This window comes from Armigeres subalbatus, chromosome 2, assembly GCF_024139115.2.
Source record: "Armigeres subalbatus isolate Guangzhou_Male chromosome 2, GZ_Asu_2, whole genome shotgun sequence".
Lineage (NCBI taxonomy): Eukaryota > Metazoa > Arthropoda > Insecta > Diptera > Culicidae > Armigeres > Armigeres subalbatus.
This window is the reverse complement of record NC_085140.1, coordinates 172,230,544-172,302,632: the sequence shown is the minus strand read 5'-3', so window position 1 is coordinate 172,302,632 and position 72,089 is coordinate 172,230,544. Positions and strand designations below refer to the sequence as shown.

At 41.0% G+C, this 72,089-nt stretch overlaps 2 protein-coding genes across 2 annotated transcripts in view; one reads left to right on the top strand and one right to left on the bottom strand.

Moving 5' to 3' along the window:
- LOC134209377 (uncharacterized) overlaps positions 1–14,312 on the bottom strand; it is a 26,379-nt gene extending 12,067 nt beyond the window's left edge. Inside the window, exon 1 of the mRNA XM_062685361.1 lies at positions 13,723–14,312. The gene's annotated coding sequence lies outside the window, so the exon portion shown is untranslated. The remainder of the gene's footprint in view (positions 1–13,722) is intronic.
- Positions 14,313–63,338: 49,026 nt separating this feature from the next.
- LOC134209376 (uncharacterized) lies at positions 63,339–65,721 on the top strand. Its single transcript, XM_062685360.1, has 2 exons — positions 63,339–63,615; positions 63,686–65,721. The coding sequence occupies exons 1-2, from the start codon at positions 63,339–63,341 to the stop codon at positions 65,719–65,721; spliced, it is 2,313 nt and encodes a 770-aa protein (XP_062541344.1).
- Positions 65,722–72,089: the final 6,368 nt, after the last annotated feature.

Sequence of the window (72,089 nt, the reverse complement as noted above, 5' to 3'; positions counted from 1 at the left end):
AACCCACCTCTTGCGAAGGGGTTGTCGCCTACACTACTACCACTAATTGAAGAATTGACTTGGTTTTCCATTTTGGTCCCACGAGTTGCTCAGGAAAAGAGGTCCACCACGCCAGAGCCCAGCATAACGCGGTAAGGGACAATTACTGTGGAGGGTGCCCAGGTACCCCACAGGCTCCGTTAAAGGCCTAGCTTATTATTTCACCCCCCTGGCCATGCATCCCCTCGGCACGGGTCGCTTGACGCCTTGGGATTAGGGGTTAGGGACGATGGTCCCGGTCTAACTCGCAGTGGCCATGGGGAGGGGTCGTCAAGCCCTTGGACAAAGTCCCTGCTGCCCCCAAGTATGTATGTATGTGTGTATGTATGTATGTGTGTGTGTATGTGTGTGTATGTGTGTATGTGTACAAAATTTTGTAGACGCACTTTTTGGAACTTAGCATTGGCCGAATTACTCGCAACAAGTTCCGTTCGACCGAGAATCCTGCCCCATTGTTTGCTATTGAAAATTGGCCAAATTGAACTATGGGATCAAAAGTTATGGCCAAAGTACTATTTGTATGCGCAAAACACGCTAAAAAACACTCACCCATATTTTTGACGTAAACTACGTCTAAGGGGAAGACTCGGATACAGGGTGACAAATGAAATTTCCAAATCCGAGACCGTCACGAAATCATGTAAGATTTGGAACGTTAATAGCGCATTCATCTTTCGATGGATTTTTGAGATTTATATATCAATCGACTCGGAAACTCTCCACCAATTTTCCAGTTATATTGAAACATTTGATTATCAACGTTAAAATAGGGTATTGGACCATTTTGGCAGCACCTCTTTTTCCCCTTCGCAACGTGAGTCTCATTCGGCCGTCGTTCAGTGTAGTTGGTTTTTAGGCTCTTCTTTTTGTGCGGTGCTTCGCACCAGTTTGCCACAAAAAGTAGCGCCAGAGCAGTGTCCACAGTCGGCGATATACATACAAGCGCATGTTTGTGCAAGGATAGGATGATCGATTGTTAGCAACGGCAATGCAATGTCATAATGCGATAATCGCAATGCAAATGAACAAACATGTTCGATTCAAAGATAACTTAGGAAAATGGTAAGCCATTTTATGATAAACTGTAAATTGTTAATTATATTTTTATGATTAAATATGCGCCACAATCAAAAGATTTCAATTTTAATTCAGGAAGTTTGAATGCACTTCAGATACTCTGTGGGTACAATCATGCGGGGCTTATTGTATACGGCTATAGCTTCGGAACGCATACTTTATTGAAACGGGCTATAGGTTACAATAGAACTATTACATTCTAGTTCCCGGATCTAAGATTCTTGCAATTACACTGGATTCTGTTTTTACACGATTTATATTTTCTCAATTTTCCATTCATCCTAAATGTTTAACGCATATCAATTGTCATGTGATTTTTCCTTGATTTATCTTGGATTTTTTGAAACATGTTGCGAAGAGTTTGGTGGTAAATTGAAGTCACACGATAAAAAACACGAGCGAAAAAAAATCGTGTAAAAATAAAATCCTTTGTATATTAATAATGTGGTTGCACGAATATGTTATCCATAATGCCACTGCCAGATAGTGGGAGTTAGATTGTGATAAAATAGCACAAATACCCTATTCCCGTCCGCAGCGCCTATACCCTATTCCCTACTCTGGCGCATCTCAACCGAATGGCTTGGTTTTTTGTACCGTTCTGACTCAAATCCCGAATATGACTCATATTCCGAACACTGGCGTTTTAGCGCCCTAAAACTAAAACTGTCATTGGTTTTCCGCACTGAGGATCAAGATAACAAACGAATTCAAACTCCTGTGGAGAAAATTACACGAATAAAGTTAAAATGGGCATTTAAAAGCTAAAGTTCGGAATATGAGTCATGTTCGTAATTTGAGTCAAAACGGTACATGGCTAGTATTTGTTGATTTCTAGTTGGCGCAACCGGGTTTTATCGACTCGCGCTTCTTTGTCGGACTCAACAATGCGACCATCCTTTCTCTGCCAACTATTCCTCGTCACTCCAAATAAGAGATAGCGGAGATTCTGCCAAAGGTCCAAGGCTCGTATTCTTCCACCAGTGATGATTCGATGCTCTGACTACCATTGGACAGAGGCACCTGTTTGTCCGTAGCCAGAGAATCTTTGCAAGATCCAGGGCCGATGCGTATAGTCTCGCATCTGTCGTAAAATCGCTAAATCGTGGTACACGCACTCACCAGTATACACCCCCAGCAACAAACATATTGCACATCGATCACAGTAACTTATATATGCCCGAATTCTCTCACAATATGGTTACTAGAGTGATTCAAATTTTGACTTTTTTGCCCCCCGATGCTTAAACGATTGCATTTGCCATTTTAATAATCCTCCTAAATTTTTATCAAATTTGGATGTAATTTGACTGCACACGCCATTTAAAGTTTGCATGGAAATTACTATGAAAACTGACCATAATGTGAAAGACCGTTCCGTGAGGTGGCCCATGAACTATTTAAATATAATCAACACATTGAGTACACAGAATACTTCTCAAACTGAAAGGCAGTTGTTGTTGCGAAGCGATTTCTCGTTTAGAAGCAAAGTTATGAAGAAAACAAAAATGCTCATTATTGATATTGATGCTATTCTTTTACGGGTTAAATCAATTTCCCGATTCAGTATTTCCTTAATACATTTTCTTGCGAGCATCAAATCGTTTGGCAACAAAGACGGTCTGTTTCCTTGTAAAATTTCCTGTATTGCCGATGTACTCATATGTTTTTAGAACTTAAAGGGAAGCGTTGGGGAACGGTTTTCCATGAAAGTTACTGTTTTCATAGTAATTTTCATACAAACTTCTCACCGCGCGTGCTCACTCAAATTAGATCCAAATCAACTAAAAATTTAGGAGGATTATTAAAAAGGCAAATGCAATCGTTTAAGCATCGAGTGGCAAAAAAGTCAAAATTTGAATCACTCTAATGGTTACTGCAACAAGATTCGCTCAACGTGTGCTGCTTGGGATATCATAACCATGTGACGCTGAGTTATTTTTATTTCAGAATAGTATTATTTAATAATCATACTCCACTATTTCCACCTATATATTGCTACAAATAAACTAGAATAGTGGTCGAAAATTTGGAATGAAACTGAATCCCTACTAATTTTACTCTAAGTCGAATGCAACAGTTAGAATTTCGAAGAGCATTATTACCACTTGGGATTTTAAAGTTAAAATTTTAAGTTATCGTACCGTCGTTGGGGAGACAACGGGTCAAATGGGGGTGAGAATGGGTCACTGTTTCAACTACATAGAATGCTTGTAGAATAGATTTAATGTATCTGAGAACAATAAAACTGAATGACCTTTTTGAACGATTGTGTTATCCGACCCCCAGACTGTCGGTGAGGGCTCGGACGTCATAACTGAATACAATATCCAACAATTTTTTATATTTTAAGTTACGGTAATTTTGTTCTAAACCAGTGACATAAGTAATCGAATGAATTATCTTAAAATATGACTACATTCCTCAATGCACCAAAGTGTTCTACGTAGTTTACGTTGGGCGGTCGTGTCTTGTACATAACCCTTCAGATTTTTTTTTTTGCTCGAGAAAGGCATAAACACCGCTAGGTGGATTGATCAGGGTTTTTTTGCTATACTTTTATACCAAAACGGATTTGGATAACTAAACTACTTAACACGTGATTGATCTCCATATTATGCCGTAATGCGTCATTGTGTACAACAAATACGTTTTTTTTATTTACGTACAGTATAAGTAGACGTCAAGGAGGGGGAGGAGTTAAGGAGTTATTAACGAAGGTCTACTAGGGACGAGGGGGCTTAGAAAACGTGATTTGGTCTACGTGGTTTGTGCACAGCTCCTAACTAACATTGAATTGCAAATGAGTGTACTTATAAGTTTGGGCATTTTGCCCCGTGAGTGCATTTTGCGCTGTTCTCCCCTACGGATATTCTGCTTTATGAGTAGGGTAAAATGCCCTAGTATCGGAATTTTGCTCTTCCTGTCATAAGGAGTAGAAATTTTCAACAAACATATTAATTCTGCTTGATATTTAATAACAAGTTCTGCATCTCCTCTTTACGATACATAATCAATTAATTATTTAATTTTACTTTTCATAGCATTTCTAATTTATGTAATTAAATCATAGAACTGTAAGCTGGGTTCTCCATATGGAATTTCATAGCAAAATGTTTACATTATGCTGTAATAATGCAAAAATGGCTGGAGGGTCCACTATTGGGCACTTTACCCTACTTAGACGCGCTCCACATCGCTCGACACAGAATTTGCTAGAGCTTGAGCTTGAGCTTGATTGACTGCTCGTAGTTGCTACTGCATTATGACCAGATCAGCTGTTCTTGCACAGGGAACCAACAGATGTTTGCTTGGGATTAGCACACATCTTCAATGTACAAGTACTGGTGATCTCATTTGTTAGGTCACACTGGCGCCTGCCACGTCAGAATGCAAGTCAATATAGGGAAGGGGGAGGAAATGATGATGCAATCACTCGCCCACTGCAAGCCGAATATACCTCTGCACTTGCCACGAGTTCATGCGGAATTTGTTGGAATTTCTGGGTTAGGTTGGAGAGGCAGAGGTCCGTCTTGGTTAACGAGTTGCCAATGTGATAGATAGGAGAAGGTAATTGATGGAATTTCTTATTGGATGTAGGAAACGAGCTCTATAGTTCATTTCCAATTCTATCAGATTACTGATAGAATACTCAAGTTGAAGGTATAGGAATAGTAATGGAAACGGTATGGAAGTCCATTTCCAGTTCTAGCGATTGCTAGAACATGAGAAATAAAGAGAAAGATACAGAGTAGGAGAATGGAACGGACCTGGGATTGAACCCACGACCTCCTGCGTATGAGGCAGAAGCAGTAGCCATATGACTACCAAGCCCGCTTCGCTCGACACAGAATTTGCTAGAATTGAAAAACTTTCATATTAATAGTAAAATCCAGGTAAAAATAAGAAGGTCGATGATGTTTACTTTGACAGGTCTCATGGTTCAGCAAAGAGAGATCATTTCAATATATTATGCAAGACAAAATGTGATTAAAATGTGATTGATAAACGATACTGAAAAGTACATAATAGATACATTTCAGGAAAATATGCAAAAAAAATTAAATTATCTTCCAAATAAGTACGAATTATTTGATGCTACATAAAAAACGTGCCGGGGAGCATCAACTGCGCAAGTTGTATGACATTTTTGCTAGCGAGCATCGGCGCACCATTGTTCAAAATTTGTCTCACCGCTAATCTATAATTTTTCAAGCCGGTATAAATTTACACAAATTTTGAAAAACTCACAGAAACTGTTGAAACAGGAACTGTCAAAAAAATGCAACTCAATCGTATGTAAAATAAAACGGAGAATTTTCAATTCTTGTCTTCTAACGGGTAAAAGATTCAAGGCGTTTACATCACTAGACTAATAGGAGAGCTCCATTCTATTGAAATCATTCATATTTTGATGAATATAATTTACGGTCTAAATCATGGAAATAGTTTAGCGGGACACTTATGCTTATAAATATAGCAGTAGAAGCATAAGAACTAGAACGCTAGTGGCGCTGTAGTCATTTAAATTATTTTGCCAAATTGAGCTTCAACAAGCTTCAACTGGCCATAATTCATACATCATGTTGTAGTGCATATTTGGTTTCATCACCAACATCAGTTTGACACTTGTAGTACCGGTACTTTAGCTGCCAGGTCGAAGGCACCTAGATGTTAGCTAGGATGATGTTAGTCACGCGAACAGTGACGACATTAGCAATCTTATATTCCGTGTATAGCAGAAAATCGAAAATTTGTTTTCAATAAAATGAAATATCTGCAGTTATCAGACGTCGCAACTCATTTCTGATTAGTGCGCATGATAGTACATCCATGCGTGCATGATGCGCACTACTAATGAAATATTTCAAATTGTCGCGACTCGCGTCGCAGCGCGAGTGCTCAATCGCGCGGTCCGGTTTGGTGCCGGCCCGACAATACTTTTGAATCAACTAATATAGCCCTTGTTTGTAGATTTCTACGCATATTAGTCCCGCTGAGTGGTCGTTTTCTTTAATGACTACTATGATCGACATACCTTGCCTCTTGCTTTATTTTCAAAATTCTACTCTCCACATGGTTGAATGTGTTAGATTACAGTTCTATCACTTAGAATGAAGATCCTTAAAACCGGTCATTTTCACCACTGACAGCGGACAGGTTTGAAAGAAATGATCAGTGAATACCGTTTCTATGAGCATCGCTCGTTTATATAACAGATTCTTCCATAATAATGAATTTATTCTCTGCGAGACAGATATGCGTAGAAATTCAACAATGGGACAAACAAACTTTATGTTGTTTTCACAAATTTTTCGACTAAAGTTCGGTATTTTTTTATATTTTCGAAAAATATGCATGTGAACAGACCGCCCCGTGATAAAAACTTAAAATCTTCAAAAACGAACATGGGACAATTATGCGTAGAAGGGCAGTAAAGCGCTTACAATACAATAAGAAGTGATATTGCATCCCCCACCTTCAACTTTCAAGTCTTCAACATGCGTTTACCAAGAAGACCATTTTAGATTTATTTTACTAACAGCGCAGTTCATCTTATGTTGCTTTGAACAACGAGTTTATATTATAATACACAAATTTGCAAGCATTGACAGATTTGTGAAAAGTACCAAATTTTTTTTTAGGAATTTCAAAAGAGTTTTAAATAGAAATTCCTGTGAAAATCTATGTGAATTTTTTATTGCATTTCAATAAAACTTCCCATGGAATTTCGAATAACTTTGTTAAGAAAATTGAAATAATTTCAATTGACAGTTCAAACGAGTTTTAGTGGATATTCAAAGCAATTCCCTGGAAAACTCTAAAGAATTTAGTTTAATATTCGATATTTGAATGAACCCAAATATCAACCGTGTTGCCCCAATATAAGAGTGTTCTATAGAAGACTTAAAGAAAATATAATTAATTAAAGACGCAAGAGCTACGCCAGTTAACCGTCTACCTCTCTACTCGATACCGAACGACCGACATGTCTGGTTCGCTCGATTTGCCACCGGCAAACGGATCGCCGTCAAAACAAACACCCAGGCGCATGTGCGAGACCCAAAAATTTAAACGAGTTAGACGGTATTCATCTTTTTTTTTACTTTGCCAACTATAATTCCCACTCGGCAGTACGATTCCTCAAGTAGTTTCCGTTTTCTTTGCCATTCATCTGGTTATTCTGCCATGCATCTGAAGATGGAGCATCCCTACTTCATACGTTTCTCTGAATTATATTTCACCCGTGAAAGGGTACACGTTTGTTTTTGGTGCCTACCGATGACGACGATGACGATGGCACAATAGTGCCAAGTTTACGACTTTTTTCTCGTTTACTTTTTTAAACATGTCTCGATCTTAAAATAGGACAGTTTTTCTACGGTATTTTCGAATCAAGCTATGATTATCGGAGAAACGACAACAACCCATGAAACTGACAAGTTGATGACTATATTCTCAATGAAATTTATAGTATATCTTCTTAGCTAGTCTAATGTTCTTGCTTGATGATCAGCTTGGTATATATCTAATTTATCTATGCTATTTTTGACTATGTACACTCCATGTCAATCACATTATGACTACACACAAAAAGAAGTATTTGAAAAGAATCCATAAAAGTATGAGATAATTTTTTAATCCATTTCGAATTGCCATTTGGCTTACCACTCAAGCACTTCAAATTAATCAAATGTCGCATTCTTTAGCCACCCATTTCGATGTTGATTCAACCCTGGTCGTATGCACCAGCAGCATGACTGCGATAATCTCATGGAAAGTTGGGTTCCTCACGTACTCAAACGCACCGCGCGGGGCCCCGTGGGGTTTCTTCGGCATAGGTAATGCGTGAAGATGCTCTCGCATGTGCATTTAATTTGCATACGCGAATGAATATGTTGTTTGCTGTTTGTCACCGCTATATTTTCGCCAATTTTCACGCGACGAGACACTAATAATAACTCGCGACTCGGCGACTTCGGAATTACACATCGTATGAGAAATACGATGGGATACGGCCGTACGGTGGGTTTGTAGAATAAAGTTAAAAGGGTTTGATGAAGATTCCTTAATTGTAATTTGCTGCACAGTGAAGTCATGTTGAACCTGGCTGGTTTCAGCTCCCGGTTTGGTCAGGGAAATTCTTCGGAGGAAGTATCTCTCTCATGGCATAAAAGTATCATCGTGTTAGGAAAAATTCCCATGAAAAATTGGAAAAAACTTCAGAAGGAAATTCAAAAGAATCTCCTGTGAAAACTAAAAAAAATCCCCATCAAAATTCGAAAGAACTTTAAGAGGATCACTAATTAAAGATTTGAGTGTAATACTTCTAAGTGAAGTTAAAAGATTTACAATGATATGGAAATGCTAATATCATCTTCCAAACTTAGACGTACATGTTCATGATAGAACAGCGGTTCTCAACCTGGGGTACATGTACCCCTGGGGGTACCTTCGCTGGCCCTAGGGGGTACCTCGGACAAAAATGCGTAATGGCGGACATATTAAAATTTCAATCAAAATTCATTGATAAAGTTTTGATAATTGTGTATTTTCTATTTCAAAAATTTATTTTGTACATAATATGTAATGCGATCAATAAATCCCAATTGACACAACCAGCACAATGTATGAAGGGCTGCGGAATAAAACATCAAACGAACAAAACGTCGAATGAGAAAAATGATTTTTTTTTTCACTAAAACTTGGTTACTTCGTTGCAAGAGGATTAGAAGCATCTATTTACGCCTCTCGGAAGCATTTTTCCAAGCAGCACGAAGGCTTCCTTTCAAGAAGCTCGGATGCCTCCTTTCAAGTGGTTAGGCTGCCTTTTTTCAAGAGGCTCGGAAGCCTCCTTTCAAGAGGTTTGGAAGCCTCCTTTCAAGAGGTTCGGAAGCCTCCTTTCAAGAGGTTCGGAAGGCTCCTTTCAAGAGGTTCGGAAGGCTCCTTTCAAGAGGTTCGGAAGCCTCCTGTCAAGAGGTTCGGAAACCTCCTTTCAAGAGGTTCGGAAGCCTCCTTTCAAGAGGTTCGGAAGCCTCCTCTCAAAAGGCTCGGAAGCCTCCTCTCAAGAGGCTCGGAAGCCTCCTCTCAAGAGGCTCGGAAGCCTCCTCTCAAGAGGTGCGGAAGCCTCCTCTCAAGAGGCTCGGAAGCCTCCTCTCAAGAGGCTCGGAAGCCTCCTCTAAAGAGGTTCGGAAGCCTCCTCTCAAGAGGCTCGGAAACCTCCTCTCAAGAGGCTCGGAAGCCTCCTCTCAAGAGGCCTGGAAGCCTCCTCTCAAGAGCCACGGAAGCCTCCTCTAAAGAGGTTCAGGAAGCCTCCTCTCAAGAGGCTCAGGAAACCTCCTCTCAAGAGGCTCGAAACCTCCTCTCAAGAGGTCTGGAAGCCTCCTCTCAAGAGGCTCAGGAAGCCTCCTCTCAAGAGGCTCGGAAGCCTCCTTTCAAGAGGCTCGGAAGCCTCCTCTCAAGAGGCTCGGAAGCCTCCTCTCAAGAGGCTCGGAAGCCTCCTCTCAAGAGGCTCGGAAGCCTCCTCTCAAGAGGCTCGGAAGCCTCCTCTCAAGAGGCTCGGAAGCCTCCTCTCAAGAGGCTCGGAAGCCTCCTCGCAAGGGGCTCGGAAGCCTCCTTTCAAGAGCCTTTCTAGAGGCTCGAAAGCAGAATTCTTCTTTCAATAGGCTTAGAAGCATACTATCAAGTGGCTCAGAAGCGTTTATTCAAGATGCAACGGAAGCTTCCTTTTAAGTGGCTCGAAAACCGCCTTCAAGAGGCTCGGAAGCCTCTAATAAAGAGGCGCGGAAGCCTACTCTATAGGGACTAAAAAGCTTAAAGGAGCTTCCCTTCAAAAGGGCTCGGAATTATCTTTTCAAAAGGATTGGAAGCAGGGATTGAACTTATCATTTCATTATTATTTAGTATTCAGCCAATAGCTCATTCCAGAGGCGGAATCCCGAAAAGTGTTGTATGGCAGACTTCTAGCGCTGATTCCCCTCTACAACTTTGTCTAAGGGTACATTGCTCTATATCTAATATTAACAGCGTGAAACGCTAGGATCACTCAATATACTAAATGATAATAAGTGTTATTATCATTTAGTATATAAGATGATACTAGCGTTTCCCGCGCTGAATATTAGACATAGAGCAATGTACACTTAGACAAAGTTGTAGAGGGGAATCAGCGCTAGAAGTCCACCATACAACACTTTTCGGAATTCCGCCTCTGGAATGAGCTATTGGCTGAATACTAAATGATAATGAAATGCTAAGTTCAATCCCTGATTGGAAGCCTACTTTCGAGAGGGGGTACCTCAAATCATGCAAAAGTTCGAAGGGGTACCTCTCAAGAAAAAGGTTGAGAACCGCTGTGATAGAATTAGAAGCGAAAGTATAGAATTGATAGTTCCGTTAGGATACGGCAGGCATGAAGAATGTTTTTATAGATGTCGATTTGAAATCGAGCGGAGGGCAATATTTTTGATGGCACATATCGCATGAACTTCCTTCTGCCAAACTCCCGTATGAAGGGGGAGGAAAGAATATCAGTGTGGAAGCTGATATATCTTCACTGGCAAAAGGAAGGTTGTTTGATTTGCTCATATGCCATCGCATGCGGAAGCGTTTTCTATCGATGAGTACTGTCTCTAAATTTCTAATATGCCATCACAAATATTGCTCTCCGCTCGCTTTCAAATCGACTTCTATAAAAACATTCTTCATTCCTGCCGTATCCTAACGCAACTATCAATTCTATACTTTCGCCTCTAATTTTATCATGAACATGTACGTCTAAGTTTGGAAGATGATATTATCATTTCCATATCATTTTCATGAGGATATTTGGAGAAATTTCCTGTACAAAATGAAAAACATTTTCAGTAAAATTTTGGATGAGCTTTACGCAGAAAATCGAAACGCTTTCTTGTTAATATTCAGAAGAAGGAAATTCACAAATAAATTCTAAAGAAACTCGGAAGAATTTATCGTGGAAGGTCGAAATATTGAATTTCCAGAGGAAGCATGGAAGAGGAAGACATTTGAAATCATTTTCGTAAAAAAACCTTAATGTTAAAATGCAAAAAACCATTTGTTTGTTGGAGATTTGAATAGATTTCTAGTGTAAAAATCATCCGAATTTGCACAAGAAAAACATTCGAAATTTATTCAAACATTCTTGGAAAATCAACCGAATTTCCAAAGAAAACCAAATTCATCCGTATTTCCACGGGAAGTTCATCCAAGTTTTCACGAGAAATTCATTCGAATTTTCAGTAGAAATTCATTCGAATTCTCAGGGGAAATTCATTCGAATTTTCACGGGAAATTCATTCGAATTTCCACGGGAAATTCATTCGAATTTCCACGGGAAAATCATTCGAATTTCCACGAGAAATTCATTCGAATTTCCACAGGAAATTCATTCGAATTTCCACGGGAAATTCATTCGAATTTCCACGGGAAATTCATTAGAATTTCCACGGAAATTCATTCGAATTTCCACGGAAATTCATTCGAATTTCCACGGGAAATTCATTCGAATTTCCACGGGAAGTTCATTCGAATTTCCACGGGAAATTCATTCGAATTTCCACGGGAAATTCATTCGAATTTCCACGGGAAATTCATTCGAATTTCCACGGGAAATTCATTCGAATTTCCACGGGAAATTCATTCGAATTTCCACGGAAATTCATTCGAATTTCCACGGAAATTCATTCGAATTTCCACGGAAATTCATTCGAATTTCCACTGGAAATTCATTCGAATTTCCACGGGAAATTCATTCGAATTTGCACGGGAAATTCATTCGAATATTCAGGGGAGATTCATTCGAATTTCCACGGGACATTCATTCGAATTCCACGGGAAGTTCATCCGAATTTCCACTGGAGATTCATTCGAATTTCCACAGGAAATTCATTCGAATTTGAGCGGAAAATTCATTCCAATTTCCACGGGAAATTCATTCGAATTTCCAGGGGAAATTCATTCGAATTTCCACGGGAAATTCATTCGAATTTCCACGGGAAATTCATTCAAATTTCCACAGGAAATTCATTCGAATTTCCACGGGAAATTCATTCGAATTTCCACGGGAAATTCATTCGAATTTCCACGGGAAATTCATTCGAATTTCCACGGGAAATTCATTCGAATTTCCACGGGAAATTCATTCGAATTTCCACAGGAAATTCATTCGAATTTCCACAGGAAATTCATTCGAATTTCCACAGGAAATTCATTCAGATTTCCACAGGAAATTCATTCGAATTTCCACAGGAAATTCATTCAGATTTCCACAGGAAATTTATTCGAATTTCCACAGGAAATTCGTTCGAATTTCCACAGGAAATTCGTTCGAATTTACACAGGAAATTCGTTTGAATTTCCACAGGAAATTCATTCGAATTTCCACAGGAAATTCATTCGAATTTCCACAGGAAATTCATTCGAATTTCCACAGGAAATTCATTCGAATTTCCACAGGAAATTCATTCGAATTTCCACATGAAATTCATTCGAATTTCCACAGGAAATTCATTCGAATTTCCACAGGAAATTCATTCGAATTTCCACAGGAAATTCATTCGAATTTCCACAGGAAATTCATTCGAATTTCCACAGGAAATTCATTCGAATTTCCACAGGAAATTCATTCGAATTTCCACAGGAAATTCATTCGAATTTCCACAGGAAATTCATTCGAATTTCCACAGGAAATTCATTCGAATTTCCACAGGAAATTTATTCGAATTTCCACGGAAAATTCATTCAAATTCCCACGAGAATTCATTCGAATTTCCACGGGAAACTCCTTCGGAAATTCCACGACAAATTCATTCGAATTCGCACGGAAAACTCATTAAAATTTCCTGTGGAAATTTCGTGGAAGATCGATAAATGTTTTGATGGTAATTCGAATGAATAGCTCGTGGAAATTTTAATTAATTAATAGTAAAAATTCTAATCCGAATTTCCATGGAAATTTGGAAGAATTTCTCGTAAAGATTAGGATGAACTTCCCGCGGAAGATTCATTTGATTTCCATAAAAAATCTATTTAAAAATTCACGGAAAAATTAGCCAAATCTTTACGACAATTTAAACCGAAAAAAAATGCCACGGGATTTCAGTTACATTTCAACGGAAAGTTTAGCCAAATACGGTGCGGGAATTTTTTTCGATTTACCAAATATTTCAAATCAGATTAAAGGCAATCACGACAGAGTCCAAATCTTATCATAGGTGGTCAACTAATTCAAAAACCATTTTTCATGCATGGTTCAACCAAGAAAAAATGAAAAATTGTTTTTCTCTGACTCTGACTCTGACTGACTGACTGACTGACTCTCTGACTGTTGAGTATCTGTCAAGTGGTGGAATTGAATAGGATGCTACGAACTCGTTTTATGGCAAGTGAAGACATTCCACTAAAGAGCTTTAAATAATTTTCTTATCAGAAGGAACGAAAATAATTTTAATTTTTGATCATTTGTCTTTAACATTTGTCTACATATATTTTTTATAAGTGATTTAAATGAAAATAATGGATATTAAATATATTCAAACAGTATTCAAACGACATCGCCACCACATGAGAATCTAAAATAACACATACCATGCACTTTCTTCATTCGCACTATCCCGCTGCTGATTCGGCCAAAAGTGAATGCGGCCGACGAGCGATCCTGCCCCCGATCTCTTCTGTTTACCGCCAAGCACTAGGTCGTGCGAACTACACACCTCGCACATTTAGAAATGCTCCCGCGAGACTCCTGCTCCGGGCGTAGTTGGAGTTTTATTATGCTGTTTTGATGTTTATTTTTATTTTGCTTCATTAATATTTGGCCGTCTGACTGAGCTGAGCGGGCGATCCAACCAGCCAACCAACCGACTTCTGGCTATGTGTGCTCGCTCAGTACTATACGATGGATACGCGAGCTGCTCGCGCGAGTGCTGAAATATTTAGGACCTTTTTATTTTCTTCTATTTCTGCACATATAAATAAATTGTCTCACTCGTTTTCGCCTTCTAGGTCTAACCTCAACTCGAGGTAGAATTTAGGGAGAAATCATTTCAAATCAATTTTCATTCAATTGCGCTTTGACGGTACTTCACTGGCTCGGATTTATTTCTCACAATCGTAAACAACTTGAGCCATAAGAGAATCTTCCATTGACTGACCGAGGGAAGTCGTTACTTGTTTTTTTTTCTTTTAATGAAACGAAAGCATTCACTAGTCTGGGTCATGGTTTTTGAATAATTTGAAATTATAGAATAGAGCAAAAATTGAAGACATTATAGGACAGGAATACAGTTAATTGTTGTAAGAAATAAAAAAAACTATGTTCGAATTTAGAGTTTACTTTAACCAAAAACGATTGAAATTATTTAAAATATTTTTATCATTTAAAGAAATGTGTATGCTAGAGAAGATTTGAACCAATGGTTTTACAAAGCAAATTTCAAGTAAATTAGAATCACATAATCCAAACACTAGTCAAATACAATCTTTTCCAATTAAGTGCACACATTTTCGCTCACATTGCGGAAATCAAAACTAAATCACGTCGGCCCACCCTATTATTCGCACAGCAAGTGAGGTTAGAATATTTATCGATCCACCCACCGCGGCGATAATGATGCACGGTGATACGGGCGCCGAACAAGTTTAATAACATTTTCGAACTTTTTTCCTTTCACTCTTCCGCCGTCCTCCGAGGAGAAGTGCACAGCGTACGCGAATTCCACCACGCGAGCGCCAATTATCGCCCATATTCTCGATCGCGTTGCGTTTTCCCAATTCGAGCTACCTTCGACACCACCCACCGCGTTGGCGCCTTCACCGTCGACGGTACCAACGTTGCCTCCGATATTACCCCACTCGTTGTCGTTGTCTTCTTCTCACCACAGCACTTCTAATACACTTTTCCCGATCAGCTGGGAGGCATAATCGACAGAAAACCGATCCCACCCCGTCGCACACGTTATCAGAATTCGATTTCCTCGCTGGTTTTCCACGGATCGACTAACCCGACCGACCGAAACACACGCGCTTCGCAGGAAAATGCGATTTTTTCCCGAAAAAGGTGTATTTTCCGATTCAACTCAACTCAGCAAAGGGAACGCACTCGAAACCGTGAATGTGAAGCAACGTGTATGTGTATTGGATCAAGTTTACTCTCGACCCAAGAACCGTAGGAACTAATGTCGTGTCGTCTACTTTCTCGCGCGCAGCATTTGTGCGCAAATTTTGAGTTCAATAGCGCGCCGCGCCGTGGCTACTCTCGCAGAGTTCGGAGATGACAGCCAAAGTCGACGACGTCGCCGTGCTACTCGCGTTGAGTGTGAATAAATGGAAGTGATGGCTTCTAGGGATGATCATTAATTGGTGATCGAGTATCAGATTAGGGTCTTTCTAATAGTTTTCTAAATAATGTTAGCTTTGATGAGAGGTCTAAGAGCCCGCTAGTCATTTCTTACCTTCATGAACTTTTCATTTCAAGGAACATGTACCTTTTACGTAATGGCTTGATTGAATATTTTCTACCATCTGAACAATAATGAATACAATAGTATGTACGAATGATTGAAGTCAAGTAAATTGGCCTATTTTACAAATAAGGGATCTGCTGATCTGCTGATGATACCGTGCGCTTTGAAATCCGCTGACTCAATAAGACCAACATTGGTTTTGTTGTTATTCACTATCGCAGAAGCTTGAAGCTTAGCCCCAATTCTCAAAAAATCACAATATTTTTGCTATGCCTCGAACTGATGCCGATATTTTCTTCAATAACTATATGTTCCCTAAAGGGAAAAATTGCGATAAATCGACTGCGCGGGGTCTTGTACTGGTAAAACCACTTTGAAGTGCCCGTTTTGCCGCAATGCCCCTAGAAATAGCAATATTTCTGTTAATATGCTTAGAGCTGATGCTAATATTCCTTCAATCATTATATGTGCCCAGAAGGGAAAATGTGCGAATAATCGATTGCGCCGGGTTACGTGCTGGTCAAACCACTTTGAATCGTGCATTTTGCCCTAATTCCTCTATAATCAAAATATTTCTGCTATGCTTAGAACTGACGCTGATATTTCTTCAATAGTGGGCGATAGTACTATTTAAGGGTCGAATGTTTATTGTTACATATTTCAACTTAAACTGACTAAGCAGTCTTTGAAGATTGAAACAAGATTTTTATTTGTCAAAAGAAGGTGTCTTGTATGGCTGCCAACTAGTTTGAACAAATAAAAATCTTGTTTCAATCTTTAAAGACTGCGTAGCCAGTTTAAGTTGAAATTAGCGAAAGTGACAGCACGTTTTAAAGATGTCAAATTAAAGATGTTCATTTGGTGGCCTGAAAAGGCCCACATGTTTTCTTGGTGATAGGTCGTTTGGCATAATGGTTAGTTGGCATAGCGTCGTTTGGATCAACGGTTGTTTGGCGTAATGGACTTTTGGCATAATGGTCACTTGGCATAGTAGTTGTGTATTCAACAATTTCGGAATCAATGCAATAATTATAGTCGCTGATTTATATGTCTGGTTTTTCCACTTACCATCTTTTTGACTCTGGGTCAGAAACAAGGTCGCCTTTGACATGTTAGAAAAGGCGGAAATAATTTTTACGCGAAAAAGACAATAAAAATCATTGAAGGAAATTTTTCAGGAGTTGGAAGCGTGTTTGTCAAACACACTTTGTCCTGTCCAATTCCTTCTTCAAATTGTGCATCACTTTGGTTCCTTCTTTCAATTGATGCATTTTCTTGATTTATGGCAAGGAAAGATATAATTCCTTCTTTCAAGAAATGCATTTGTCTGGCAGAAGACAAGAAATGATATGATTCCTTCTTTCAATACGTGTAGTTGCTCAGTTCAAGGCGAGAGAAGTCGTGCGGGGCTTCTTTTGACAAATCGGGGGCTACTTTGGACATTTTGAAACAAGAACTATAACGTAAATTACTATCAATTTTTCATTATCACCATTCAGGTATATTGTTGATAGTTGGATGGCAACTTTATGTTTCAAATTTTGTATTTATTTCGTTTATTTTTTTCAGAAAATTAAAAATCCAAAGTAGCCCAAAGTGAAAACAAACTACGATATGGTTCCTTCAATCATTTCTGGCATTTGTTCGGTTCAAGGCAAGGGGATAAAATGTCTTGTTTCGATGAATGAATTATTCCTGCAGAAGGGACAAGAGCGGATATGACTTCTTCTTTCAATTTAGACATTTACTTGTGTTGCCGCTGGCTGCACTGCCTCCGGCGCTACCTTAACTGATCGTTAACTCAAAGAAGGATGAAAAGAGGATTTATTGTAAAAATGGTGAGTGGACAACTTGTGTCACTAATTGCCATGCAGTGAATACAGTTAAAACTAAAATACTCATTAGAATGGTATTAAAATCAATATTTGTTTTTATCCAAGAGTGTATCACGAGTTATCACAGTAAGTTAACATACATCTAAATAAGTAAAAACTTATCTTGAATATTACCTAAATAGTGAAATGATACCACAACAAAGAAAACTAGGCAGAGGACATACAATACATTAAAAATGCTCTAAACTGAATAATGTAAGTAGGTTAAATACGACATGTAAAACAATGAATTAACTTAAATAAAATATGTAGCTTTTAGCTGCTTCGCACTCTACACCGGAGTTTGCGACCTGCAAATAATTCGGCTATCTTGTTAGTCCCCTTGTTCCCGCAACAACTTGGTTAAAGGCGGGGGGAGACTTGATCCATACTTTGAGGAATGCATTTACCTGTCGAAAAGCAAGAGAGGATATGCTTTCCTTTTTCAATTCAGGCATTTTCTCGGTTGAAGGCAAGGGGAGATATGATCTCTTCTTCCGAAGAATGCATTTGGCCGACTGATGGTAAGGGTTTGTACACATATTACGTAAGCATGTGTGAAGATTTCGGGCGAACACTCCAGTTCGTTCGAATCACGCCGAGGACTAAGACAAGGTGATGGACTTTCGTGCCTGTTGTTCAACATTACGCTAGAAGGTGTCAACCCCTCCCCATTCCTGTCAGCATACGACCACAGCTCCCACCGGGGTTGATTACCCGATCTTCCCTAAGGTTGCTCGTGTCCATCCCGGCCAGCGCCACGAGGAGGTAGGGATAGGAGTTGCTGGCTAAGGACTGCGAGATGGGGTCTTTTTTATTCCTTCAGGTACGCGAAGTACCAATGGCGCGCTTTATATAGAAATTGCATTACCCAAAAACTCATGAACGCTTGTTTAGAATCGTCCATGAGTTTTGAGATTTTGAGTTTTTCCCAACATTGCCAAAAAGTGAGCTAGACTTTTTAGCCGAATTTCGGTAAAAAGGTACGCGAAATGTATTTCGGAAGATAAGCGTAACGTGGCATTTCGTTCGACAGTGAAAGCGTAAAGCGTAAGCGTAGGCGGAATAAGTGATTAGGCAGTCGCTTACCTGGTGAGATATCGGAAAGTGTTGCGTTGCAGCTTGGCTGCCTGTCGGTGTCCTCAGGCGTTGTTAGACGCACCTTGTACTCCTTGTAATTGTATCCACGCATAATCCAGTTTGTTAATTTATTTGGGATTTGTTTCCCTCCCATACTTTCAACGATATTGCTGGAAGTTTGGTATTAGCTTGTGGTTGATATTGTGCCAGGTTTGTAGAGGTTTGATGGAAGGGATCAATGGTGCGAACGTTTAGAGGTAATCATACCATCTACCAGAGCTGCGGCAACACACACGAGCTGGGAACAGCTTTCATAGTGATGGGCGGCATGCAAAGGTGCGTGATCGGGTGGTGGCCGATCAACGAGAGAATGTGCAGGTTGAGGATCAAAGGCCGGTTCTTCAACTTCAGCATAATCAACGTCCATAGCCCACACTCCGGGAGCACTGATGATGATAAAGACGCATTCTACGCGCAGCTGGAACGTGAGTACGACAGCTGTCCAAGCCACGACGTCAAAATCATCATAGGAGATTTGAACGCTCAGGTTGGCCAAGAGGAGCAGTTTAGACCGACTATTGGGAAGTTCAGCGCACACCGGCTGACGAACGAAAACGGCCTACGACTAATTGATGTCGCTGCCTCCAAGAATATGGCCATTCGCAGCACCTACTTCTAACACAGCCTCCCGTATCGGTACACCTGGAGATCACCACTGCAGACAGAATCACAAATCGACCACTTCTCCGACATTATCGACGTCAGGACATATCGTGGCGCTAACATCGACTCTGACCACTATCTGGTGATGGTTAAACTGCGCCCAAAACTATCCGTCATCAACAATGTTCGGTACCGACGACCGCCGCGGTACGACCTAGAGCGACTGAAGCAACCTGATGTCGCCACTGCATACGCGCAGCATCTAGAGGCAGCGTTGCCGGAATAGGGTGATCTCGATAGGGCCCCTCTTGAGGACTGCTGGAATACAGTTAAAGCAGCCATTAACGACGCAGCGGAGAACAACGTCGGGTATATGGTACGAAGTCGAAGGAACGATTGGTTCGACGAAGAGTGCAGACAGATTCTGGAGGAGAAGGACGCAGCGTGGGCGGTCGCGCTGCAGCAAGGTACCCGGCAGAACGTGGAACGTTATAGACGGAAGCGGAGATAGCATAGCCGCCTTGTTCAGGAGAAGAAACGCCGCCTGGAAGAAGCGGAGTGCGAGGAGATGGAACAGCTGTGCCGTTCTCAAGAAACACGCAAGTTCTACCAGAAGCTCAACGCATCCCGCAAAGGCTTCGTGCCGCGACCCGAAATTTGCCGGGATAAGGACGGGAGCATCTTGACAGACGAACGTGTGGTGATCGAAAGGTGGAAGCAGCACTACGAGGAACATTTGAATGGCATTGAGAGTACAGGCAGTGAAAGTCAAGGCAGCGGAGGAGATGACTATGTCAGTTCAGCGGACGATGGAAGCCAACCAGCCCCCACCTTGAGGGAAGTTAAGGATACCATCCAACAGCTAAAGACCAATAAAGCAGCTAGTAAGGATGGTATCGAAGCTGAGCTCATCAAGTGAACCCGGAAAAGTTAGCCACTTGCCTGCACAAATTGATAGTCAGATTCTGGGAAACCGAACAGCTACCGGAGGAGTGGAAGGAAGGGGTTATATGCCCCATCTACAAGAAAGGCGACAAGCTGGAGTGTGAGAACTTTCGAGCGATCACCATCCTTAATGCCGCCTACAAAGTGACATCCCAGATCATCTTCCGTCGTCTGTCACCATTAGTGAATGAGTTCGTGGGAAGTTATCAAGCCGGTTTCGTTGACGGCCGCTCGACAACGGACCAGATCTTTACTGTACGGCAAATCCTTCAAAAATGCCGTGAATACCAGGTCCCAAAGCATCATCTGTTCGTTGATTTCAAGGCGGCATATGACAGTATAGACCGCGTAGAGCTATGGAAAATTATGGACGGGAACAGCTTCCCTGGGAAGCTTACCCGACTGATCCAAGCAACGATGGATGGTGTGCAAAACTGTGTGAATATTTCGGGCGAACACTCCAGTTCGTTTGAATCCCGCCGGGGACTAATACAAGGTGATGGACTTTTATGTCTGTTGTTCAACATTGCGCTAGAAGGTGTCATGCGGAGAGCCGGGTGTAACAGCCGGGGTACGATTTTCAACAGATCCAGTCACTTGTCACTTAAGTGGTGGAATTCAATGGGATTGTATAAACTCGTCTTATGGCAAATGAAGACATTCCACTAAAAAGCTCAAAATAATTTTCTCATTAGATCCAGTCAATTTATTTGTTTCGCGGATGACATGGACATTGTCGGCCGAACATTTGCAAAGGTGGCAGAATTGTACACCCGCCTGAAACGTGAAGCAACAAAAGTTTGACTGGTGGTGAATGCGTCAATGCTTGCAATGCAATACATGCTTGTGGGCGGAACAGAGCGCGACAGGGCCCGCCTGGGAAGCAGTGTTACGATAGACGGGGATACCTTCGAGGTGGTCGAGGAATTCGTCTACCTCGGATCCTTGCTAACAGCTGACAACAATGTTAGTCGTGAAATACGAAGGCGCATCATCTGTGGAAGTCGGGGTTACTACGGGCTCCAGAAGAAACTGCGGTCGAAAAAGATTCGCCACCGCACCAAATATGTCATGCACAGAAAAAAATAATGAAAAGTAAGAAGCGCGTAAAACTAGAGATGCGGAAATTTACACTATTCTACGGTGAATCGGCTCTCTTCCTAACAAGTTTGCGTACAACTTGCAAGCAATGTTTACGATTCACGACAAATATTGTATACATTTAGGCTGTATCGCGTTTGGAATTACGCTGATAATGGCGTTCCAAGCTGGCAGCAAAATAATGCTAGAATTCGTTGAGTCGGCTTGACGATTCAAAGTCCAAAGCGAGACCAAAATGCAACCAGTCTTTGCCTGACTGTCTTGGGATAATGAAATGTTTCGTGCGGTTTGCGTCTCGGCTGAGCAAAGTGGTATACTGCTTCAGTGAGTGCAGCAATGGCTTCTGAAAGCATAGAGCTCTTTCCAACCATTTGCTTAAATCTAGGAAGGCGCCAAACTGCTATCGCCATTCGAAAATCGCTAAAGAATAAGCAATTGTCGTTTCGCTCGCACTAGAGGAGTAGAAGTATCGCGGTTTTTCAGTTCCGAGTTTGTGAATAATACTTTCAAAGTGAAACGTGTGCACCTTCAAAGTCTGTCGAAGATCCAGCTTATTTCCGTCAGTGCGCCTGACGATTACGCGATTTTACTCCATTTGCCGGAGGAATTATTTGGAAAAAAAAGCATAGGCGCTTTTTTTTGTACGGGCTGGAAAGTTGAAAGCGACCAGCGGAGTCATTTTGGGGTTCCCGTCCGATTTTCGTTGTGGGTCGCAGAGCGACCATTCGAGCTCGTGTGTCCGCTAAGGCCCGCCTTTCGAGGTAGCTAAACGGAGAGGAGTGAAGTTCGCCAGTCAGTCGAGCGAAACTGACCCGACAGTCGCCAAAAACTGCTGTAGAACCACCGGTGGTCAGGTTCTGAGGGTACGGTCCGTACGTCGCTAATTATCGTACGCTGGACCGAACCTGAACCAAGAGTTAGTGGCTTCCTTTTAGTCCTCGCCCGGTGAATCGGAAAGGTACGTGAAGCCGGGTCGTAAGGGAAAGTGGGCTACTAGCTCGAGGGAACGGTATTCCGGACGCTCTCGAGGTTGGTAAATCGGAAGTCTTCCGTCCAGCCGCCACTCCCTCCGCACCTTTAATTCGGCCATTTGCGCACGAGCTCACACCGCCATCTTGTGGAGCAACGATCGCCCACTGGCAAGCCGCCGGTAACTCGACGCTCCGGAGACACCGACGTCACCAGCACGGTCGAACGAGTCGTCATCGTCCTCGTCGGACAGTCCAGCGTTTCGGCACCCCGCCGGAGAAACCTACGTCTTCGGCGTCCCGCCGGAAAGCCATCCGTCTTCGGCACCCCGCCGGAAAGCCATCCGTCTTCGGCACCCCGCCGGAAAGCCCTCCGTCTTCGGCACCCGCCGGAATCCCGCCATCGCTACGAAAATCCTGCGCAGGTACGTGGAAACATTGTAATCATGGCCATGAAGTTTCCCTTATAAATAGTAAGCCCATTTAGCATGTCGTCCAACCCGAATGAATTCCCTTGAGAATAAAATATGTTGAATTAGAAGATCTGGATGCCAATTGATTTTATTTGCAGCATTTCCGTTTAGAACACACTGTTCTCGTACGTTTTAGTCTTTTCGTTGGTAGATTGGTTATTTCAGACTTCTATTCCTCTTCGGTCAGTGAGTATTGGGTTGAGCGAGCTTAAGGGAGTACGAGGGGCAATAAGGGATAAGCGCAGCGAGTTTGGGTTTCCGTTGGTTTGGCAAGTTGTTTGGAAGATTCAGTCAGCAACCGTTCGAGGATTTCCCCTGAGGTATTGTCTCAAGAAAGTCGGGCAAAACAACAGACTGGTGGTCTCTCACACGTGAGAGTGGCGCTACAAGCCACCAAGGTTTATCAAGTACCTCATACGATTTTGCGAACTGTTACAATGTGCATGATTTTTAGCGTAAATTTCAGTGGATTTTTCTATCTGTGTGTACAAGACGATTGTAAGACCGGTTGTCCTCCACGGACATGAAACATGGACAATGCTCGAGGAGGACTTGCAAGCACTCGGAGTATTCGAGAGACGGGTGCTTAGGACCATCTTTGGCGGTGTGCAAGAAGACGGTGTGTGGCGGCGAAGAATGAACCATGAGCTCGCCCAGCTTCACGGCGAACCCAGTATCCAGAAGGTAGCTAAAGCCGGAAGGGTACGATGGGCAGGGCATGTTGCAAGAATGCCGGACAGCAACCCTGCAAATATGGTGTTCGCTTCCGATCCGGCAGGTACGAGACGGCGTGGAGCGCAGCGAGCGAGATGGGCAGACCAGGTGCAGAACGACTTGTCGAGCGTGGGGCGTATTCGAGGATGGAGAGATGCAGCCTCGAACTGTGTATTGTGGCGTCAAATTGTTGATTCAGTGTTATCTGTTTAGATGTAGACTAAATAAATGAAATGAATGATATTGTACCACAAAGCAAAGGTCAAGCTTCTCATCTTTAGAATAGTGTGTCACCGTAATTCCACTTAGGAACTTGAAAAATTCGTTGTTCTTGTTTTCCAAGTGTTCTATAGACCTTTGTGAAGAAGTCCAAGCGACTTCAACAAAAAATAAACCAATGATAAATAAAACATCCCTACCGCACTAGAACTTGTCATTAGGCGGCTCTCACTAAATGTGCACAGAGCATCTCACGATCTGCGGTGTGACAGTTACAACAAATTCGCCATGTGCCTAGACAAAAATCTGGCTAACGAAAAGTGAACGACAAGAACAAAATTTGCACATGGTTCGAGTGATGAAGTAGGAGCATAGCGCGAAGATCTGGTTTTAACTCGATTTTTACAGTTGCTAACACCATGACGGCATTATTTCAGGCACCACATGTAACGAATCGAATGAGGATCACCTGTGTTTAAAATGGTTTTGATAAGATTTTCTTGCCTCTAATATGAAATCTGAAGATAATTTTAGACAATGGCACCTTCTTTGGTGAAAATAAGCGATTTATTCACACACTACGTGGCTGGTGACGTGCAACCATAAACCGAGTGGAATGGAAAAACCTTTTGCGTACCGCACAGGCCACTCCGGTTTCTAGTTTTAAAACCCTGATTAATCCACCAAGCGGTGATAGTGTCTTTCTCGAGCATGTAAAAAATGGAATTTTCGCCATAACTTTAAAGCGATCTGGTCAATTTTCAATAGGAAACAATGGGACAGGATTCTGCGTCGAATGCAATTTTTTGCGAGTAAATCGGTGGCGGATTAAGTGCTTAAAAGATGAGTGTGTTTTCACACTAGTACATAATTATGTAATTATGTAATTTTGTACTAGAAGAAAAAAGTTTAAGTTATCTGAAGTTTGAGATTTACGAGTTTGGTGACTTTTACGTGTATTCTTATTTGAGTGCGCGAAATCGATTGTGTAGTTTGTATACGGGGATGTATTTGGTGAAAATATGTACAGTGGGTCCAAAAAGTATTCCTCTAGCTGCATATTCTTTAGTAAAATGTAAAACTTAGGAGTGATAGAAGTGAAATAAAAAAACTTTCTTCTAAATTGGGTAGAAAACTTATCAACACATGATTATTATTCAAAAACAAATAGAAATTTCAATTACTTTTTCTGGTATGTAGAGAATATCTAAATTTCGCCAATTTCGCTAGCTCAAAAAGTATTCGTCTATTCAGAATATAATCGAGTGAAACACCAATATAATAGTTTTATTCGCATGTAGTTACACTAGCACACTCTTGTGATGTCCAGCAACATTTTTGTCAATATTCAATGACAGATCAAATAATGTTTTTGTTTTCTTTGAACTTGGCGCGGGAAATAGAAGCACCATGGGTGGGAAAAGTAAAAAGATGAGTCCAAATGAAAAAAAAAAAAACTTATTCTACGCCTGCATAATAAGTGCAAGTTGACTTATGACTTTGCAAGAAATGTGGGTAGACCAAGGGTAGCAAGAATTCAACCATTTAGTTGGTGATTGATCTCATCAGCGCCACAAAAATCTATCAAAACAAATAACAGAGTGGTCGTCAGCGATGGTAAGCTGATAACGATGAGCGATTTATTGTGCGGAAAATAAAAAAAATCTTTTAAAACAAGTTTACCCATATAGGCAAGTGAGTTGGAGAGAAGAAGTGCTCAGATATGAACCAATACGAACAGAAATACCTGTTTAAAGTACGGGTATAATGGGCGAGTATCACGGAAGAAAATTCAAGTGAGCCATCAAATTATCAAAAACACTCTCGATTTCCGCTAAAAATATCGCTGGAAGAAGGATGACTTTCGGAATCAAGTCATGTTAACTGACGAAAGCAAGTACAGCATATTTGGATCAAATGGTCGATGTATGGTATGGCGGAAAAGGAATATTGAGATACAGCCGCAGAATCTCTTTTGAGCAGTAAAGCATGGTGGGGGCTCCGTCATGGTCTCTGAGGTGCTTGAGCGCAACCGGTGTGGGAAAATTTCCTATTATTGAAGGAATTATGTATCACAAAATGTTCATCCGCATTTTGAAAGAAAATTTGAACGCCAGTGCTGAGAAATTGGGCTTACAGGGAACATACATCTTACGGGGTGATAATTACCTCAAGCATACAGCCCAAAGTACTAAGCTGTAGCTTGTCCCGTTACGCTAGGATATGGATACTCTGAAGTAGTGCGTAACGGTGTAAATCCGGTCATATCGCCAGGCTCGGTACAACACTGAAGCTGACAATATGACGTCCCTAACCCCGAATTCCAAGGTTTTAGGCGACCCGTGCTGAGGGGATGAATGTCCTGGGGGGTGAAACAATTAGCCAGACAGTTAACGGAGCCGGTAATGCTGGGTAGACACTCTTTGTGTTGCATTACAGAGTAAGATCTACCACACTGTGCTCTAGTTCTCACTATTCTTGTTAATACTTATGTATGAGTAACGGTCGGAAGAGTATGGAACGACTATAATTTGCTTTTAGATGACCCATTTTTAGCTCCTTTTGGATGGACTCAATGGAATAAATTGTAAAAACGTAACTCAACCTTAGGCTGGTTTTCAAAGCCGACGACATGAATCTCCAAGCTCCAGAGCGCTGAATAATTAGGAAAGAAGCGGATACGAATTTGGTGGATCTGCTGAACCCTCTGACTGATTAGAGCTCTGTGTATAGGTGAGATTCGGAAATGCCAAACGCAATGAAATCAGATGTCTATACAAAAACGAATTCCGAACTCATAAGAAGAAGCAAAAATATGTTTGAACTTCAGTACCGATGCATGGTCAAAATCAGTATTATCCCACTTATTGTTGAGCCGAAACTGATTGAGGGGCGCGCCTTTGAGAGTTGGTATAAGCCATTTTTTCGAAGGGTATAAATAGCGGTACCTTAATCTAAAGAGGCCTTACATTAAGCTTGAGAAATATATGAATGAAAAATGACAATTTAATTTTTCTCAATAGAAATGGAGCAGAAAGACATGCACTAAACAAATGACACGGGTATACTACAAAAGTTCAATGAAATGGACGCAGTGGTTCATCCCAAACAAAAAAAAAGCTGTAGCTACTCTATAATACCCCAATCAACTCAAAACGCCTCCTCAGATCCCAGATATAAATCCAATTTAACTCCATTGGAAGGTTCTGGACGACAAACTTTTCGTGAAATTCGTGAAAGTCATATTTCGAACAACAACGAATTGAAATTAGTGTTGAAAGAAAAATGGAAGAATATTCCGTCCCCCATTACGGCTAATTTGGTCAGTTCCATGCCATAAGAACTACAGCCCGTCATAGATACACAGGGGAATCCAACGAAATATTGAATTCCATTCTACAACTCCAGTTCTCGTTTCAAAAGCGCGTCAAACCTGACTAGACGAATACTTTTAGAGCCCGTATTTGATGAATTGTTATGTTTTGTTACCTTTGTTTATGTTATTGTTTTATTTTTCTAGTGAAAATTCGCACCTTCTTCTTTATTCCTCTCATCAAAAGTTGAACACCTCGGGAGTCAACTTCCTTGGCAGGCACATTTGTTCCACATTTTGGTCATCTGAGGCGCGCCCCGAGATGTTTTTGCAGTTTTCTTAAGTTTTCGCTTCATTACTGCCCAAAATGTCTCGATAGGCCGGAGCTGTGGGCAATTGCGTGGATTTATGTTTTTTATCGATGAAATCTTCGTTATTATCGCGGTACCACTGTACGACTTCCCGGCTGTAGTGGCAACTCGCCAAATCTGGCCAAAACTTCACGGGACCTTTATGGGCTTTATGAAAGGTAGACCACGGTTTTTGAGACATTCCTCCTTGTACAGCTTCGAGTCCATCGTCTTATTCGTCACAAACACTTAGGTCTTTGCTCCACAGCTGCATATTCCTTGCCACAATCATCTGTTTTTTTGCAAGTTTGTCCAAAAAGCAAACTTAAACTTCGCAGGAACTACTCCTCGTGTCGTCGCCATGTAGAATTTTTGGCTAGGAAGCTGTCCGAAATCCATTTTGACGTAGGTTCCATCGTCGATGAGCAGGATTATCAACGTGGGTGTGCAGATTTTTTTCTCTCCTTTCGGCTTCCATCTGGAATAATTTTTGACTCGCTGCACGAAACATCGTGAAATTTATACCACAGCAAGTGGGCGCCTAGGTAGACAAACCGCTGTAAAAGAATTCTTGCAGCGGTCACTTTCCGGTCCGGTACTTGCAATACAATAAATGATTCCGTGTTCTAAATGGACATATCTAGGAACTTTTTTCAAATAGGCGTAATTGATTCTGACCTTGATTTTTGGAACGGCGATTGTGCTCTTAATTCAAACTATTTCAGTGAACTTTTGTGTCCAACAGATAGAACAGATTCCGATCTATCTAGTAGTAACGTTAGTTGTTCGAAATATGCTGAATTGGAAGAGTATTAGCCGTTTCAAATTTCAAGGTCAAATACAGTTACGCCTATTTGAAAAACGTTCCTAGATATATTTACCTACAGGGTGTTCAATAAGTTCGAATACAAATGTTTGATCATTGTGTTTGTAAGCCCAATGTACATATTCTGTATTAGTTTTGGTGTCAGCGTTAGCGGTATATATACGCTATCGGATGTGTGTGGTGTTGACACTCTGTCACTTGTTGTTTATTTATTACGCGCGTTGAAAATGGATTGGGGCATCATAAATAGCCGTTTTTGAATGTCAAAATCATTGCGGCGTACTACAAAACTGAGGTTTTGGGGACGATTGATGTCCCAAGTGGCCCTGTGCTAAGACGGAGATGAGCCCTACGTGTTCCAATAGGACGTTAACCCTTTATACACGGAAATTGCGATTTTAGCCTAATATGGGGACATTTTCATCGACTTTTTGGACAAAACATTGCGACCTCCCAGTTTCCCGGATTTGAACCCTCTTAACTTTTTTGTTTGGTCCTTTATTATGTTAAAGCTGTACGAATACAAGGTCAGTAACTTGGACCAGTTCAAGACGTAATTCTCAAAATCTGGAACGAAATGCCCATGGAGATCGTGCGTGCCGCTTGCGATGGGTTTTGGAAACGTTTAAAGCTCGTGAAGAAGTACAAAATAGAAGTCATTCCAAAAGAAATGTTACAAATGTTCCTTATAAACAATACCTAAAATGAAATGCAACTGGGAAAAGAAATAATTTAAATTAAATTTTTAAACATTTTTTGAAGGTGTATTCGAACTTATTAAACACCCTGTACACTGTGCAATCCCCGCAAGTTCCGCCACAGTTACTCTTCCGTCGTCGGCCACCCTGGCCCCTGGCAGCCCCATAAAGTGAGGCCAGCGACTCGGGTCATGACGTGGGAAGAGCCCCGCGATGATCCTCTCCAGTATCTCTGAAGACCGCTCTGTAGGGGCCATCGGCCCACGTGTCTTGGCTATTACGACCCTATAGGCGTCACCCCATGGATTCGCGTTGGCACTTTGACACAGGCCCTCGAAGCAGGCTTTTTTGCTTCATCTAATCTCAGTCTTCAGAGCGGTTCTAGCAGCCACGAACTCCACCCGTCGTTCAACATGCTCCTTTTCTGTGCGTGCTCGCTGCATCCGCCTCCGTGCCCGTAGGCAGGCGCGGCGCAGGCTCGCAATTGCTTGAGTCCACCAGTAAGCCGGCGGCCTCCCATTCCTAGGGTGGAATTTCCTAGGCATGGTGGCATCGCATGCACGCGAGAGTACTGTTACCAGCTGCTCGCCGCTCAGACCGAGAGTATTGTGCTCGTGGCGGAGCGCTTCCTTAAACACCTCGTCGTCGAAGTACGATGTATTCCACATACGAGGGCTAGGCCTCGCCCCTTCTTCAGTCCGCTGAATGCTGGTCGTATAGTCGATACTGTAGCGAATCGTCAGGTGGTCGCTGTGAGTGTAGCCATCATCTACTCTCCAGTTCGAACTGCACGTTTGGACAGGGATCCAGAACGTAACGGGATCCAGAATCGACTCGGCCCCGTTCCAGCTGTAGGTACTTTTGGTAACGACATTGGCCAAATCCACATCCAACATGGCCAGTGATTCCAGCAGGATCTGCCCCCGTTGATTCGTGGATCGGCTTCCCATTTCCACGGACCAAGCGTTGGAGTCCCCCGCTATCACCACGCCCCCCAAGTAGCACAGATTGTCACAATTGGATTGCGGTGATCTATATGCGACAACAATTTATGTGAAATTTTATTAACTGTAACTGTATCTGTAACACTAGTGCAACCAAAAAAGCGCAAACAATTGAGCTACTGTGTAACTAACTATACGGTCTCACATTAAGTTGCGCTGTAATCCATCCGTAACATTTCCATGTTACAGTAACTGAAACATTATGGTCTTGATTGCCACATTGCACAGTGTTCGATTTCGTCGATTTCACGATCAAAATTGAATAACTTTTAAACCGTTGGGTTTAGATGTTTGGTGTCTTCTAGAAAGTTTTTGGGCGTGAAAAGACGGATCTTCTGAGGCAATGAGTTTGATGATCAATCCTCCTAGAAGTGAGATGAAATTTTTTTTATCGTCAGAAAAATAAATAGAGAATTGGTTTCTTCAACAAAGTTGTAGAGTTAGGCATTACGAGAAACTTTGTAGAACATTCCGAAGCTCTATCTATTAAAGGTAATGAAATATGAGCGATATCTGAGGATGACCCCCTCAAAAACAGTTTTTTCGATATAACTTTTTAACGCGATTTTTTACTTTTTCATGATTTTCTACAAAGTTATTCGGACCAACAAAATACGCATTTTGACTACGATAGAAAGTTTCTATCTCTTAAGATAACACAGTTATTCACGATTTTCCATTTTTTCTTGGTGAACTTTCACCTTAAGTAACTTTCTCCGGCGCAAAATGGCGCAGTCAGTTCAGGTGGTATCCGAAAGTCCTAGCTTTCTGCTACAACTGACATGTGAAACTCCTTGTAGGCAAGTCTGGTAGTACATAGTTTCAATTGAAATAGATATACAAATACGAAGCTCTTCACATGAACTGATGGAAGATAATTTATGAGGAAACGGAAAGGGACGAACCAGTGAAAGTGAAAAAACGAGGCATGAGTTTTTCCAAGCCGAAAATGTCTATAGGATCTGTCAAAGTTCGTCATGGGTTCAACCACCACCAAAGGAAGTGGTTACCTCCAATTCATTTTTCAAACTAAATCTTTCACATGTTGTGCATATGCACAAATTGAGTTTTAAAACATGATAATTAATTTCCACTCCGGGTGGCCAATATCCGGAAAGCAGGCAATGAACTTTGATTGAATTTTCAGAATCTTTGTTTATTTGCGTTTTAGTCAATTCAATTCAATATAAAAGCAATACTGATAATATTTAATTGTATTTGATGAACCAAATAAAACCAGTGCTTCGCTTTGGGCTTACAGTAATTCTCCTTATAATTTTATGGAATGAAAATGCATTTAAAGCATTAACAGTAGGTTGCAAGCTGCGTTATTTGCCTTTTTGTTGGTGTTATATTGGACACTTCTTCTGAATGTAACATACCTTGCCTACTCTTGCCTACAAGGAGTTTCACATGTCAGTTGTAGCAGAAGGCTAGGACTTTCGGATACCACCTGAACTGACTGCGCCATTTTGCGCCGGAGAAAGTTACTTAAGGTGAAAGTTCACCAAGAAAAAATGGAAAATCGTGAATAACTTTGTTATCTTAAGAGATAGAAACTTTCTATCGTAATCAAAATGCGTATTTTGTTGGCCCGAATAACTTTGTAGAAGATCGTGAAAATGTGAAAAATCACGTTAAAAAGTTATATTTAAAAAACTGTTTTTGAGGGGGTCATCCTCAGATAACGCTCATATTTCATTACCTTTAATAGATAGAGCTTCGGAATGTTCTACAAAGTTTCTCGTAATGCCTTACTCTACAACTTTGCTGAAGAAACCAATTCTCTATTTATTTTTTTGACGAAAAGTAAATTTTCATCTCACTTCTAGGAGGATTGATCATCAAACTCATTACATCAAAAGATGTGTCTTTTCACGCCCAAAAACTTTCTAGAAGACACCAAACATATAAATCCAACGGTTTAAAAGTTATTCAATTTTGATCGTGAAATCGACGAAATCGAACACTGTGCATTGTAACTATTTACTGACTTCTACTTGTCAACATTTTATTTGTTGTCATGAAGCTTTGTTATGTATTTAATACGAAAATAAAACAAATCTGGTCACAATGTCACTGAAATTGAATGTCAGTAATCAGAAAGTTGAAGACATGAATCTAAAATAACAAATTGTAAATGGTTATATGCAAAGTGTTATCTTTATGTTATTTTAGCAGAGATAAATGTGCGGAATGGAATTTTTGGTGAAACCTATCATTTTAGCTAGCTAAAAACCTCGCGCCCTCGGTTAAACCAACTTTTAGGTTTTATTATTTATAGTAACATGATTGCATTTTTGTTCTTAAATAAGTTTCAATAACAGTAAATAAAAATAAATGTCTCTATTATTATATGTCTAAATCTCGAATTAAAAATTAAAAGTAGATTTATAAAAACAGCCGTTTTCTTATTTATTACATTAATCATTTACTAAAAATATATTTTATAGACATATTTCCGAGCATATTTCATCAAACGACCGCATACATGGTGGTTCAAAAGATTTGATAACTTATGTAATCTTTCAATGTACTGATGTTTGTTACTTTTTTACTTTTCATACTGTCAATTCCAAAACATGACCCTTATGGAAGGCCGTAGATCTATCAACATTTTTCTAGAACAGGTTTTCAAATAACACTTCATTAGTTAGAAAATTTTTGATTTTTAAATGACATAAATTTAGCATCACTTATGACCTTCGGGTTTCGTTTTCTTTTATAAATAGGAATGGAAATTTTTTGTCTAGCAATATCATAGGAAGATTGATACAAAAATTGTGACGGATATGTATTTTCCCACATTTTATAAATCAGGAATTTTGGTTCACTAATGTACTGTTGTTGTTCTTGTTTTTAAAAGTTATGGAAAAAACAGCTATGTGGAAAATAACTATAGGGAAAAAACTTTGAATAATTGTATCTAAATGCAAATTCACGAGATTAGTGGATGCCTTTGACAAAGAAGCAAAAGTTGACTTTTCTCGGAAAGGCATTAGAGGTCGAGTCAAGTACGAGACACTGAAGACGGTCTCACAGTTGAGGTCGTATCTACACGTATCTACAAAGATAACAAACCGTAGAGGAATTAAATGGAAAGTACTAAACTCGTCTTAGACGGATTATTTATTTTTTTAGTAGATAGACTTTAACTTTAAGTAACTGTATTGACTCAACACTCAAGTACGTTCGATCTACCTAATTTTATAAAACTAATGCCTATTAAGACAAATAATAGTTTTGTCAAATTGCTGTGCACTAAACAATATTAAGCTGGACGATATTACTTAGTGCTGTAAACGGTAATACCAAAATTCGTTTTTTCATGAAACTTTACAGTATACAACGATTTCCGATATGGACACAATCATTTCACATGCAGTGTTGATTATATAAATAGGGCTATACAAATCCGTTACATACGGGTTACAAGTAACCTATATCATTTTTACAAATCATAAACAAGTTACATTGCAACTAATACGCCTGTGAAGATTAGTTACTAGTAACAATATTTTTTTGCAACACTGATGTGACTCACCTCAAAGTTACACTGTAATTTGCTTCCATAGCTATTGATGTTTCAGGGTAACTAGCTTTGTTTGACGTTTGGCAACTTTTCACAGAAAAAAATTCCATGGTAACAATTACTATTTTGTAGACTACACCATGTTTTTAAAACAACCACAAATTTTCAGTTAAATTAACCATGCATTCGGACAAATTCACCACTGATTCAGTTCATGTAACAACATTCCACCACGACCATAGTTGGTTTTCACTGCGCGCATGGTAAAATCAAACGGGTTTGTTGTCTGCTGAAAATCGTCGGTGCGTATTCTTAAATTAACCCTCGGAATGGTAGTTTTGACCGCAACATTTTTTTGCGTGTTGGTTAATTCGCATTGTTTTTTTTTAATTATTAAATTCAATTCCAAATTAGTGAATATACAAAAAAGTGTGCATCCCAAGTAACATTTTGAGTTTTATCATACTCTATTAGAACTCTTGGAGAGCAAATTTTCAAGGCAAGCGATAAAACTAAATACTACATGACAGCCTCTTGATGACAGCTACAAGAGTAATTTATGACCAAGTGGACCAGTCTTGAGAACGTCTTCAAAGCAAGTTCCAAGTTGATAATAAGGCTACCATAAAACCGCTGTCAAAAAAAAGGTAATTTCTTTTTCACGGAGCTGTTTGTTATTGTTTTGGAGAAAAGGGGAAAATATCAGAATGGAACAACGAAGAAAAATAATAACCAACATTCATGGACATAGAAGAAAAATAATTGGAAATCATAGGAACATTGTAGTCTCGAAATTCGTTCGCGTGCATCAAATCTTTGTGCGCGTTCGAATTTCTGGTAAAACCAGGTGAGAAAATTAATTTTATCGAGCGCGCCGGCAATAAATTGTGGTTTACGACAATCACATTGAGGCTGTATCGTCCGCAAAATCGATCGATATGCTAAAAGCTGACAAATTACTCTGATTCAACTCGAAACACTTCCAGATCTTCTATATTTAGAACATATTCTAGAAATAACCACTAATTACATCTGATAGTGATTTCCATTAAAGAATTTGCGCCAGTTTGAAAATAATTTTATTTAACCATCATGGCTGCTACTACACGATGGGTACTTTTCGTTCAAGAAGTGGCCAAAATAAATTGCTGCATAGTTATCAAGATAATAAATTATTTGAAACTCTCCTAAATAAAGACAAAAAAAAAATGAAATAGAATGCTCAATAATTAACTAAATATGGTAGAAATTAATAATAGCATTGAATACTACACTATGATAGCTCTGAGATGAGCTAGAATCGGGCTAAAAATCTCACAAATAAAGACATAATAATACGTTATGATAGCAACGGAATGACATTCAAAATAAGACGAGTTTATACCATCCCATTGAATTCCACCACTTAATTGTATCTTGACAGATACGTATTTCGACCTCAACAGTAAGGCCGTCTTCAGTGTCTCGTACTTGACTTGACCAAGTCGAGTCAAGTACGAGACACTGAAGACGGCCTTACTGTTGAGGTCGAAATACGTATCTGTCAAGATACAATTAAGTGGTGGAATTCAATGGGATGGTATAAACTCGTCTTAGGACAAGTGAAGACATTCCACTAAAAAGCTCAAAATAATTTTCTTATCATTCAAAATAATTTCAATTAAAGTTATTGCTTCATCAGCAACAGTAGAACCTGTATGTTAGTCGCACCCATTCACACTAAAAATTTCAGATAATTCACTATAGTTTTCAACCATTTTATTTTTTCGGGAAGTACATGGGCATCTTCCATTAAATGTATATAAGAAAAATTATGTTATGGACCATTTTGAAGAATTAGATTTTATTGTTTTCATACAACAAACTTTTTGTTTATTTTTATGTTTCTGCTAAATATATCCAAAATAATGGAAATAGAAACAGAGACATTCTCAATTGTGCATTCGAATTAAGAATGATTACGTTTCTGTTCTTATTATGTTGGATACATTTAGCAGAAGAATTATGACAAAGAAAATGTATTTTTGACCATTGAATCTGCTATAGTTCATGAACTGAAAAATAAACATTATGTTCTTGCGTAACACCATTATAAATCTATTGAAACCCACGAAGTTTTATGGATGTTATGCGTGAGACTAGACTATGACCAACATATTTGGCATTATGACAGTCTTCCAATGTAGTTTTAAGAGACCCCTCAGGATAATCATTAGACCACTAATAAGGTTATGATGCATTTGACATTTGTGGTTTTATTGTGCAGTTTATTATGGTTTTGAAGATAACTATAAGCCCATCAATAAAGCTTATCCTATGGTATTAAGAAAAGCTGTAATAAAACCGTTAAAAAACTTTAAAAAAAAACCACGAAGCTTTGAAATTGTTACTTGGGATGTGCAGTATCTCTGTCTCAAAATTATAATTCAGCACCAGACATCAATGGTGTTAGAAATTCAAATCAGGATGGAGGCTCTCTCACTTTATATCATGAAATTATTGTGGTGTTTTTGTTACTTGGCAACTATTATTTGGATAGTCTTTCGGTAACTAATTAAAAACTTTATTGTACCTAATTACTTATGACAGTTCAATGTTATGGTTACAATTCAGTGACCCTGTAACTGCTTGAAAACTTATAACACATTTCGTTTCAAGATGACTGAAAAATGATCCAAATGCAATCAACCGCGACTTGGAATGTTTCAAGCATCCTAAATCCGACCATTATGTAAACTTTCATTTATTTTTTATATTAAAGAGTTGTTACATGTACTACTTGGGCCCATCAAGTTAGCCGTCAAACAATCCAGCATACGACCAAACTGCTCGATCGATCATCGAGGAGGCGCATAGCAGCTGCAGAAGAAGACCCCGTTGACTTTGGCAATGACGAAGCCTTCGTGGACACCAACTCTTAGACTTGGTATTTCCACGTTGTCCATATCGCCGCCATTTTAGACCCATCGGTGACCCAATTACCGTAATAAATATGATTATTACTATTCGTTCTCCAATTTATTATGTAATTTAGGTCAATGATAATCTGTTGCCGCAGTGCCGTGACGAGCTCTTCGACTTCGGTGATCTCGTCCAGGTCTTCAACCCTTTAGATTCACCTCCGTCGTGAGTGCCCTCACCTTGACCGTCTTGCCTAGGATTTCCTCCGCCAACTTCTTGTAGGCGGTGCCCTTTTGCGAGACGCCCCGCTTCAGCTCGAGGATCATCTGGAGGACTTTTACTGCTGGAACAGGCTATCTGTAGTGTTATTCTTAGCTAAATAATCAGCTGCCGATACCGCACGGTTATCCTTGCTGTTCGTGGAGAGAAGTTGACAATGAGTTCACGTCAACTCTCAATGTGGCCGAACAGCCAGCTAAATGCATCTATTTGTTTGCTGCAGTTTCTACATATTTGATACATTTTTTTTTTTTTTTTTGTGTCTTTATTAAAGAGACTTTCAGCCCGAGGCTGGCTCGTCTCCGTTTTTGATACATTTGAATTGCAGAATCAATTTTTCAGTCTGAGGAAGACCGGATACATACAGCTAGTTCCATATAAAACTTGCAATTATTTCCTTTCAAATACTGCAATGCAATAAATTTCTGATCTGATGTTTTAAAATACTGATGGTTGATAACGCGACCTTTCTATGAAGCTAGTTGTGCAGGAAAAGTAGGAAGCAGAATGCCAACTATTTCAGCTTGGTACCATTATTTCCGCAGAAGTGTTTGGGCACTTCCGAAAGCCTAAAAAGCACACTCACCCCTGACGTGAGGTCGGTATCGCCGTCTGGTGATGAAAACCACAGATACAATGGGAGAAACCCAAACCACATCGAACGAACTCAACTAGAATGCACTTTTTTTCAAAGTCTGCTCTCTTCGACGATTGTCGCACGGGAATTCTTTGGAGAAAATAGTCCACAATGCACTAACAAGGTAAAATCTAGCCAGGAACTATTTTTTGCAATCAAAGTGAGTTTAATTACCGTCTTGAATCAAATCCCGAACGTGACTCTTATTCCAAACACTGACGTTTTAGCATCCTTAAACCAAAATTTTAATCTGTTTTAGGTATGGATGATCAAGATTACAAATGAAAGCAAGTATTCAGAATATGAGGATTTAGGTAAAAAACAAGAGGCCAATTATTCATTTTTAGGGATAAAAAATGATTGGGAAAGTTACTCAACTTAGCACTAAGGTGGTGGTTACTTCTTCAGAAAATTCAATAATATAAAATTATTTGAATTCTATGTGGCATACTGTTTCATACTATGCCCTTTGCTGTGCACAACAATTTTCCTACGACCTCGGAAGAAGTGCAGTAGTTGGTGGACACCGCAGTTTCGAATAGAGATGATAGGCTCGTATGCATACCAAACTGTTGGCCTAACCAAAAATGTGTGGCTCACTCGAGTGCATGCCGTCTGGGATTCAGTCGGTTAGAACAGAGAACTGGAGGACCATCAAGCGACCAACGAGGCCACACGATACCGTGCACCAAGTGTGGGTGGGAAAGCACTGAAAAGAGTGACGACGGTAGTTAACCAGTCTAGTCGTTGTCTAGACACCGAATACTTCATTGGGCTTTGTCACTCTAGTGTCGTGCCTAAAGGAGATACCGCTTTGAAGCAGCAACTGAATGCTGGACTTTTTGCTGCATTTTTGTAATCTGGAGAATAGATAAAGGAGAGTAATCAACAATGGAAATGATGCAGTAAGTTTACTCGAGCATGTGGGATAAAAATGCAGAATGGTACGATATTTGTCTCGACTTACAACATTGGTACATTTCTGTGAATTCTGACCAATGCTGCAGTTTACCCTGTCCAACTAACACAACCTTTTTTCTGTTGATATTTTGGAGAACCATTTCTCCAGCTGGGTCGTAGTACAGTTTACATCCTTCTGATCAATCTTGGAGTTAAATAAGGCCGTTACAAATATTTAATAAAAATTATGCCCTGACGGTCTCCGAAAGGTCATCGGAAGGGGGAGGAGGGTGGTTGGTGGATAATAAAAAATAAATATTAAAATGAAAAATTAAAAAAAAAACTCCTCGGATTTGTTGAAGAATATTTTGCAAAACCTTAATTTTTTCCAGTTTTTTTTTTCTTGTTACCTCCTCAAATTATTATTTTTGGGAAAAATAAATTTGAGGGTAGAGACATAATTGTTTTTAAATATTTTTGTCGGCCATAAAGCTAACAAATAGCAGAATGAATTTTGTGGTGTAAGGTACACTGGGGGAAGTGGAAAAGGAAAAATCGATAGTGCATGTTTGAATTAGTGTAAAACCAGTTTAAAAGATCTAAATGCGTTCAATCAAAATGGGCTTTCAAAAACAGTCAATTTTGCACCAACTGTGCGGTAATTCATACCATTTTGGTCGATTGAAATTTATGGAAATAGATTTTAAAATTGGGAGTTGTTTTTCCACTTACCCTAGTGGGATGGGGTAAGTGGAAAACCCATGTTACCTTGACCTTCAATATTGATGAGTAGTTACATATAACTCAAATCCATACGATAATTGCTCTGAGTATCTTTTGTGGAATAATTTCATTACCTTAACGGAATAGATCCTCAAGGAATTCTCGTAATAGCTAGGGGAGGGCTGGTTTTGCCTTCTCGGACACTAAATGTACGTAAAATCTATATGTTCGCCCCAAAGATGAACTTTTTAAAGGAAAAATGGGACTTATAGGGTTATGAACTAATCAACTTAGTTAAACGAATTGAGATGATGTCTGTATATGCGTATTTGTATGTATGTGTGTGCGTAAAGCATGTACAAAACTATCAGTAATTCTTAAGCACTTGCCCTTAACCAATTTGTTCGCAAAAAAATTGCATTCAACGGCTAAACTTGTAATGAATAAAATTAATGTGAATTATAGAATATATTTACCTATCAGTGCTAATTTTAAACTTTCTTATACATTTTTTTCATATGTAAAACATGTGAAAGGCATCAATACCGATAGGAGGATAAATCAGGCATTTTCTCATTTATATTAGTCCAATCACCACTGGAATTACAATGATAACAGAGAAGAAACACATTAAGATTCACAGCTATCGAAATAAACCCTGGAGGGAAGAAAAAAATTGCGTAATTAGAACATTATCCACTTCCCCCGCAGTGTTTGATACCTGGGGTAAATCTTTGAATTATTTGCTTTCTTGGTACAAACTACTACCAATTGAATGGGATTAGTTTAATTGTATTTTAATGGTCACCTGTGATATAAATTTACTGGAAAAAGAGACAATTGGCGCAAAAAAGAATTGATTTTATGAATGCAAAAATTAACTTTTTGCGAAACCTAAAATTACAGTTCGAGCGTTAACCGTGTTAGTGTGTGTATTATACAAATTTCAACATAGTATTAGTGTGAGCATCAAAGTATATTCTTGCATAATGTTATGATGTGGTAAAAAGTGTAAAGTATGTACAATTCCAATTTTTCGAGTCGATTTTTACACATACCCCCTTTTTCCACTTCCCCCAGTGTACCTTATATAATTGAACGTAATTGTTGATAGTAGAGGCAGCAGATTTATTGGAATGTTGAATACTAAAGAAACACAAACGCATCGACAAAAAAACTTGCTAGTCCCACGTAGATAAAATGGGATCTGGACATGTTTTCGACAAGTTCAAGTATTGCTTCTCATCACTTACATCACATTTTTTCTTGTTGTTTTCGTGCTCTGATCCATTCCAATCCAGCCGTTGGAAATTATTCCCTAGACAGCATTTTCATTCCACGTCGCATTCGACCAATGTCAATGTCACTACAATGTACGACACGATGCCGGTTGTTGGCTCGTTTGGATCTGGCTGGCTGGCTGGAATCGTTCAACCGCTCCAATTCGCTGGAAGTGCGCTCCTCCACCGCAGACAAAACGACACTCGACTCATTTTGTTTGGGTTTTTTGGGAAACGTGAACCATCAACCGAAATAATCGTCATCGCCGCGCTCTGTCTGTGTTCCATCGGATGAAGGAGGGAAGGGCACAAAAGGGGACGTTTTTACCGGGAGGGACGGATTGAAACATAAAACTGTAGAAACAAATTATCGTTATCATATATGAAATCTACAACGTTTCAGGTTTTTGTTTTAGGAAGTTTGCCGTCGATGTCTGTGACACGGGAAGTGATGGCAGAGTTCGGAAACGATAACGTCCTCAATCGACTGCAAAATCTTCTTCGAATTATTCGTCACTGCACAACCTTTTCAGTGCAATATGACCTGTTTCACTTTTGAATATTCTCATGTATTTGGATTGTGATTTTCGATGCATCTTACCTTTGCTTTATTTTTAGTACAATGGTAATTTATTCCCAGCAAGTAAATTTACATTCTCACCAGAATAGATTACACGCCAGATCAAAAATCGACCATATTATCTGACTTACCAAAGTTGTAACTGCTTCTCAAGTTATTTAGATATATCGTTCATTTATTTAGTTAACATCTAAACAGATAACACTGAATCAACAAATTTGACGCCACAATACACGGTTCGAGGCCGCATCTCTCCATCCTCGGATACGCCCCACGCTCGCCAAGTCGTTCTGCACCTGGTCTGCCCATCTCGCTCGCTGCGCTCCACGCCGTCTCGTACCTGCCGGATCGGAAGCGAACACCATCTTTGCAGGGTTGCTGTCCGGCATTCTTGCAACATGTCCTGCCCATCGTACCCTTCCGGCTTTAGCTACCTTCTGGATACTGGGTTCGCCGTAGAGCTGGGCGAGCTCGTGGTTCATTCTTCGCCGCCACACACCGTCTTCTTGCACACCGCCAAAGATGGTCCTAAGCACCCGTCTCTCGAATACTCCAAGTGCTTGCAAGTCCTCCTCGAGCATTGTCCATGTTTCATGTCCGTAGAGGACTACCGGTCTTATCAGCGTCTTGTACATGACACATTTGGTGCGGTGGCGAATCTTTTTTGACCGCAGTTTCTTCTGGAGCCCGTAGTAGGCCCGACTTCCACTGATGATGCGCCTTCGTATTTCACGACTAACGTTGTTGTCAGCCGTTAGCAAGGATCCGAGGTAGACGAATTCCTCGACCACCTCGAAGGTATCCCCGTCTATCGTAACACTGCTTCCCAGGCGGGCCCTGTCACGCTCGGTTCCGCCCACAAGCATGTACTTTGTCTTTGACGCATTCACCACCAGTCCAACTTTTGTTGCTTCACGTTTCAGGCGGGTGTACAGTTCTGCCACCTTTTCAAATGTTCGGCCGACAATGTCCATGTCATCCGCGAAGCAAATAAATTGACTGGATCTGTTCAAAATCGTACCCCGGCTGTTACACCCGGCTCTCCGCATGACACCTTCTAGCGCAATGTTGAACAACAGGCACGAAAGTCCATCACCTTGTCTTAGTCCCCGGCGCGATTCGAACGAACTGGAGTGTTCGCACGAAATCTTCACACAGTTTTGCACACCATCCACCGTTGCTTTGATCAGTCTGGTAAGCTTCGCAGGGAAGCTGTTCTCGTCCATAATTTTCCATAGCTCTACGCGGTCTATACTGTCGTATGCCGCCTTGAAATCAACGAACAGATGGTGCGTTGGGACCTGGTATTCACGGCATTTTTCGAAGGATTTGCCGTACAGTAAAGATCTGGTCCGTTGTCGAGCGGCCGTCAACGAAGCCGGCTTGATAACTTCCCACGAACTCGTTCACTAATGGTGACAGACGACGGAAGATGATCTGGGATATCACTTTGTAGGCGGCATTAAGGATGGTGATCGCTCGAAAGTTCTCACACTCCAGTTTGTCGCCTTTCTTGTAGATGGGGCATATAACCCCTTCCTTCCACTCCTCCGGTAGCTGTTCGATTTCCCAGATTCTGACTATCAGTTTGTGCAGGCAAGTGGCCAGCTTTTCCGGGCCCATCTTGATGAGCTCAGCTCCGATACCATCCTTACCAGCTGCTTTATTGGTCTTTAGCTGTTGAATGGCATCCTTAACTTCCCTCAAGGTGGGGGCTGGTTGGCTTCCATCGTCCGCTGAACTGACGTTGTCATCTCCTCCGCTGCCTTGACTTTCACTGCCTGTGCTCTCAGGGCCATTCAGATGTTCCTCGTAGTGCTGCTTCCACCTTTCGATCACCACACGTTCGTCCGTCAAGATGCTCCCATCCTTATCCCGGCACATTTCGGCTCGCGGCACGAAGCCTTTGCGGGATGCGTTGAGCTTCTGATAGAACTTGCGTGTATCTTGAGAACGGCACAGCTGTTCCATCTCCTCGCACTCCGCTTCTTCCAGGCGGCGTTGCTTCTCCTGAAAAAGGCGGGTCTGCTGTCTCCGCTTCCGTCTATAACGTTCCACGTTCTGTCGGGTACCTTGCTGCAGCGCGACCGACCGCGCTGCGTCCTTCTCCTCCAGAATCTGTCTGCACTCTTCAACGAACCAATCGTTCCGTCGACTTCGACCCATATACCCGACGTTGTTCTCCGCTGCGTCGTTAATGGCTGCTTTGACTGTATTCCAGCAGTCCTCAAGAGGGGCCCTATCGAGCTCACCCTCTTCCGGCAACGCTGCCTCGAGATGCTGCGCGTATGCAGTGGCGACATCAGGTTGCTTCAGTCGCTCTAGGTCGTACCGCGGCGGTCGTCGGTACCGAACATTATTGATGACGGATAGTTTTGGACGCAGTTTAACCATCACCAGATAGTGGTCAGAGTCGATGTTAGCGCCACGATATGTCCTGACGTCGATAATGTCGGAGAAGTGCCGTCCATCAATCAGAACGTGGTCGATTTGTGATTCTGTCTGCAGTGGTGATCTCCAGGTGTACCGATACGGGAGGCTGTGTTGGAAGTAGGTGCTGCGAATGGCCATATTCTTGGAGGCGGCGAAATCAATTAGTCGTAGGCCGTTTTCGTTCGTCAGCCGGTGAGCGCTGAACTTTCCAATAGTCGGTCTAAACTCCTCCTCTTGGCCAACCTGAGCGTTCAAATCTCCTATGATGATTTTGACGTCGTTGCTTGGGCAGCTGTCGTACTCACGTTCCAGCTGCGCGTAGAATGCGTCCTTATCATCATCAGTGCTTCCGGAGTGTGGGCTATGGACGTTGATTATGCTGAAGTTGAAGAACCGGCCTTTGATCCTCAACTTGCACATTCTTTCATTGATCGGCCACCACCCGATCACGCGCCTTTGCATATCGCCCATCACTATGAAAGCTGTTCCCAGCTCGTGTGTGTTGCCGCAGCTCTGGTAGATGGTATGATTACCTCTAAACGTTCGCACCATTGATCCCTTCCAACAAACCTCCTGCAGCGCTACGATGCCGAATCCACGGTCCTTGAGCACATCGGCGAGTATGCGTGTGCTCCTGATGAAGTTGAGAGATTTGCAGTTCCACGAACCGAGTTTCCAATCGCTAGTCCCTTTTCGTCGCAGTGGTCTTCGCCGATGGTTCCGGTCCGTACTCTCTTGTTGATTGTTCGTTGCTTAAGATTTTTAAAGGCTGGCTTGCAGGGCCTGACACCAAACCCCTAAATTTCCGGAGGACCATTCCTCCTTATTTCCGGTGGACCATGGTGCACAGTTTCACTTAGAGTCCCTCGCTGGCACTCGGACGATGATCAGCCGCCCTAACATGGAGAACAGACGCTGTTGTGAGCCGATCCTGACATGGAGAACAGACGCTCAATAAGATTTGCACCTCCGGAGAGGAGCAAACCCCCCCTTCCCTGTCAGCATACGACCATAGTTCCCACCGGGGTTGGTTACCCGATCTTCCCTAAGGTTGCTCGTATCCCGGCCAGCACCGCGGGGAGGTAGGGATAGGAGTTGCTGGGTAAGAGGCTAAGGACCGCGAGATGGGGTCTATTTTATTCCTTCAGGTACGCGAAGTACCAATGGTACGCTTTACCCAGCATTTGCCGTGCCGTGCCGTGATATATCGTAGATAATCATTTTTTAAACTTTTATTTGGAAGGCTCATATGCCGTTAAGCATTACGGAGCGAAAATTACGCGATTCTATCGCTTGGCGACAGCGATTCTGTTGCCGCTTGTATGGAAGCGTAAATGGACCATTGCCGGCAGCGACCCAACGATAGAATCACTGCGACTAGCCTTTAATACAATTTTTCATGATACTTATGCATATTAGTTTTGGGGAGGTAGATAATTATTACTTATACTTCAAAAAGCGAGCTGTACTTTGAAATATTGATCGCAACGAAAAATCATAATAAAAATCCGTAGGACCTCTTCCTGAAGATTTATACCAACCCAAGTAACATTGTAAGTTTTATTACGCTGTTGAAGAACATAATTTACTCTAAAAGAGTGTTATAAAACCATCATAAAACCAGAATGTTACTAGGGAAATGAATGTGAAAAGCAATACATGCATCAAATGATTTGACTTCTGTTCTGTTCTGTGGATTTCAGGTCGCACTTGAGGGAAATAAGTTTAATTTATTTCTAACTAGCTTGTCAACTGATGCTAGAGTACTTATATTGAATTTCACCACTTTGTAACTTACAGATAAATGAATATTGACATCAACAAAAATGTCGTCTTCAATTTCTTATACATTACTCGATGTTTACGTATTTTTATGGACGGATATTTTGTCAAACCAAATTGGAATAAACTTGAAATATCAGCGAAGCATGAAAAGTCGTGAATGCTTTATTCCATATGTTTCTTATTCAGATCATAGACATATCTGAGACATTTTACTAAAAATTTACAAATAAGTTAGAGTTATAAGGCTCGGTGTAGCTTATGACCAGATGCTTAGTCGTCCGTCCAACCAATCTCAATACACCACTGGAGTTCGAAGAAAAGAACTGCGAAAATCGGTTCCATCGGGTTTCGGAGGCGCACGAGAAAACATTGGGCACCGGTTGTTCTTGGGTGGGAGACGTGCAAACAGCTAAACAAAACCGTACCCAGACATAACAAATTGCGTAGGTTTTCTATCTGTCGCGATGCGTTATCGTCTTCGTTACGGCACTACACGAGCGGATAGCAGGGGCATTTGGCGACAACCGACCGTTTCTCGGTACACATCGCACCAGAAAAATTGTATCAGACAGCATGACGCCAATTCGTGCCGGCTTGGTTGAGTCATTTGTTATGTTTAATGTGCATTCTATGGTGGATGGACACCCGTGGGCTGTGATGGATCCCTTGGATTCGTATGGGGGTGAAGATAAAGGTGCTGGTTTGATTGAAAACAAAAATGGCGCCCCACACTTGTATTAAAATTAATTTCCTTGTATGGATACATCACTCGTTTTCACCAACGAGGGTATATCACGTTAGTAAAGTTATAAAAAAAACCAACGAGGGTATCTGTTCCACTATCAGTAACATGCTTCACAGCTGGCCAACAAGCGAAAGTTCTCCCGTCGTCTTATTGAGTCTAACGCGTTCATACAGGAAGGAAAAGTGTAGAATACTATCTTATGAGTGAAACGATGATGAGAAGAATCGGCAGGAAATAATTGCTGAAGATAAAATTAGGATAACGAATGTTAAGAAAATAAGATAAAGATAATATGGAATTTTATGTCGATAAAACGTAATTCGGGGTCGATTTACGATTAGGGCGTAACTTTTTCGCAATTTTGAAAACAAACATTTGAAAGCGTATTCCCGCTAAAGCAAGCATTTCCACAATATGTTTCCAAAAGAATAAGCTTTCTTCTGCTAGATAAGGGCATACCCCGAGTAGCACACTTGTCACATACCAGTCACTGTGACTCATATGCGACAAAATCGAGTCACATTGGAGTTACTGCAACCATATCTATCTAAACTGTGTTACTTGGGACGTTTTGAAGAAAAAACGCTTACATTCTTTAGAAATCGCCAAACAATGTTTGTTTACAAAATAAGTTACGCCCAAATAACAAGTCGGTCCCGAATTTTTGTATTACTGTACAATAGTGCTTAGTGGCTCCGTAAAGTCGTCAACACGAGTGAGCATTAAAAATAAACGAAATAGTTTAAAAATAACATGCTCCTAAGTTAATAAAACTTTTGAAAAAGGGTATTTCGGCATAATTTGTGTCATTTTTATCGTTATCATGTCATCGCTTCAAAAAATCACATATGGTGGGCGTACCAATTGTCGCCATACTTAAGGACAACTATTTATTTAAAAATAAGTAAAAGGCATGTGGGTGGACTGTATATATCAAGCGAAAGGTTTTACTTCCTGCTCCTTAGAACAGCTGTAAAAACAACAATGATATTTTTTTATTATCCTTGATTAATTGATTAATCCATAATAGGAACGCATGCACCAGTTGTGGCACTATTCTTAATTTTGGTTCCTTATTTGGTAAACCCATTGTTCTCTTCTACTACTACTACTACTACTACTACTACTACTACTACTACTACTACTACTACTACTACTACTACTACTACTACTACTACTACTACTACTACTACTACTACTACTACTACTACTACTACTACTACTACTACTACTACTACTACTACTACTACTACTACTACTACTACTACTACTACTACAACTACTACTACTACTACTACTACTACTCGAGCAACACACATGTTGTTAATCAGTTGATGATACTCATATATGACCGAATTTGGTCATATATGAGTTATTGCAAACAAAACAACGTGAATTGTGCTGCTAGGGTACTACTACTACTACTACTACTACTACTACTACTACTACTACTACTACTACTACTACTACTACTACTACTACTACTACTACTACTACTACTACTACTACTACTACTACTACTACTACTACTACTACTACTACTACTACTACTCCTACTACTACTACTACTACTACTACTACTACTACTACTACTACTACTACTACTACTACTACTACTACTACTACTACTACTACTACTACTACTACTACTACTACTACTACTACTACTACTACTACTACTACTACTACTACTACTACTACTACTACTACTACTCCCATGAGAACATTTTGAGATATTTCTGGAAGAATTCTTGAAGGAATTCTCGCGGATATTATTGTTGGTATTTTTTGAAAGAGTTCTTGGAATATTTCTAAAAAAGTCTCTGAAGAAAAAGCGGAAGATTTTTTGGAGTATTTTCATATATTTCGGAGGAATTTTCAAGGGGTTTCCCGAAAAAATCCTGAAAGGTTTTCTGGGTGAGTTCTTGGGGTAATTCTGGAGAAGTTTCCGTAAGAATTGCCTGAGAGGTTCTTGGAGGAATTTGTGGAGGAGTTCTTAAGAATTCCTAGACAAATATCCGGAGAAATAATTTCCAGAATAATTTATTTGCAAACGACTTTCCGGGAGAATCATTGGAGGAATTTAGCCCAAGAAACATTTCGATTCCTGGAGGAACTTCCGGAGAAATTCCTGGAGGAACTTCCGGAGGAATTCTTGGAGGAACTTCCGGAGGAATTCCTGGAGAAACTTCCGGAGGAATTCCTGGAGGAACTTCCGGAGGAATTCCTGGAGGAACTTCCGGAGGAATTCCTGGAGGAACTTCCGGAGGAATTCCTGGAGGAACTTCCGGAGGAATTCCTGGAGGAACTTTCGGAGGAATTCCTGGAGGAACTTTCGGAGGAATTCCTGGAGGACTTCCGGAGGAATTCCTGGAGGAACTTCCGGAGGAACTTCCGGAGGAATTCCTGGAGGAACTTCCGGAGGAATTCCTGGAGGAACTTCCGGAGGAATTCCTGGAGGAACTTCCGGAGGAATTCCTGGAGGAACTTCCGGAGGAATTCCTGGAGGAACTTCCGGAGGAATTCCTGGAGGAACTTTCGGAGGAATTCCTGGAGGAACTTTCGGAGGAATTCCTGGAGGACTTCCGGAGGAATTCCTGGAGGAACTTCCGGAGGAACTTCCGGAGGAATTCCTGGAGGAACTTCCGGAGGAATTCCTGGAGGAACTTCCGGAGGAATTCCTGGAGGAACTTCCGGAGGAACTTCCGGAGGAATTCCTGGAGGAACTTCCGGAGGAATTCCTGGAGGAACTTCCGGAGGAATTCCTGGAGGAACTTCCGGAGGAACTCCTGGAGGAACTTCCGGAGGAACTCCTGGAGGAACTTCCGGAGGAATTCCTGGAGGAACTTCCGGAGAAATTCCTGGAGAAACTTCCGGAGGAATTCCTGGAGGAACTTCCGGAGGAATTCCTGGAGGAACTTCCGGAGGAATTCCTGGAGGAACTTCCGGAGGAATTCCTGGAGGAACTTCCGGAGGAATTCCTGGAGGAACTTCCGGAGGAATTCCTGGAGGAACTTCCGGAGGAATTCCTGGAGGAACTTCCGGAGGAATTCCTGGAGGAACTTCCGGAGGAATTCCTGGAGGAACTTCCGGAGGAATTCCTGGAGGAACTTCCGGAGGAATTCCTGGAGGAACTTCCGGAGGAATTCCTGGAGGAACTTCCGGAGGAACTTCCGGAGGAATTCCTGGAGGAACTTCCGGAGGAATTCCTGGAGGAACTTCCGGAGGAATTCCTGGAGGAACTTCCGGAGGAATTCCTGGAGGAACTTCCGGAGGAATTCCTGGAGGAACTTCCGGAGGAATTCCTGGAGGAACTTCCGGAGGAATTCCTGGAGGAACTTCCGGAGGAATTCCTGGAGGAACTTCCGGAGGAATTCCTGGAGGAACTTCCGGAGGAATTCCTGGAGGAACTTCCGGAGGAATTCCTGGAGGAACTTCCGGAGGAATTCCTGGAGGAACTTCCGGAGGAATTCCTGGAGGAACTTCCGGAGGAATTCCTGGAGGAACTTCCGGAGGAATTCCTGGAGGAACTTCCGGAGGAATTCCTGGAGGAACTTCGGAGGAATTCCTGGAGGAACTTCCGGAGGAATTCCTGGAGGAACTTCCGGAGGAATTCCTGGAGGAACTTCCGGAGGAATTCCTGGAGGAACTTCCGGAGGAATTCCTGGAGGAACTTCCGGAGGAATTCCTGGAGGAACTTCGGAGGAATTCCTGGAGGAACTTCCGGAGGAATTCCTGGAGGAACTTCCGGAGGAATTCCTGGAGGAACTTCCGGAGGAATTCCTGGAGGAACTTCCGGAGGAATTCCTGGAGGAACTTCCGGAGGAATTCCTGGAGGAACTTCCGGAGGAATTCCTGGAGGAACTTCCGGAGGAATTCCTGGAGGAACTTCCGGAGGAATTCCTGGAGGAACTTCCGGAGGAATTCCTGGAGGAACTTCCGGAGGAATTCCTGGAGGAACTTCCGGAGGAATTCCTGGAGGAACTTCCGGAGGAATTCCTGGAGGAACTTCCGGAGGAATTCCTGGAGGAACTTCCGGAGGAATTCCTGGAGGAAGTTCTGGAGGAATTCCTGGAGGAACTTCCGGAGGAATTCCTGGAGGAACTTCCGGAGGAATTCCTGGAGGAACTTCCGGAGGAATTCCTGGAGGAACTTCCGGAGGAATTCCTGGAGGAACTTCCGGAGGAATTCCTGGAGGAACTTCCGGGGGAATTCCTGGAGGAACTTCCGGAGGAATTCCTGGAGGAACTTCCGGAGGAATTCCTGGAGGAAATTCCGGAGGAATTCCTGGAGGAACTTCCGGAGGAATTCCTGGAGGAACTTCCGGAGGAATTCCTGGAGGAATTTCCGGAGGAATTCCTGGAGGAACTTCCGGAGGAATTCCTGGAGGAACTTCCGGAGGAATTCCTGGAGGAACTTCCGGAGGAATTCCTGGAGGAACTTCCGGAGGAATTCCTGGAGGAACTTCCGGAGGAATTCCTGGAGGAACTTCCGGAGGAATTCCTGGAGGAACTTCCGGAGGAATTCCTGGAGGAACTTCCGGAGCAATTCCTGGAGGAACTTCCGGAGCAATTCCTGGAGGAACTTCCGGAGCAATTCCTGGAGGAACTTCCGGAGCAATTCCTGGAGGAACTTCCGGAGCAATTCCTGGAGGAACTTCCGGAGGAATTCCTGGAGGAACTTCCGGAGGAATTCCTGGAGGAACTTCCGGAGGAATTCCTGGAGGAACTTCCGGAGGAATTCCTGGAGGAACTTCCGGAGGAATTCCTGGAGGAACTTCCGGAGGAATTCCTGGAGGAACTTCCGGAGGAATTCCTGGAGGAACTTCCGGAGGAATTCCTGGAGGAACTTCCGGAGGAATTCTTGGAGGAACTTCCGGAGGAATTCCTGGAGGAACTTCCGGAGGAATTCCTGGAGGAACTTCCGGAGGAATTCCTGGAGGAACTTCCGGAGGAATTCCTGGAGGAACTTCCGGAGGAATTCCTGGAGGAACTTCCGGAGGAATTCCTGGAGGAACTTCCGGAGGAATTCCTGGAGGAACTTCCGGAGGAATTCCTGGAGGAACTTCCGGAGGAATTCCTGGAGGAACTTCCGGAGGAATTCCTGGAGGAACTTCCGGAGGAATTCCTGGAGGAACTTCCGGAGGAATTCCTGGAGGAACTTCCGGAGGAATTCCTGGAGGAACTTCCGGAGGAATTCCTGGAGGAACTTCCGGAGGAATTCCTGGAGGAACTTCCGGAGGAATTCCTGGAGGAACTTCCGGAGGAATTCCTGGAGGAACTTCCGGAGGAATTCCTGGAGGAACTTCCGGAGGAATTCCTGGAGGAACTTCCGGAGGAATTCCTGGAGGAACTTCCGGAGGAATTCCTGGAGGAACTTCCGGAGGAATTCCTGGAGGAACTTCCGGAGGAATTCCTGGAGGAACTTCCGGAGGAATTCCTGGAGGAACTTCCGGAGGAATTCCTGGAGGAACTTCCGGAGGAATTCCTGGAGGAACTTCCGGAGGAATTCCTGGAGGAACTTCCGGAGGAATTCCTGGAGGAACTTCCGGAGGAATTCCTGGAGGAACTTCCGGAGGAATTCCTGGAGGAACTTCCGGAGGAATTCCTGGAGGAACTTCCGGAGGAATTCCTGGAGGAACTTCCGGAGGAATTCCTGGAGGAACTTCCGGAGGAATTCCTGGAGGAACTTCCGGAGGAATTCCTGGAGGAACTTCCGGAGGAATTCCTGGAGGAACTTCTGGAGAAACTTCCGGAGGAATTCCTGGAGGAACTTCCGGAGGAATTCCTGGAGGAACTTCCGGAGGAATTCCTGGAGGAACTTCCGGAGGAATTCCTGGAGGAACTTCTTGAGGAATTCCTGGAGGAACTTCCGGAGGAATTCCTGGAGGAACTTCCGGAGGAATTCCTGGAGGAACTTCCGGAGGAATTCCTGGAGGAACTTCCGGAGGAATTCCTGGAGGAACTTCCGGAGGAATTCCTGGAGGAACTTCCGGAGGAATTCCTGGAGGAACTTCCGGAGGAATTCCTGGAGGAACTTCCGGAGGAATTCCTGGAGGAACTTCCGGAGGAATTCCTGGATGAACTTCCGGAGGAATTCCTGGAGGAACTTCCGGAGGAATTCCTGGAGAAACTTCCGGAGGAATTCCTGGAGGAACTTCCGGAGGAATTCCTAGAGGAACTTCCGGAGGAATTCCTAGAGGAACTTCCGGAGGAATTATTGGAGGTACTCATGGAGGAAATTTCGAAGGAACTTCTGAAAGTTCTCTTGGAGGAACTTCCGAAAGATCTCCTGGAGCAACTTCCGAAAGATCTCCTGGAGCAACTTCCGAATGATCTTCTTGAGGATCGCCCGAGTCGTTCCTGGAGGAATTTCCGGAAGCATTCCTGGAGGAATTCCTGGAGAAGCTTCCGGAGGAATTCCTGGACGAATTGTTGGAGGAACATCCGGAGGAATTCCTGAAGGAACTTTTGGAGCAATTCCTGGAGCAGCATTCAGAGCACTTCTTGTTGGATTTTAGGGATGAATTTGACGAAAATTTAGGAAAAGTTCTACTGCTTGAAATAAGCTCACGTCGACACAAGCCGCCGCCGGTTACCAACGGCGTGACGCCGCCACGCCGCTTCTACTACTGCTGTATCCGTACATTCGGAAAGATTATCTGATGCCCGGAGGAACAACGGAAGGATGCTGTTGTTGCGACTTCTAGCCATAATTCAGATTATGCCGTGCGTGCTAGCGACTGTGCAAGTAATCCAAACGGAGGAGTGTCGGCTTTGGCCATAATGGAATTAATCTGGCAGATCTTGAACGCTCTAAAAGCGTAGCGTACCGTCCATACGTCAACTTTGCAGTGAACAGCACCACCTGAAGCAAGTTTGCGCATTTGGAACGTGGAAGCTTAGTTCCCGTGATCTGAAGGATTCGCAGTTGGCGGTTGGTGTCCGGAACGGTGTTCGATCGATGGTGATCTTTTGCGTTGACTCTCAGCACGCGCTGGGGCTGCTGTAAAACGTCTGCGATTTGGTCACATATAAAGAGAATCTCACGCTCTCCACCCGTTAGTCCACAGTTTTAATGGCGGTCTGCGGTCTGCGGTCTGTGGTGTGAACCTTATCCTTTTACTATGTGCTCTATGGGGCGGATATCATCCGCGTACAGAAGAACCTCAACTATAGCGTCTACAGACAATATGGATATATGTCTTCCTATGAACACCTGGAAGGTGCATTCCGAGAGGAAACTCTGCAGAAGATTTAGCATCCGACCACACACTCGCTAAGACTTTAGAGTTCGCAACATGCCGTGGAGCCAAGTGCTGTCATGCGCCATCGATAGATCCATGTATGCTATCAGTCAGTGTTTATCGGTAGTAGACAACGACCTTTAAAACTCGGAAAAGTACGTATCGGTACCACGTCCAGCACGAAAAACCGTGTTAGCGCTTATTGAGCCGTCCGGACGCGTCAGCTTGATTGAAGTTCGATAATTAGTCACCGATTTATAATTCGCTCGAGAAACTTCATGCAGCTGGAGAGCGAGATTGACCGGAAGGCATTCGGTACGGAATCGTGACAGTTCGGTTAAGGGATAGAAACAACGACAACATTCTATTACTACTGCGAGAGAAAGAGGAAGTGAGTCTGAGGATGGGATTGATGACGAACATTACGGATATGATTGTGTTCATCCTCAAATCTCAGCCAGCACTTCAAGCAAGCCGTGCTAACACGCTGCGACTTTACCGTAGTGGCAAAGCAAGTCTCTGTTTAAATCCAGTAAGTAAGCAGAGAGAAAAATTCGACTCCTTACTTAGGAGGGGATGGCGGTAAGCCAGGTTGCAGAGTTGTGACGGCGCATGACATCTGGTACAACTCCTAAGTATGGGCAATTCAAAGAAGTGGTGTGAGCCAGTACCACCCACGAGTGAAGAAGTTGAAGATCGCCGAGTCCTACGACTTACCCTGGAAGGTGCTTGTAGATCCCAAGAAGGCGAAGGCTCAAATGGAGAAGCCGCAAGAAAGGTGACCAAGGAAGTGACTGCGGAAAAAGAAGGTAGTGCAATAGGCGCATCATCGTCCAGAGAACGTGGCAATCCTGAAGCTGAAGTCTTGTAGACCATGAGAGGCGAAAAGAAGTTCTATGGCTTAGGAGAAGAACTCAACAGCATCCGTAGAGGTTATTTTTGACCGAAGATCTAATCGATGCTTTGCGAGACGTGTTGATTCGATCACCAAGACGCTGTGATTTGGTTACGAAAGAGTTTTGCTGGAACAAAGGGTTCCTTAATTCAAGTACCTCTTGCGGATGTCAAGAAGGTATTCGATAAGGCCAAGCTGAAGGTATGGTGGCTGTATGCCCAATAAGCATACATCAACCTCTACAGATCTGTTTTAAGTACTTCAGTTACAAGCATAAGTCCTCTGTCTGCAAGGGACCAGACCGTAGTTTGATATGCAGAAGGTGTAAAGCTGATCGACATAAAGCTCACACCTGTCAACCATACCATTTATGTCGAGGGTGAAGGCATCAAACACCACTCCTGACACTCCTTGTGTATTGTAATAAATAACGATCAGAGTGATACATATTTAAGATATGATATCACTTTTGGTTTGTCATGTGATTTTCATCGAAGCTTATACATAACATCTAAAAATAATATCGTATTCTTAGCCCTCGCCCTGGTATTATTTGGTTATACCCCTTCGGACATGCTTTTAGAAGAAAAAAATAAAAGAATGAAGGACCGGTTGAGTATGTTCATAAAGTCACATTATTTTCACTAATTCCTTTAATAAATTAGGGGCCGCCCATATGCTACGTGGGCAGTGGACAGTATATGGACAGCCCCTGGAATATTTCAATAGAAAAGGTACGAGCCACTACTACCCAATCATGGCTCAGCACTGTTACTTTGTATTCATTCTGCTATCTGCTATGATTCCGATTGGTACACGTGCCTTGTCACCTTGTTTAGTTCAGGCAGGTTCAGGCGATTTAACGAGATCTCAGAATCAATAATCAAAACAAACAACAGTTTCTGCGGAACTTGGAACGAGCATAGTATAAAATTACAATGTAACCTTTGTTTCGAAGAATTGTTCAAAACTTTTTATTCATTAGGACCAGGCGCATAACCGATTTACCACGGATTCGACTGATACACTTTTTTACTGGTGTCACTTTGTAAATCTACCATCTTCTGCTCAGAATTGACTATTGAGTCAAATTCAATTAAGAATGAGGAATCGGCTCTCAAGAAAAAAATAATTATTATCTATCATGGCTGCCAAATTCAAAAATTTGCACAGCAAACTAAAAATATCCCGTAGCAACCCATATTCAAATCACATTGAAATCAAATACTATGGCGTTTGGGATTCTATTTGATTATCAAAACAAGTTTAATTATTGAAACATGGCAAAAGCATGTTAGCTTAATGCAATATATTCGAATCCAATCGGAATTCGACAGCAAAAGCTCAAAACCAACAGATGACGATGACGATGTAATTAAATTTCGAGCTTCGTTTGGTCGACCTACCATGGTGTGCATCGTGTTGCATACCGATAGGAGGAAAACGAACGGTCGGTCTTTCCAATAATGGACAGAGCGAAAGACGTTTCAAAGAAGCTGCGAAAGCGTGTTCAAAATTAAAAATTCACAAATTGTTTATCGCTGAGATGGAATGAAAATGGTAGGTCAGCGCTGGGTGGTGCGGATAGAATCGATTTGGTTGTCAAACTGAATCCAAAATTTTCTATTGTGCCGGAGCCAAACATTGAAGATTGTGGTTATGTTCGTTTCTGATCTAATATTGAGAAGTATTGTTATTATTTGGGGAAAAAATAAAAATAAACTTTGTTTGAGTTTTGTATTCTTTGTAACTAATATTCTCACATTATATTTCGAGTGGAAAATTAGTAGGAATGCAACTAGAAAGCACTCGTTACGAATTTTCACGAGATTCAGCAGCTGATTGGAGCATGAATGTATGTAAACAATTGTAAAGTCATGTAGAGTCTAGCGCATTTGTGCGCCCTCATGCAGCGTGGAAAGAGAAATTCGATGAGTGGGAAATGTTTGACAGCCAAGTAATTGCAAAATAATTTTGTTTATGGGAGTGATTTCAAAATATCCCTCTACTCTCTTGAGCGCAGAAAAGCGGCTCTATCCGCAGCACCCAGGGTCAGCGTTGCTGTTAGTAGCGGAGTTGATGGTGACTGTTTTGCACAGATTAGGTCTATTCTATTGTCAACCAATTTAAGTCAACGGAAGAAATTCACAGTAGATTAGCGTTGCGTTTTAACAGACTATTTCCTAGATTGCATACTGATAGTCCATCATAAACAAATGGTGGTATTAGTTTGCTTGGAGTGGAACGATGGAATAAATGAAACGAAACTATTGGTAATGTGGTTAGATTATGAAATTCACGTTGTTATTTTGGTGGGAACGTAAATTCCAGATATTTAAGGTGCCAAAGGATTCAATTTGTTCCTATAATGATAAGAATGCAATGATGTAAGCTTATATAATGATAATTTTGGACAATGAAACTAGAAATCCAATCCAATTTTTCTCGTCATGACATGCGTGATACATTCATCAAAAACAGTAAAAATTCATTCAAAAGACTCAACCAGTGTTAGGCATTGTGGAAAATTCTTCTCGTAATGATGTTTGGTTTGCAAACATTTAGTTGTCAGTGGGCCCCAAAGTGCGCTGAACCCCTATTAGAGGGATAGGCGTTGTCAGTGGGGTGGTGAAAAACGTTGCCATGAAACGGTAAAGATTTTGCGAACGATGCGACACGACGCACAAATTGGGCGACGTATCCCATCAGAGAGAGGACAATCAACTGACACACGTGTAGCGCAAAGGTCACGACGACAATCATGGCTGGTGAGGTAAAATAACAAAAGAGCTCTCAATTCTTAGTACAAATTTAATTCGATTATTAGAAATTCAATGGATTTCTTTAAAGCAAAATAAATAAATCAATTGACAATAAGTATGCTTTTCTCGTTTGTTATAAGGGGTAGTCGGAAAATTAGAAACAGGCTGCTTTCTTGAGATTTAGAAGTTATTATTGATTTTAAAAAACAGTAATTGAAATCCTTTAGATTTCTAGCTTTTTAAAATAACGTTTTGGAATACTCTCCTTATTTATTAAAATTAAAAATCTTTTGCCGAACTTATGTATGGGCCTACTTTAAGGCGAAAATAATGCTGCGTTATCTAAACATTACAAAGGAAAGTCACAGTTCACATGCAAATCAACTGTAGACTCAATCAACTTCCGAATTGTTTTCAAACTATGGAAACGAGTGCCAAATTTCCTGTTGAAGCACAATACACACACAACACCTCGTGTAAAATTTGCATAATCACAAAAGTTCCATTCCGGCCCCAGCTGACGACGACAGACCGATCAACGTACGGCGGTGAAACTTGGATGCTAAAAACCCAAAAGTTGTCTAGCCGCCGCCGGCTGCCTTTCGGAAGAAGAGTGAATAAAATTTTTCCAGACAGTCCGACTCAGCCACCCATCCGAGCCCGCTGCCCCCAACCGAGCCCTACAATGCCACACTTCTTCCTCTAGCTTGAAGTTCCTTCCGGTTGGGTTGGCTTTCGGGAAGCTGGGGCGGGTCCAGAAGCTAATCTTCAACGCGCTGATGACAACGTGGTGGCCAACGGCGACGACGACGACGACGGAGATGACAGCCGTCTCGTCGCAGTTGTTCGTTACAATGCTTCCGATTAAAAACAATATCCATTAGGCAGAAGCAGACGATGACGGTGATGCCAATCGCATACCAATCTCACTATGTGACATGTGAGGAAATATCCTTTATTATGCGCTCGGTAATTGAGGTGTGAGTTTTTTTTCTATTCGACATTCAAAGGGTAAAAAGCATTCTCATCAAGTTTTCTAGTTGCAAAAGGATGATTTTGACGTAGGGATCCGTCCTTCGGAAGGATAAGGGGGGTATTCTGCAGATTCAAATTTGAGACCGTCACGAAAAGTGGTCAGGAAGTATGGGCTAATAACTCCGCCGTCTTTCATCTGATTTTGGAGATTATGGTATCAATCGATCGACAAACTCATTAAAACTTTGTACAACTGTTGAAAACAATGGGTTGAAGGCGCTAAACTATTGAAAATTGAATTTCGACAAGCACTGTTTAAAATCGGGGAACCAACCAATTCCGTACGTGCATGAAATGGCAAACTTAACTATGTTTAGGTGTGGTGGGGGTAAATTGGACACCCTAAGAACTGCTGCTGTTTATCAAGTGGTTATCAAGAAATTGCATTGTTCAATACAGGTGTGTCGAAGCTTATCTTATTAGTTAACAAAGCCTGTTGTGAAAAAAGTTTGAAAAAATATTTAAATATGTTATTTTGATCATTTAAAATTAGTCCAAAATAGTTCAATTTTGTTTTGGGCGGGGTAAAATGGTCAGGCGGTGGGGTAAAGTGAACAATATTGTAAATAAAGCAAATAAGTCAATCAAAACGTTTTAAACCAAATACATATTCTTAATAATATTCAAAATGTTAGCTGACATGTCTAAACACTTCGTTTTATCACAGACAAGCAGACGTACCGAGCTTGGTCAAAATTATGTGGTGGGATTTTTTTTTCAATATTCAATTGACCATTGCTCAGTGAAATATTACCAGGTTCTTTTGGTTTTGCATTGGTTTGGCAGGAAATTCATCTAGTTTTGAAAAATGGGTTAAAAATCATGCTCTGGCCTCAGGAGAAATTCTGGATTATTTGACGGCATGTCAAAAATGCTAGATTTTGTTCGCCTATATTATTAAAATGGATGAAAGGTTGGCCCTTGTTATACTCTTTTACAGAAACTAGAGCTGGAGCTGAGTTGATTGATATATGGGTATCATAGATCGGATGACAAACATCTGAGATATGGATGTTTCCATGAACGAGGTGCGTCGAATGGAAATATTCGCTCAGGAATGTAGACAGTGTACGAAAATGTGTGTGTGGAGCGTAAATGATCAGATCCCCCATTTCTTCAACCCCTGATTGATGATCCCACTGTCAGCCGAACCGATTAAGATTGAAATTTGAGCTAGTTTGTCTCCATTTCTCTGATAGAACATTGCCCACTTTACCCCCACGCGACATGACCAATTTACCCCTATAGCTACATATTTTTCAAATATCACCTAAACTAAGAAAAAATTAAAAAACTATCTTCCATCAACTAGTTCCGCTTCATAACAAGCGAAATTAACGATGTGAACGATATTTTGGTTTAGAACTACTAATTCAGAGTTTTCTTGGCTTAAATGCAACAGTGCCAAAATTACATCAAACTAGCATTTTGCGAAGGCGCGCAAAATTTCGCTAAAATCTAGCTGTTAAATAGATATTTCATGATTTGAAATAGCTCGGAGAGCATGAAATGCTTAATTTATGGTGTAGCATGGAAAATAATACGAGAAATCCATAAACAGGGGATAAACAAGCCGTTACCCACTTTACCCCGCCTGTTCACTTTACCCCCGCTACCCCTACCAAAATTGAACATCTTTTCCAAAAAAGAATAAAATCTGACCCTGACCTGAAATCTCCCTCACAAGTCATTAATCAAGAAAAAAAAGTTTATTCTCCAATTTTTTCACCAAATCTCCTTGGGAAAAAATTAAAAATGTTTTTTTGAAGCTAGGGAAGATCCATTAATTACGTAACGCAAAAAATGGCCATTATCAACCCCCCCTCCTATGTCACTATGTCACACTTCTTGTATGAATCATTGAAAGAAAGCTTTTGTATTAATGGATTAATCTGGGCTTTCTCCATCTTTCTTTCTCATTCCTTCTGCCTAATTTCATTTTCCTTCAACTTTTTTACTTCTTTTTTCTTTTTCCTTTTTCCACTAGTTTTCCTTTCTCCTAATTCTTTTTTTCTTCTACCTTTCTCATTCCTACTTCCTTCTTCGTTCTTCCTTTTTGCATTTTGGGAATACTAAGTATACGTAAAGGCTATATGATCGCTCCAAAACCGAACTTTTGATAGAAGGCTCGGAAATCCATAGTGTTATATACCAATCGACTCAGCTCGACGAATTGAGGTGATGTCTGTATGTTTGTATGTATGTATGTATGTATGTTAGTGTGCGTGTACAAAACAAATTGTGAGACACGATTTTTTGCACTTAGCCTCATCCGATTTGCTTGCAACAGGTTGCATTCGAAGTGGAATCTCTCTTAATTTTTCTCTATTGAAAGTTGGCCCAATCGGCCGTTGCGTTCCGGAATTATTAGAAAAAAAAATAATTTTTTCCCCATTTTTCCTCTTTGGAAAAAAACTTTCAAAAATTTTTTTTTTTCAAAAACTGTTTCAATGCATTCAAATGAACGCAATTGAATGTGAATTGATGGGAATAGCTGAATCTATCTCCCTAAAGTCCATTTTTGACCTCTCTTATGTAATTTTCTTGTTTTATAATACACGAGAAAGGCACCATCACCGCTAGGTGGATTATTCTGGGTTTTTCTTGTTACTTTTTCCTCCTTCCTTCTTACTATTTCCTTCTACTTTATTCCTTGTTCATTCTGCCACCTCCTTTTATTCTCTTTCTGTTTTTACTATTCTTACCTGTTTTTTCTTCCTCCTCACTTTTTACTTCTTACTCCGACAACCTGTGTACTTTTACTAAACACTATACTTTGCGTATTAAGAAAAATTCAAAATCAAAATCGTCTGCTGTTCGTGGATGTTTAGTTTAGCTCAACATCCCGTAAAGAATTCTCAATAATTTCAAGGCCATTTCCCAGCATCACGAGGTCATTTGGTTCATATTAATGACAATTCTATTTTTGCTGATGAGCAATTTGGTTTTCGCCATGGGCATTCAACCACTCATCAGTTATTAAGAGTTACGAATTTAATTTGGCTCAACAAATCTGAAGGATATTCGACTGGAGTTGCTCTTCTTGATATAGAGAAAGCATTTGACAGTGTTTGGCATGAAGGTTTGATTGTAAAATTGATGAATTTTAATTTTCCTCTGTACATTATTAAACTGATCCAAAATTATTTATCAGATCGCTCACTGCAGGTAAACTATCAGAATTCTAAATCTGATAGATTACCTGTAAGAGCTGGTGTTCCCCAAGGCAGCACACTGGGGCCCATACTGTATAACATTTTTACTTCTGACTTACCTGATTTACCATCAGGGTGTCAAAAACCTTTGTTTGTAGATGACACGGGCCTTTCAGCCAAAGCGCGAAGCCTTCGTGTCATTTGTAGTAGATTGCAAAAAAGTTTGGATATTTTTTCCACTTACTTGCGAAAATGGAAAATTTACCCGAATGCTTCCAAAACTCAGCTTATAATTTTCGCACATAAGCCATGAGCTTCTTATTTGAAACCTTCTAGCAGACATATTGTCACTATGAATGGGGTTCCAATTAATTGGTCTAGCGAAGCCAAATACTTAGGACTTCTGCTGGACCAAAAACTAACTTTTAAAAATCACATTGAAGGCCTTCAAGCCAAATGTAACAAATATATTAAGTGTCTATATCCACTTATAAACAGAAAATCAAAACTTTGTCTTAAGAACAAACTTTTGATTTACAAACAAATTTTTAGACCTGCCATGTTGTATGCTGTGCCAATATGGACTAGTTGCTGCAATATCAGAAAGAAGACACTTCAGAGGATTCAAAATAAAATTTTGAAAATGATTCTGAAGTTACCTCCGTGGTATAGTACCAATGAACTTCATAGAATTTCAAATATTGAGACATTGCCACAAATGTCCAAAAAAATAATTTCCAATTTTAGACAAAAATCGTTGCAATCTTCTATTGCAACGATTAACTCCTTGTACCCTTAGTATTAATTAGGTTAAGTTTAGTTTAAGTTGAAAACATTGTAATTCCTACATGGTTCAATTCAACCAGAGGAAAAATTCTTACTGCCAGAGGCAATTGAAATGTATTAATAATAACTAAAACTGTAACATAGCAAATAAGGATGATAGTGTTAAGAAAACACGGAACACCTAGTCTAAGAGATGAATGCATATCTATATATATAAAAATGAAATGGTCTGTGTTCGTATCCGCATAACTCGAAAACGGCTGGACGGATTTTCTTCATTCCTTCAGCAGATATGTTCGTTGTCGATTCCGACGGGTTTATATGACATTTCCTCATGCAAAAATCACAAGTAAATTTGAGAAAAAGGTGAAAAGCTAAAATTATGTTTTGTACGAGAGTACGGATCATAATATTAACGCATAAATCATAGTAGACATGAATTTTGGGCAGACATTTTTCTGTCGAGAATCATAAAACGTACCCCCAAATCGCGAGTTAATGAATAAATACCAGTGTTCAAAGTGCCATTCTACAGGAACAATATCTCAAACGTTCGAAATCAAACCACAGTTCGAAACCTGAAAATTGGTAATTTCCATACATATTTGTAGTATTTGATTGAAATGGATCTGATTATATTGCACGTTTTTCAGCCGAGCGTCCTGTAAATTCAAAACGTAAATTCAAAACATATTTGTAGTTATTGACATGGATCTGATTTTAATTGACGTTTTCAGTCGAGCATCCTGAAACGTACCCTCGAATCGCGAGTTAAGCTATAAATACGCTTTAAAGTTACGATTGGTGCCGGTCCCCAAATCACGAGTTAAGATTGCGGGTAAGTTCTACTGCAACAATATAACAAACGTTCAAAATCAAGCCTCAACATTAATTGAAATTGAAATGGAGCTGATTATGTTGTTTATTCTTTAGTCAGAAAATTGCTATGCCACCAATAAGACGCATCAACATTGGACGCAGGAGTCGTAAAGCTAGGAATACAACGTATCATCGAGCGACTCAATCTACCGAGCTACATGCATCGCAAAATGAACTGGATAGAGAAAGAATGTCACAGTCGCGATCGACGCAGTCACAAGAACAACGCATTGCTCAAAATGATGTCAATCGATTAAGAACGAGAAGGAGGACTACAGCACAAGCTAGATCTGTTGACATTCACGAGCAAATAAACCTAACTAGACGAGTACAACGCCAAGTCGGTAGTGTGATGATACATGAAGCATTTAGGTACGATCCAACAATTGATTATTGCGCGAATAATAATGTCGATATTGGATCTATGACTGTGGTGTGTTCCCATTGCAAGGCGTTGAAATTTCGTAAAGAAGCACCTGGATTATGTTGCGCAAGTGGCAAGATCAAATTACCTTCCTTAACTCCTCCATCCGAACCATTGCATTCATTATTAGCTGGTTCAGGGATTAATTCAAAACATTTTCTGACGAACATCCAGAAATATAATGAATGTTTTCAAATGACTTCGTTTGGCGCTACTCACATTGTCAGAGACAATTTCATGCCGACATTCAAGGTAATTCTTCCCCAACATTATATTACCACCAGCTACTTTTACTTTTTTGTTTGGCAATTATAGATTCAAGGTCAAATTTACCACAGAGCAGGTTCATTGTTGCCACCAGTTAATGAAAACCCACAATTTTTACAAATATACTTTATGGGAAATTCAAACGATGAAGTGGCTCAACGTTGTGCATACAATTCTAGAGTCAAACCGGAGATTGTCGAGCAATTACAAAATATGCTTCATGAACAAAATGAATTGGTCCGGTTGTTCAAGACATCACTAGATAAAATGCCATCAGACAATCATAAAATTGTGATTCATGCGGATAAGACGCCTGTTGGGGAACATGCTAGACGATTTAATGCACCGACTGTCGATGATATCGCAATCATTATTGTTGGTGAGAATTTGCCGTCACGTGATATTGTACTTCATCGCCGCGATGATCAATTGAAGCGTATTTCGGAAACGCATCGATCGTATGACGCATTGCAGTATCCACTGTTATTTTGGCAAGGGGATGATGGATATCATTTCACAATCCCAATGATAGACCCATCTACAGGTGGGTAGAACAGAAAATAAGCAGTTAATACTAAAAACATAAATGTCTGTTTTCAAATTTAATTTTGCAGGAACAGAAACAAATAAGAAAGTCAGTTCCATGAACTACTATGCGTACAGAATGATGGTTCGCGAAAATGATCCTAACCACATCCAGAAATATCGAAAACTATTCCACCAGTACGCTGTAGATATGTACGTGAAAATCGAAACTGAGCGATTGACTTTTATACGATTCAATCAGCAAAAGCTTCGTTCGGAAGAATACATTCATCTGCGCGATGCAGTTAACGCTGATGGCAATATAAACAATTTAGGTAGAATGACGATTTTGCCAGCGACCTATATTGGAAGCCCCCGCCATATGCATGAATATGCACAAGATGCGATGTCTTACGTTCGTCAATATGGTCGACCCGATTTATTCATCACTTTTACATGCAATCCGCAGTGGAATGAAATAAGGGAACTTTTGTTTCCAGGACAATCTCCTATTGATCGCCACGATATTACTGCACGCGTTTTCAAGCAAAAACTTAAGTCTCTTATGGATTACATAGTGAAGCATCGCGTTTTCGGTGCAATACGCTGCTACATGTATTCCGTAGAGTGGCAGAAACGAGGATTGCCACATGCCCACATTTTGATTTGGATGATAGACAAAATAAGACCTGATGAAATCGACCAGGTCATATCAGCGGAAATCCCCGACGCAAATGTCGATCCAGGATTGTTTGAGGTGGTGACGAAGAACATGATACATGGACCATGTGGGGCCTTTAACATGAATTCGCCATGTATGGTCGATGGAAAGTGTTCAAAAAAATATCCAAGAGCATTGATCGGTGAAACTGTAACCGGGAATGATGGCTATCCGTTGTATCGTCGACGATCAACTGATGACAATGGAAGAACAGCAATTGTGAAAGTAAATCGTCAGAACATTGAGGTAGACAATCGTTGGATAGTACCTTATTCCCCACTTTTGTCCAAAACATTCGAAGCACACATCAATGTGGAGTATTGTAATTCAGTGAAATCCATCAAATACATCTGCAAATACGTTAACAAGGGAAGTGATATGGCTATTTTTGGTGTAGATTCGGCAAATGCGAACGACGAAGTAACACAGTATCAAATGGGGCGTTATGTAAGCAGCAATGAGGCATTTTGGAGAATTTTTTCATTTGCAATCCACGAAAGACATCCGACAGTAGTTCATCTGGCTGTTCACCTCGAAAATGGACAACGAGTGTACTTCACAACGCAGAACGCGATTCAAAGAGCAGACCGTCCTCCATCAACCACATTGACAAGTTTCTTTTCGATGTGTCAAAGTGATCCATTTGCCCGAACATTGCTATATGCTGAAATGCCACGCTACTATGTTTGGAATCAATCATCGAAAACGTTCCAAAGGCGCAAACAAGGTGCTCCTGTCGAAGGTCATCCAAATGTATTTTCAACTGATGCTTTAGGACGTATTTATACTGTGCATCCAAGCAACGATGAATGCTTTTATTTGCGATTGCTGTTGGTGAACGTTCGTGGACCACGATCATTCCAAGATTTGCGAACTGTCGATGGACAGTTGTGTGCGACTTATCGTGAGGCGTGTCAACGATTGCGATTGTTGGAAAACGACGCACATTGGGATCACACACTTGCCGATGCTGTACTTTCATCACGTCCAAATCAGATACGCTCACTATTTTCTATTATTATATCGACGTGCTTTCCTTCAATGCCGATTGATCTGTGGGAAAAATACAAGGACGATATGACTGAGGATATCTTACACCGAATGCGTCTCACAACTTCAAATCCACAGCTAGAAATAGGAGTGGAAATATACAATGAAGCGCTCATTCTTATCGAGGACATCTGTTTAACGATGGTTAATAAAATGCTGACCAGCCCTGTCGTCGTAAAATATGGGGTACTTAGTCGCCTATTTTTGAAGGGGCGCTCATACAATAAGACTATTTTGAGGGCGCATATTCGAAAACTAAGAATTTCGGTGGGACTAGGGACTAGATGCTCGGTTCGGGAAACTGCGAATCTCATCTTCACCGGAAGCACACGCATACACGTCGATGTGCTGTAAGACCGCGGATTTGGCATCGTAGCGTTGCAAGAGGTATGTTGAAAGGGATCAATGGTGCGAATGGTTGGAGGTAATCGCCATCTACCAGAGCGGCAACACACGCGAGCTGGAAACAGTTTTCAACGTGATGGGCGATATGCAAAGCCGCGTGATCGAGTGGTAACCGATCATTGAGAGGATGAAAATCCGGGTCATCAACTATAGCATAATCAACGTTCATAGCCCACTCCGGAAGCACTGAATATTATAAGGACGCATTCTACGCACAGCTCAAACATGAATTTGAAAGCTGCCCAAGCCAATACATCAAAATCATCATAGGTCATGTAAATGCTCTGCTCAGGTTGGTCAGGGGGAGGAGCTCAGAAAGACTATTGCAAAGTTCAGCGCTCACTGGTTGACGAAGGAAAGCGGACTACGGCTAATTAATCACGCGGCCTTCAATAATATGGCGATTCGTAGCACCTTCTTTCAGCACACCAATCAATATCGGTATGCTTGGAGGTCAACACTGCAGACAGAATAACAAACTTATTGATGGATGGCACTTCTCACACATTATCGACGTCAAGACATATCGTGACACTAACATCGACTGTCTAGTAATGGTTAAACTGCAAGCATAACTATTCGTCATCAACAATGTTCGGTACCGACGGCCGCCTCGGTACAATCTAGAATGACTGAAGCAACCTGATGTCTCCATTGTATATGTGCAGTATCTTAAAGCAGCGTCGCGGAAGGAGGATACCTCGATGGGGTTTTCTTGAGTACATTTGGGGCCTCTGTTAAAGTACAGTTGAAGCAGCCATTAGCGACGCAGTGTAAAACAATAATGGGTATGTGTGACAAAATCGACGAAACTATTGGTTCGACGAAGAGTGCAGATAGATTTTGGAGAAGTAGGACGCAGTGTGGGCGGTCGCGGTTCAACAAGGGACCAGGGACATTGTGGAACGCTATAGACGAAAACGGAGACAGCACAGCTGCTTCTTCCAGAAGAAGAAACTTTGCCTGGAAGAAGCGAAGTGCGAGGAAATGGAGCACCTGTGCCGTTCTCAAGAAACTCGTAAGTTCTATCAGAAGCTCAACGCATACCGCAAAGGCTACGCTTTCGCTGAGAGCACAAGCGGTGAGAGTCAAGGCAGCGGAGAAGGCGAGCCAGTTCAGCGAACGTTGGAAACCTAACAGCCTCAAACTTTAGAAAAATTGAAGATCCAACAGCCCAATAGCATCGATGCAGCTGGTAAGGATTATATCTGAACTGAATTCATCAAGAAGAGCCCGGAAAGCTATCCACTTGTCTTCACAGACTGATAGTCAGGATCTAGAAAACTGACCAGCTACCGGGGAACTGGAAGGAAGTAATTTTCTTTCGCTTTCGAGCGATCACTATCCTAAATGCCACCTGCAAAGTGATATCCCAGATCATCATTCGTCATCTGAACGGACCCTGCCTTGCTCGAAACTGACACTACTTTTTTGCAATTCCTGATCGTAATACAGATCATAATACAGTGGTTTACAGTTCGTGTATGGCTAATTTTTCCATACTATTTTTCCATTGTACTACTAATTTGGATACTAAAATGGAAAACCAACATCAGAAAGTTACATGACTACATTTTACTCAATTAGTTTGGGTGAGTTTGATGGTTTGTCGATCTATGCAATGTGGCACGATAACATGGAATTTGATTGTTCTCTGCATCGACATACATTTTTGGCAAGAATGAATAAATTAGACTGAATTATTTTGGTACAAATTAATCATGAATTTGATTTTTGCAACTAGTTTCATAGACTACTATTATTTCACTTGTCATAAGACGAATTAATAATATCACATTTTATTTAACGACTTCATTTGGGACTTTACAGACACGTTTTTCGATCTCAGTAGAAATATTGACTTCAGTGTCTCGTACTTGACTCGACTTAGTTTGACTTGATTAGTCCTAGAACGTAGTCAAGTCAAGAATAACACACTGTAAACGATCTTACGAAGTTCTAGATATATATCTGTAAAATTACAATCTAGCGGTGGAATGAAATGGAATAATACTAAATAACTCGTATGACAACTGACAAGTAAATACCTATATCCCACAAAAAGCTCTAAACAGTTTTCTTTTCAAATGTCAAATAATTGCAGCGCCGCATTCTAGATCTATTTATGTATGATCGTTTTAAAATTCAAACATCTCTTACAACTCATCAAATGTTTACATACTCATGAATTTCGAGCTATGGTATATATTCTTTTCTGTATATGAACTTAAACCAGATTGAACGCATAAGATTTTTTTTGCAAATCGGTCATTCCGTTCGCTAGTTTAATCGTGATAAAGGAAACCCCAACTTTTTTTTTATCAATTTGTATAATTTTTATTTATGGCAAATTTTTTCGCCTTCGCTTAACTCTTAAGGGTTTTTTACTAATCCGCTTAAACCTGGTTCAAGATCAACTTAATTGGCTTGTCGATAGTTGGACATGTTCATCTTGCTGTTAATTTAGGTGAGTTGAAAAAAAACACGTGCTGAGAAGTTCAATTTGAGCGACTTTCAAATCACTTTTGTTTAGTGCACATATTAATGCTGTCCAATGAGCTGCTCGAAGTAGCTCGAAGTTGTTCCCGTCCTGCTCGTTCTTTTTTGTCAACAAATGAGCATGAGCAGGACAGGGAGAAACTTCGACCTACTTCAAGCTCTCATTGGACAGCACTATTGTATCTCTAAGCCATGGGTGCTAGATGACAAGGAGCACGTGGTGTTTTCAACGCGTATTGCCAATGATGATGACAATGATAATGATTGCTTACGCTCTCCACTGTTCAGCGGCAGAGCTCTCTTGCACTCACGCATTCGGCGTGTTACAGCGCAGCGTTGCGTCGATGGTAGGCTGCACTCACTCTCTTGTGCCGGCGATGGCGTTGACGGCAGCGACGGCGGCGACAGGCGCTCTTTCGTTTGGTTAGAAAGACGTCATGTCATGTCAGTTTTACTGTGGGTGGGTAGAGTCGTTAGGGTCGGTGTACCAGTAATGATACTTACTTGGTAATAATAAACGTGATAAATTAAGACTATTTAATTAAACCAATGAGGCACAAATTTCGTCGTTTTTATTTCCACTGACTTGTGAGGAAAAGAAACACATGCCAAATTGCAACTCATCCATTTGTTTTTGATAGGATGTAAAACTATTAATGGCATTGATTGAATCGAAAGCTTGGTTAAAAGTCTTCCTTTTCTTATTTTTTATAAAAATAATGTTTAAATAATAAATGTATATGTATTTGTTTCTCTTCGAAATTACTTACTCCAACAATTGGTATATGTGTAGCCCGCCCTTGATCGCATATTTGTAACATTTGCATTTTTTGCGATTTTGAGTTAGGCTCATACATTGTCCTTGTCCTTTTTTTTTTTTTTTTTAAGTGAATTAGATTTCCATACTAATCAATATCGGGGCCCTCCTTAGTAGTGCGGTAAGACGCGCGGCTACAAAGCAAGACCATGCTGAGGGTGGCTGGGTTCGATTCCCGGTGCCGGTCTAGGCAATTTTCGGATTGGAAATTGTCTCGACTTCCCTGGGCATAAAAGTATCATCGTGTTAGCCTCATGATATACGAATGCAAAAATGGTAACTTGGCTTAGAAACCTCGCAGTTAATAACTGTGGAAGTGCTGAATGGACACTAAGCTGCAAGGCGGCTCTGTCCCACTGTGGGGATGTAATGCCAATAAGAAGAAGAAGAAGAAGAAGAAGAACTAATCTATATCACAAACTTTATCGTTCCATTTTTCCAGTGTTTTCCATTTTTGCAGTGTTCTACAAAATACAATAGCGCGCATACTAAAGTGGTGTACATAGTGAGCATTATGGTATAGAACAATATTCATTACGTCAATTTATGATATTAGAGCACAGGATTCCACATTTTCCTTAACTTTAGTAAGTTTTTGGAACATGAATCAATTATAATAGCGATTCCGTATAGGATACAACATTTTGTGACATAATATGAGGTAGGGAAGAAAGACTTATAGCTGTCATATGGATTAGATAAATCGTATTTCGTACTATTATGTGTACTAAACAGTCACTAATGCTGTTACTGGTACAACTACCCTAGAGCGTGTTTTGTTTCGCCCTAGAGCGTGTTTTGTTTGAATACTGCGGGTGAAAGTTGATTTTTCTGCTCCGGACAGCAAGAAAAATAATTCGTTAGTGCGGTGCGTGTCGTGTGAATTCTGTGTTTTCACTTCGTCGCGAGAAAACAATTGATATGCCATTTATAGTGCGAATCGCTTCGGTTGACGTTCGTCTGCGTAAGCCACCGGGTATGCTTCATGTAAGTTTTTGTCATCTTCGCGGGAAGTTCAATTGGCTACACTCAGAATAAAGTGCACTCAAGGGCCCCATACGCCTGTCACTGGCGAACAAAGCTCGTGTACTATGCATCAAAGCTTAAAACCGGTGTTAGGGCGCAATCGTTAATGCGACCATTTCTATATTCGGTTACTGCAAATAAATTATTTTTCGATTCCCTATAATCAAGCAGGTATCTCAAGCATACCACATCGTTATATTGCTGCATGATTGAGTGTTTAATTTTGATAATATATCAAAAACAAAAGTGTGCATCAAAATTGACATAACAAAAAGGTGGTAGAGAATTAATACGGTTGTTTATAGTTTAGAACCAAATCCAGATGTCGCACATGTCGGGGTAGGGATTCAGTGCTCCGCCTTCTCCCCCTGAGTGCACATCATTTCTATTATTTTCGCACAAACTTGAAAAAAATGACCTAACTCGGTTCCAGTTTCTACCGAAGTCGATCTATTATCACTAAAGAACCTAGTAAAGAAGCGAACAACTCGTTTGAAAATAAGTTCTTAACCTAGCCTAGAGAAATTTTCTATCTTGTTTTTTTTTGTTATTCTTGTTTTATGACAAGCCTTTACAATTATACTTAAAACCTTTAAAATATTTTTCTAAGTGCGAGTACATTTAAAATTATCAGGTGAGCTAGCCATGGGCTGAAAAACCTCTCAAGTAAAGACAATTATGCCGTTTGCAGTCAGCAGCGGGCGGCGGCGTGGCGACGTTTGTGGCGAATTTTGTTTTCTAATACAAATATTTGTCTAATAAAGATACTGGCTGATCTCTGGTAAGAACTTGTTTTACACATTAAATCAAATAGGGTTCACTTTGCGATTTGCTCGTACGATATTTTGTAAACAAATATTGATTTATTACGATTTCCTACTAAACTAATATACTTAAAAGCTCTATTATTAGGACACATAGGATTTTCTTATGAAATGCTCAGTCCTGAAATGCCAATATTCATTAGAACTTCAAATGAATGTTATGTTAATAAATATTTTCAGCCATTTGAGGTAATGGTGCTAATAGTGGTGGCATAATTGTAACCATAAAAGACAATATTAAAAACAATTCTTTTAAAGCAAAATGCATAAGCTTCAGTTTAATGCTAATTGATACAAAAAGTTTTATAAAAATTCTAATTTTGGTAATTTGTTCGAGAAAATATTCGGAGATTCTTTTCTAGAGAAAGGAAAAATCTTCAGAACTTTCTTCGAAGATTTTACTGAAAAAAATCCGAGAACTTTTTCAAACATTCCGCCAAGAATGCCTACTGAAATATCCATAGTAACTACCTCAAAATTTCAAGCATTGTTCTTGAAACTTGCGAAAATTCATCCAACAATAATGCGTCCGACCCGAAAACCGTCCTAAAATTATTTTTCTTCTTCATTGGCTCCACATTCCATACTATTAGCATTTACACAGTTATGAATGCTTTTCTATGCCAATTGCATGAGTAAGTATATATCTTGACTGACAATCACAATGGAGACACTATGACCAGGGAGCCAAGAAAGTTCCCCACCCAAAATCATCGTAGGCCGAAACAAGAATCAAATTCGCAAGGCTAACCGTTGACCATTCTTCAGAAATATCCCTACAAATTGTTCCATCAATTCCGATATTCTTCCAGAATTGTTCTCGGAAGATCTTTGGTGCATTCTCCGCAAATCTCCCCTGGGATTTTTCCAGAACTTTCTCCAGGTGCTGCCGTGGGAATTCTTTCATAAATTCCTTCATTAATTGCCCTAAGAAATTTCCCTAAGTACCGTATTGACTCAAATCCTAAACTTGACTTATATTCCGAACTCTCGCTTTTAAATGGCAATTTTAGCTTTATTCGCGTATTTCTTCCTAAAGAATTTTGAATTCGTTTGTAATCTTGATCCTTCGTACTTAAAACCGATGGAAAATCAAGTAAAATTCTGCAAAAACGCCAGTGTTCTGAATATGGGTTATTTTAGGATTTGAG

Excerpts from the sequence above, each read along its gene's own strand:
- LOC134209376 (XM_062685360.1), top strand. The coding sequence starts at position 63,339 with ATGCCATCAGACAATCATAAAATTGTGATTCATGCGGATAAGACGCCT. Across the intron at positions 63,616-63,685 it reads AATGATAGACCCATCTACAG|GAACAGAAACAAATAAGAAA; the intron begins GTGGGTAGAACA and ends TTAATTTTGCAG.